Genomic DNA, 72089 nt, shown 5'->3' on the forward strand with positions numbered 1-72089 from the left:
ATTCTAAACACAGTCAGGTATCATAACTGAGCAAGGTTGAGATCCAGAGGTGAGAAGCCAGGGACTGCTGTGAGAAGCCTGGACACTGTGCAGTCTCATTAGGGATCTGGCCTCGGGAGCCACTCACTGGCTTGCCAACCTGCTGCTCCTTGACCCTGGAAGGTCATTTGCTTTGGACCCGACAGGCGCACAAAGCAGGAACTACACCAGACTGGAGATGGCTTTTGGGAATGGGAAATAAACTCGGTGGATGAAATGCCACAGAGCCTCCATTTCTCAATTATATGCCTCACCATGTGCCTCTATAGCAGAACCCCAAGGACCCAGGACCCACACAGCCCCTGAGGAGATGAAGTGGAAGAATCCAGAACAAGGCTGCTTTCAAGGCTCCTCATCTCCCAAGGAGCAGCACAGCCGGAGGGGAGTCAACCTCCTCTCTCAATCGGCTTTGCATCAGCCTATAGAAAGGAAAGCATACACACCCGGGTTCTCGGCGTATGGGAGTCGTCAAGGCCACAGAATGAATGCTAGCGAGAAAAACAGAAAAAGGAACAAAAACTATAACATAAGACCAAAATAAAACAGGAAGGGAAAAGAAAAGAAAAGAATAGAATAGAAAAGAAAAGAAAAGAAAAGAAAAGAAAAGAAAAGAAAGAAAAAAGATGTGAGATGTGGTATGGAATTCAGTGACAATATCTTACAAGAACTATGACACTAGGGGGCAGTAGAGAGAGAAGCGGCGGGCTGCCACCAGGAGATGCTGATTGCTCCCTCAAGCCTTTTGTGCTCAGTGGGTTAGCCCTACACATTTATCCCACCATTCAGGCTGCCAGGAGAGATCTATGTCATGGGCAGAGACTTTGTGGCAGAAAGGTAAGGCTGCACAGGGCAATACGAGGGAAGGACCTGCTCAAGGTCCGCTGTGTTTCACCAGGACATGTTCTAGTGGGCGGACCAAGGGATGCAGCCAGGCCAAGCTGCAGACAAGTGATCCTTCCCGACACTGCCCCTTGCAAGAGATTTGTTAATATTTAAAGCACCGTGTGCCTTTTACCAGTCAACTTTAGAAAAACGTTGCTGGGGGGGGGGGGGGAGAACTTACACAACCAGAAAAGACAGATGAGTTAGTTCAAAAGAATATTTTTTTCTTAATCTACTTGTGTCTTGCCCTGTTTAAACAGAACCAGTAGTCTTTAGAGGAAACATAGATACGACCATCACCTGAAAATTTTAAAAAATAACACCCCACCAAACAAGGTCATAGTTTCCTATGCTGTTTGCAGAGGAAAGTGAAAATCCAAATAACATCGCCACTTTCTTCTACCCACTCTCTAGGATCAAGAGCTGTAAGGAGGTCACTGTAAGACAAGTTTACTTCACATTCTATATGGGGAAACTGAGGCTGAGGAGGAGGAGGGCTTAGTGAGACCATCCAGTGGGTTGTGAATAAGGCTGGCCATGAAAGGAGAGAAAGATCACAAGCCACAGTTGATGGCATCTGAGTTTCCCATGATCCCTTGCAGGGAGTGACTGGGAGGACCTAGAGGTGACAGGCCCGGTGGACACCCTTAGTCATACAGCCAACCAGTAATCCACCATTGAGTTCCTGCTGTGTGTTTGGCGCGGGCATACCCCCTGGAAAGATGGAGACAGAGCAGCCCACAAATCAGCTCTGAGAAAGTCTAAGAGACCAGAAAAACAAAACAAGCGACGACCAGGTGCTTCCCTGGAGGCGTAGCGTGTCATTACCACCTGTGTGTATGCACCTGTGTCGTATGGGGGTTGGCTCTTGTGTTGCTGGTGTGACTGCAGAGGACCAGCTCAAATTTCATTCCTTACGCCCTGTCCTCTCTGGATTTTTGAGACAGGATCTCACTCACCTGAAAGTCACCGGTTACACCAAACTTTTGGGCCAGTGAGTCCCCAAACTGTCCCCACCACACCCAGCACAGGTAACAGATCAAGCACCAAGAATGTTTGCAAAGCAAGTGCTTTTCTGACTGAAGCATCTCCCAACCCCACCCTACCCCCATTTTTAACATTTTAATGGGCGACATCCCCTGTGGCCCTGTTTGTACAGTTGTCATATCTGGCTATGACCCTCAAGGTGCCTATGGATGGAAAGTCAGGCAGAGTTCATTCCCCCGCCCCCACTGCCCACTAATGGAGTCCTTGCTGACACACCCAGAGAGGCAAAGAGTCTCATTCTTAGAGCAGTAAGAAGCCCTCCACTTACAGCCCCAGGACCTCGGGCTATCCCGTGCCCAGCCATGGTGCCACAGTATTCTCAGTTAGATCAACCTGACATTCCCCTTAGGACTTCTCAACAGTTGAGGAGGGCCGAGGGGGGCTGGGCACCTGCCAGATGGACTCTGGGATCTAACACGGGCTACTCAAAGGGTTTTCCAGATGGAACTGGAAAACTGGAAACCCCAGGTATCCATTGCCTGGACACAGTCCTCTGGTGCCCCCTGCAGACACAGCCAGCAACGCACCCAGAGCTCCGTACAGGGCGAGAAGGGTGATTGCCCTGTTTAAGCGCTTTCGCTTTCTCTCTCCCCATGCCCTGCATTTAGTATTTGACAACCACCAGGAAGGCTGCCCCACCAATGAAGAGCCTCATTGTTCCTGCCGTCCCTGGAGAGTCAACCTCCTTTCCCATGAGCCAGCCTGACATGCTTCATCCCAGAAGTGACCTTTGTCTTTCTTTCTGGGTTTCTGTATATTCTCCTTTAGGATCCAGACAGGGTCTTCTCAGGCACACTAGCCTCACCCTGCAAAGCAGGGTGGGTCAGAAGGCCTCTCCCCACGGGTGTCCTCACCACCCCACAAAGGTCAGGTCAACCTACTGCCTTGCTCTTTAACATAAACTATGTAACTATGACTTCTCCCCAGACTAGTCTAAGACCACCTTACTTTCTGCCTGGGAGGAAGAGATGAGTGAAATTCTACCCCATCCTCGACGGATACACAGTTAAACAGGTGTTGTCACAGAAAGTGGTGAAGATCACAGTAAAGCCACCTTGCCTGTGTGGTCCTCCGCTAGCCTTTCAGTCTGCCTAGAGCCGCAGCACAGGGTGGTTACCAGCATCCACAGAACCCTGGTTGTCTCTTCTGGGATGAGTGTAAATGTTTGTCTCTGGGTTTCTCTTTTTCTGGGTATTGGCCTGCCATTTTTCGCTCCTGAGGATGCTTTCCAATATCTTAAACAAAGATTCTTTTAAAAAGTCTTACTTTGCAGCCCAGACTGGTCTTGAACCTGTAATCCTCTTGACTAGGCCTCCTAAGTATTGGAATTACAGGTATGGACCATAACCATGCCCAGCCTTGAGGGGATTAATTTTCTACATTTTTTCAGTTCTTAGCAAGAGGGCTTGTCTAAAACAACTCGCCCTATCATTTCCCAAAGTTAAACTGGGTCTGGAAGTAGTGTTTATTATTGTGGTTTTTGTTGTTTTTAGAGACTATTGTTTGTGTGTGTATGCGCACATCAGTGCAGTGCCCAAAGAAGCCAGAAGAGGGCACCAGATACCCATGGAGCTATGGTTCCAGGTGTTTGTGAGCTGCCCCAGCCACTGAGCTATGTCTCCAGGCTTTTGATGTATCTACTGCTGTGCACAGTGTGAGGCCCGTGGTAGTGAGCGAGAACTGTTGCGGGCATCTGTGTGTTCCTCTGCTGTCGTGAGTACTGTTTTTCTCCGAGGACTTCTGCTCAGTCCGTGATGCTGTGTATGTCTTCTAGTCTCACCAAGTCACCAAGCACACATTAGACACGTCCACTGTCATCACATCTGGCCAGTTGGTAAGTGCCAGATCTGGAGTGGCACCATAGCATGGTTTGTTCAGTCATGACATGTGTTATCTGCCCTGCTTGAAGTCGGCTGCCTCTGTGTCTCCCATCCCGCACATGCCTGTGATCCCAGCACTGATGGGGTGGCCGTCAGGATTGCTCCAGGATCAGCAAGAGACCCTCCCGCCTTGCTCCAGGATCAGCAAGAGACCCTCCCGCTGAGGAATGGCTGAAGAGTGGTAGAGGACGGCGTCAGACACACTCTTCTGGTTTCCGTGTGTGCACACAGGCACACTCATCAAACACATACACCTCACACATGCCCACACACATTCATACATACTCACACCTCTCACACACATACATACATATATATATAGCTCACTAATACACATACATGCACACATTCACAAACAGGGGTGAAAAGAACGAAGCAAAAAAAAAGAGAACTTGAATGAAAAAATAAGTACAAATACAAATTCATTATCACTATGTTCTTTTTGTCCCAGCGAAATGACCTAAGACTTAGGGACTGCTCTTCATTCATTCATTCATTCATTCATTCATTCATTCATTTTCACAGTGCTCATGCCAGACTCTGTGCTGGGTGTCTTTTTGGAGGTACGACTGCAATATGGCCAAATAAAAAAATAGAAATATAACCTATGTACATAAATATACATATTAATCATAATCATAATATTAATTTTGAGGGAGGTTGGTTTTCTGAGATGGGGTCTTGAACTCATGATCCCCCTACTTCAGCCTCATAAGTTCCGTGACTGAGGGCATGCCCCACCACATCCAGCTTGTATGCTAATATTTTGTGCAGGACCTTCTGTTTATGGTAAGCAAGTGTTCTACCATTTGACCATTCCCCCAGACTCTTGCTATTATTTTATTTTTGCCTGCATGTAAGGCATAATCTATTCATCCATCCATTCATTCATTCACATATTCTGTGTTAACATGTATATATGTCTGTGTGTGCATGTTTGTGTATGTAGGTCCACACATGTAGGTGTGTTCGAGTGTATGAGTATGTATGGGGAGCTGGAGAACAGCCCCAGTTCCATTCCTCAGCAGGTGTCTACCTTGTTTTTAAGACAGGGCCTCCCACTGACCTGGGTCTTGATGACCAGGCTACATCTGTTTAATATGGCTCACCTTTTCGGTCTGAAGGTATTTAAACCATCCCCCACCAGACACTGAGACCGGTTCCTGACCCTGTGGCCCTATCATCTGCCTGTGGAGGTCTTGGGTTCCTTGGATGGTTGGGGGAACCGGAAGCCTGGGCTCTGAAGCTGAGGTGGGCGGCGACCTGCCTGCATCTCAGCCTGAAGCCTCAGCACTCTGGTCCACCTACCTTTTCCTCCAGCTCCTTCAGTTGGCGCCTCTGCAGCTCCAGCTTGCCTTCCATCTCCCGGATTTTCTGAAACACATTGAGTCACGCGTCATAAAAACCTGACCTACGTCTTTTATGGTGGCCCAGCATAGAATCCCTGAAGGGCGGACACAGAGGACAGGCACTCCCCCTGAGGAACTGTGTCTTCTGGCTTGTTACAGAGAGACGGACTTCACATCTTGTGAAGCCCATGACCTGCGCATGTCCAGTGTACAGAATGTACACTCATAAGATGAGGTCTGAGCTGGGGCACCTAGAATCCCAGCAGGACCCGAAAATGAACTGGAATGGCCTCAGTCACTCACGAGTCCAACATCCAGGCAGCGAGGGCCTGGAGGCTGCAGGGAAGCGGGAGGTCAGAGACAGGTAATGCTGGGACAGCCATGCTGTGTGCCAAGTCACGCGGCTCATGGGGATGCCGCGAGATGGATGGAGGCTCTGAAGAGTATGAAACATGCTTCCTAACAAAGCTCTGTATGGCTCGTTTTTTTTTTTCTGCTTCTCCTTCCTCAGCTATCATCAAGGTTCTGGAACCTTCTTTTCCTCTGCTCAGCATCATGTGGCCCTCGTGGATGCTTAAGTCCTCCAAGAAGTAAGGAGTCAGGCTCTTAGGCTGATCCTCAAATTCTTGGCCATCCCAAACCCAACAGCCAAGAGTTGCTGAGGCAGTGTGTTCTCTGTGCGTCAGGCTGCTATATAGGGAGCATTTCAGGAAGGCAGGAGAAACCCCTTTGTTTTGTGTATACGTTCCAATCAAAAGGAAAGAACACAAAAGGAAAGTTTGCCATCTACAACACTCAAGCAGCTTGTGTCTACCCAGCCACCAAGGAGGGAATGCTTTCTATTCCATGACAGGCAGCCATTGGAAAAGATGCTAGGCCAGCAGAACTTCTCCTATCAGTGACTCTCCACCCAGCATCCGGGCAGGTCATCAGGGACCCAGGATATATTGAAGGTATGAGATGGGAAATGAGACTGAAAGGGGCGCTGCTGGTACCTGCTGGGCCTGCTGTAGCAGCTCCATCCGCTCCCTCAGGATCTGGCTGTCGAACTCCCGGCTTTGACGCAGGAGCTGTCTGCGCACCTTCTCTACAGCTGCCTGGAGGTCCTCACGCTGGCTGGCGCTCAGGGCCTCGCTGGCCCTCCGCCCAGGCTCCTGCTGCAGCGCATTGTACAAGGTGGCCTCCAGGTCCTGGATTTTCTGCATGGCCCAAACCACAGACAGCTGAGGTTACAAAAAGGCAGACACTCAGCGCCGTCAGGATGCTGGCTAGAGGTCACACTGGGGAGGGAATGTCAGCATGCAGGGTCCAGAAAAGCATGGGAGGGGTCCCTCTGGCCAAGGCACACATCACCAAGTGTTCTGTTCTAGACACAGACAAACATCTTTGGTCTGTACAGGAGACAAGGGCAAGAAGAAAGAACCACATCTCCCCGAGACAAGTCCATTCAGATGGAATTTATCTTATCTTTGGCTTCTACTTTACTCTCACACACTATTCTAATGAAGCCAGTGGGGTGCAATTTCTCAGTTATATGATTTATTTACCAGCTGTGTGGAGAATGAAGCTTTTACTGGAAGCAAATAGGGGGACTGTCCTAAGAACCACCCATCCCTGACTTGACGGACAGTAAAAGGGCCTTTGTGGGCAATGCTGTAGGAGACAGTGGAAACCCACCATTCAGAGTTCGAATTCTCAAATTCTTGAAGTTACAGCAGATCCCCTGCTGGAAACTCAACAGTTACCTTACCATGGTGCCCAGAGGCAAACGGTCTTTCTCCTGCTTCCACAAAGCCCCTCACCCCGGGTTAAGAAGCATTGCAACCATGAGGTGGAACCCACCCTAATATGAGACAGAGCAACCCAGGGAAGGCTTTGAAAGTCCCACACCGGCAGCACTGTTCTGACTTCCTAGATAGACCCTAGCCCTTTTGGGCTACCATGGATTTAGCCACAGCCATTACCACCTTCTCCCCAGGGTCACCTTGGCCAACAGAAAGCAGAGCAGTGGAATTCCATGTGACCTCAGCCCAGGCCCCAAGTGACACAGGAGCTTATGTGTAGGGTGGTCAACATCAAACATTCTGGCTCACCCCCCCCCCAGCAACCAAGCTTCTGGGAGACCCTCTGGTTGCCAGCTTCCACCCCTCACTGCACGCCATGACAAAGGAAGATGGGCATGCATCCTGTACCTCCCTTTAACCAGCCTGGATGCAGGAGGTGAGAGGGCCACCGACCAAGCTCTAAGTAAATCTGTCCAGACTCTCACAAGACAGAGATCCCTTTGGATATCAAGCTGTGCACTTGAGCTTTAGTGCACCTTTCAGGGAAAACTATAACTTCTACAGGGACCAGGATCATTAAGGTAGGGGTATTCTCTAAGAGCCGACATGCCCTAGATCCTGGACCTGCCTGCAGACAGTCCTGTGATTGGAGGTCACCTTTTCCAAAGAGCTGTTTTGTGAGAGGCCCGCATGAACCACGGAACTTTGCAATGGCTGACCTCCATGTCTCTCCGCACTGCAGCACACTGCCCTTCAGCACACTGTGTCCTGGGGAGGCCCTTAGGATCAGGGCCCTCAGCTTTCCACCTAATGTACCTCCCCTTGGGGTCAACTAGGTTCCTGCGGCTTCCCTGAGGGGTGTCCTTCAGAACTGCTGGACATGCTTGAGAGGCAGTTCTGGGCGGTGGGGGTGTGGTCTTCATGGGCGTTTTCAAGGACCGAGACTGGATGAGGCAGAAGGTTAGAGATGAGCGTGTTCTCATCCGTCCACCCCTCAATTCTGTGTCAGCCACATCACAAGATAAGGAACGGAAGTGACAGGAGAGATACTACTCAATGGCAGTGTTAACCGTCCTCCACAGAGTGGCACTGACTCTCCCTCCACCGTGGGGACATCTTGGAATGCCCCACCCGCAAGGGAGAATGGTTCTTGGTGCCGGAGATTTGTAGCTTTGAAAGAAGCCCAGACTCTCTGAAGAACCCCACAGGGTTTCACACGGCTTTAAAACCCCATTTTCTCTAATGCATCTGGCCACAGCTCACCGCCTCTCTCTTTAAGACCGTCTCCCTTTTTACCGAGAAGAAAACCTGCAGCAGCTGAAAGAGTCGGAGGCAGATACTTAAACCCAACCCATGCACAGAAGGCAGACACTCCTTGAATTAGGGAAAGGCTGGAAGAAGCTGAGGAGGAGGGCAACCCCATAGGAAGACCAGCTGTCTCAACTAACCTGGACCCCTGAGACCTCTCAGACACTGAGCCACCACCCAGGCAGCATAAACTAACTGATGTGAGGCCCACAACACATACACAGCAGAGGACTGCCTGGTCTGGGCTCAGCGAGAGAAGATGCACCTAACCCTCGAAAGACTTGAGGCCCCGGGAGTGGGGAGCTCTTGTAGGGTGGGGGTAGAGACATCCTCTTGGAGACGGGGGAGGAAGAATGGGATGAGGAACAGTCAGAGGGTGCACTGGGAGAGGGATAAAGACTGTACTGTAAAAAAAAGATTAAATGATAATAATAATAATAAAAACCTGCTTTGGGAATTTTTTGTTTTTTGAGACAGGTGGTCTGGAATTCACTGCATAGTGGAAGATGGTACTAACTTCTAATCCTGTGTGCTGGGGTTGCAGCGGTGCCACCACGCCCAGGGATTGAACTGGCTTTAATGCACGCTAGACCAGCACTATACTGGCAAAGCTACATCGCCGGCCTCTTTGGAATTTTAAGGCTAAATAAGCACTTGTGAAGCAACAGGTGTATACAAAAGCCTTTCTCACTCAGCTCAAGCAACTGCTAGCCTAGTATGGGTCATATTAAAAACAAAAAACAAAAAATCACATAGTTCATCTTCTATAACCAGGCAAGGCCTCAAGTGGAGGGACTGGGACACCAACCCAGCCACAAAAAAAAAAAATGCCCTACAGTTCGTCCTGCCTGCTGAGTGTGGTGGGAGGAGCATAGCAAACATTAGCGGAGCTCAGGGAGTCCTACGGAGGAGGGGAGGAACCAGAGAGATCAGCCATGCCCACGAGAACACAGCCCACAGAATCAACTGACTGGGGCTCTTAGAGGCTCACAGAGCTCAGGGAGCCTGGATAGGTCAGTGCTAGGTCCTCTGCATATGGCTGAGTAATGTTCTAGTGGGAATCCCAACAGCGGGAGCAGGGGCTGTCCTCTTTTGCCTACTTTTAGGGCCCTTTTCTTCCTACTGGGTTGCCTTGACCGGCCTTGATGTGATGGTATTACTGAAGTTCGTTATGATATATTAGGTTGAGGTTCCTGGGAGATCTGTTTTTTTCTGAGGGGAAGCAGAAGGTATGTGGATCTTGGGGTGAAGGGAGGTGGGGGGAAGAGTCTGGGGGAAGGGAGAAAAATTGCGGTCAGAATGTATATATGAAAAAAGAATATTAAAAAATAAAGCTTTAAAAAAAAACACACACACAGCTCATTTGGAACACCCAGCCATTCTAGTCATGTGTGCTCCCTGCAGGAAGCAGCAGCCTCAAAGGCTGAGAGAAGAAAGCCAAAGTGTCAAACCCACTTCCGGTCCTACCAGGTAGGCCTGGTCGAGGGCTTCTTTCCTGTAGTCCAGTTCCTGCTCCAGGTATCCTTTCTGCCTGCTGAACTGGTCCTAGAACAGATGTTAGGATGGACGTTAAGTCGACCTCAGGGAGGCTCGCAATCTACCCACTGGAGACTCGGTGCCAGAGCAAAAGGGATGCCTTGACTACTGACTCCCTAAAGAGCCCTCACTGCCCTGGGCTGCCCAGGCTGTCCACAAGAACCCTGATCAGGACCGCCACCACTCTGGCTCCCCCTCCCCTTGGGTATCTGGTCACAAGGAAAGGATCTCCCAATGCAGCCTGTCTCCCAGTTCATATTCTGGAGTCCCCAGTACTTGTGCCATGGCCTGGGACCTCCAAAGGTTGTCTCAATAGCTCCCAGGTGCAGCTTATCCTTGCCTCCCACCCCGTATGCATCTCACTGTTAAACACTCCCTGAAGCTGTCTGGTTCCCTCTACACAGGCCTCATCTGAGCAGACTGCATGCCCCTTTCTATACCCATGAGGCCTTAGAGCCAAAAACTCATGTGGCAGCCCCTGCATCTTCCAGGTGGAGAAAACAAGGACCACTGCCTTGTCCGTGATGCCACTGATGACAGGGGTAACTAGAAACCCAAGTTCCCGAGGCCTCTCCAGGGCTCTCCTGACTCTAACATGCTGCTTTGGCTCCATGTGACAGCCCCCTTTCTTCAGTGAGTTCTCAGCTGAACTTGTAATACAAACTGGTTTTTGGGTGGCTTCAGAGTCAGGTCTAGAATAGCTTATCTTGCCTCTCTGAGCTGAAGACAACTGTCCCCTCCACCCCCAAACAGGGCAGCTCAAGAACATAACAGCCCTCATGATCACAATCCACCAAGTTTGCATCAAAGTGCACAGCCAAGAAAGACCAACTCCAGGTTCCCAGGCTATCGTGCAAAAAACAATCCTTCTGCCATATGTGCGTCTGCGGAGCCCTGCAGTCAAGGGTCCATGTGTCTGCTTCTCTAATGTTCTCAAGATTCTCTCCTGTAACCCAAGGGTCTGTGAGACCAAGATGGGGAATGGGATCAGAAATTAGTGTTCATATAAAAACTAGGTGATTGGAAAAAGAAGATGGCTCAAAGGAACCTCGAGACCTGAAGGATTACCATGATGCTGAACCTCCCACAAAGCCAAATCCCGCCTCTGCTCCAGGTGTGGCATCTTTACCTTCTCCTTCTCCAGGTCCAGCATCTTCTGCGTGAGGGCTGCCTCCGTTCCCTCTATCTGCTTCAGCCACTAGAAAATAGCAGGACAGGGGACACAGGCAAGTGAGCAGGGACCGAGCCTCTCAGTATGTAAAGATATTTGCTCAGGATGAGGAAAGGTGCACACTCACAGAGATTGTGTGTGTGTGTGTGTGTGTGTGTGTGTGTGTGTGTGTGTGTGTGTGTGTGGCTATTGGCTGCATGTGCACCATCATACCTGTGTTTAAAGGGTTGCCTGGAAGCATGGATCTAGTTCATGAGTGGACAGAAGCTGGGAAGCCTGTGTGTCATCCATGTGGCCCCTTTCCAGAGGCTCTACCATTTTACAGATGAAGAAGCAATGGCTGCATTAAGTCTTGTGTCCAAGGCCACACAGCTATGGACTGGGAATCTAATACCCAGCCTGCAGGACTGGAAAGCCACTCCCACGATAGTTCAAGGTGTGCTATAGGAGGAAGATGCAGAAGGAAGTGGATGCATGCATGTGGGGTGGGGATACATGGGCATGAAAGGGGGCAAGAGCCAGGAGGATCCTCAGGCGTGCCAGTGAACACTCAAGGCACACACCTGATGATCAGTACATCCCTCCTATGCCTATCCAGAGTTGGGAGTGTGTCCCCATCACTAGGTAAACTTTGGGGGATGGGTGTGGGTGTCAAAGGCATCCAGGACTATTCAGGTTTGACACTGATTTGACACTGAGTGTGAATTCTGACTTTGGCCTTCCAGCTTTGAAGCCCTATAGTCTGGCCTGGTGACCCCGAGCCTCTTTCCAGACTATGAGGTTTCCCATAGTTTCCCTGGGGTCTATTCCTCCTCTGAGGTCCCACTTAACACCATGATCTCTTGCTGCCCTAGAGCCCGGCCTCTGCCCTTCACTCCTTCAGCCCTTAAGCGTCTCACCCAGTCCAGACATTTCTTGCTGGGTTTTATGCTCTCTTCCTGCTTTTCAGACCTACCACACTATGTCCCCATGGTACCACTCTGACTGAACACCACCCAGCACCTAGTTCTTGCCTGATGCTACCAGGGCTCCCAAGCCCTCTCTGGCTGCACATCCTTATGGGGGCTTTCTGACCCTGTTCAGATCTCACCACACATCCTTCACTCCTAACAACAGGGACAAGGCTAGTCCCCCTGAGGATTACTGTGGTCATTCAATAGGCTCTTCTGCCACCACAAAAACCCAAGCCTGGCCAGACATGGCACACACCTTTACTCCCAGCACTCAGAAGGCAGAGGCAGACAGATCTCTGTGAGTTCTGGGTCAGCTAGGGCTGCACAAGAACCCCAGTCATCAAATCCCCTCCCTCAAAAAAGACCACTCGCATCTTAGTTGTCTGAAATGCACTTGGCTCTTCAGACATCAGTAGCTCTCATCTCAGCATCAGCCCAGGCCTTTGCTGAGCTCACCAATCTCAATCTTCTGCCTTCTCCCCTAAGAAGTCCATACTGCTTCCTGAGCCCATCTTTTCCTGGTGCTCACGTGAAGACAATGACTTATTTAGACTTCCTCCAGCCACTCATGGTGGGAGCTTATCTGTCTTTGTTGCTGTTCTTTCAGGGCAGAGCAGAAATCACTGTGCAGTGGAGGAGGTCTGGCATGGATATAGGTGGACCCCACAGGGTTCGAGAGGTATGAGAACATGTCAAGGTCAGCTCAGCCATGAGTAGCCCCAGGGACAAGCATCAGACTTGTGCTGAGCCCGCCCCTCCTCATCAAGTTTGTGTAATAGCTTCTTCTGAAAAGGATGAATGTTTCAGATGAGGAGTTTAGAGCATTATTCTTTTTTCATAGTCCTTTTTCAAATGTTTATTTCTTTTCTGTGTACTGGTGTTTTGCCTGAATGTATGTGTGACAGTATCAGTCAGATCTTGGAGCTGCAGAGAGTTGTAAGATACCAGGTGGGTGCTGGGATTTGAACCTGAGTCCTCTGAAAGAACCGTCAGAGTTAAACCATCTCTCCAGCCCTGAGAACCGTGCTTTCCATGGTTTGAAGTTAGCTTGAAATAAGTTTTCAAAGGGGAGAAGTACTTTCCAGTCTTAACAAAAAAAAAAAAAAAAAAAAAAAAAAAAAAAACCACACGCTTTTTCAGGACCATGGACAGTAACAAGGCAGGAAAAGAAAGCTGTGTCCTCTGCTGCTTGCTGACTGGGGTTTCTGTCCACTGACCTCATATTCACTTGGGGAGACTGCGCCTTTTTACAGTATGCACTCCCAGGAGGAAAGATAACTGGCTGGATAAGAAGCAGAGGAGCCTGGCCACTGTGGAGGCTCCACAATCTAAGCGTCTTGTAGGCAATTCAGTCAAGAGTCAACTCTGCATCCCATGCCAAGGATCTTCAGGAGAAGAGCCCTCCGTAACTGGATACCCTCTCCTACACTTACTCTGGGCCAGCTCAGAAAGCTTCATCTTGGCTAAAGGCCTAACTAGGTCTCATCCTTTGATCTCCATACCTTACAAACAGCACAGAACATAGTTAGTTTTGTTTGTTTGCTTGTTTTTGTTTTGAGATTTTCAAAACCTACTTCTCAAAGGGTTTTGAACTTGGAGAAGAAGTAGCATGTCTGACGGGGAACCACAGATGAGCCACAGCCCCTTCAAGTCTTAAATCTGAGCCTCTCTCTGTAGGCTCAAACTTGGGCTAAGGTTAGGTTTGGTGTAGTGGCTGGCCTTGTGTTCAGTTAACCAGAGGAAGTCTGATGGGTCTTTTCTGAATCCCAGAGCCTGAGGAAAGTTCTGAGAGGACAGGAGAAAGGCACACACAGGGGACAGGAAGAAAGACCCTGAGTGATGTGAGACCATTATATATCGGACCACCTGATCAGATTAGGATGCACTCTGTCTAATTACCAAGTAATGGCCTTAGTACTGCTAAGAGAGAGCTGGACTGGAGCTCTTTAGGGTGCCGAGTGACAGTTTTTGTTCTTAAGTTAGGTGTGTTGGGTAGGAAGAGATTCCAAGGGCTCCTAACCAAGTTCTCTGACATCCATACTGCTGGTACTGGTGCACAACCATCCTCTCTATACTCACTTGTCTCTTTTTGATCCCGACTGACTCTTCTTTTTATTAAAATGCCCACCTCTCAGGGATCCCCCAGCTCCAAGCTAAAAAAGGCTATCTATATTGGTTACTGGGCTGTCTGGCCAGCATTCTTAGGGGTCCCATGGACAAGATCCCAGGCTGCTCTGACCCCTATTCCTGAACATTTTCCCAAAGCAAAGACAGGATAAAAAGAACAGCATCCACAGAGGTTTCACTTTAGTTCACAGACAAATGGCCAAAGCAGTGTCTGGCAGAGCCAAGTTGAGAAGAACCTAGCTGAAGGCCTGTCTCCAGACCACTGCTTCTGCCATACACCCAGAGTTCTGCCCATAGATATCAGCCACAAACCCCCTGCTTTCTCCTGCTCTCATGGGGCCTTGAGGGGCTGACAGCCAAACAGCCAGAATCTCCCCCTAGTATTTATAACACAAAGTGAAATGCCAGGCAGGCTGGTGTGGTAGGGAGATGGTGCCCAGAAGCATATGGGTGTCAGCTAGCAGGAAGCTGGCAAAGGTGAACAGAGTATAAGCCAGAGGTGGGCAAGGGGTGGCAAAGCAGAGACTAGCCGATGCCAGACAGGCTGCCTTTCTTCCTATGTAAGAAAATGCAAGAGGTTGAGGGGCCTGGGGTTCTATGGTACTGGACTTGGCATAGCTTTTGGGGCATGTGTGGTCCTGTGCTGCCTGAAACTTTTTCTCAATGAGGTCCTCACCTTCTACCATGGCAACCCTACCCTGAGGGACACTCCAGGGGCTAAAGAGCTAGCACCTACCAATGTCCACTACCCTAGCCCACTGGCCAAGGCAGAGACTGCTTCTACTCTGTCCATCAGATCCTGAGGCCTCTGAACAGCAAGTAGTGGACCCAATACTCAAACTAGAAGAGGTCTCCTTGGAAACAAGGGAGCTCACAAATGTGGCCTCTTCCTCATTCCCCAGAGACTCACTGGGAACATAACACTGACAGGCTACATGTGATATGTATCTTTAGTCAGCAGTTAGGTGATTCTATATGGCCTGTGTTAAGAAAGGTTAGAAAACCACATTCGATTTTGCTGATGGCAACAATCATATCCTGAATCTGCATAGGACTGTGGTACACACTTGCTCCTCATGGACTTCCACCGAGCCAAGTGTGACTCACAGGCTCAACCATCCAATGGGGAAAACAAACTTGGCCAGATAAGGGGCAGAAGCAGAAATCTCTGAGTCTCACCCTTCCCAAGCATGTGACCTGGGACAAGGCACTATCACAGTGTCTCATCTCAGTGTTTTGTGTCCTTTACTTGGCTCAGGATTGGGGGGTGAACAGGTGCCTAGGAGAGAAAACAGTATTTTAAGTATCCTAATAACAATTGTGGAATTCAACCTAAATCATCCAGAAGTTGCATTTCACACTTTGACTTGTGTGGAAGGAAAAGATCTACAGGGAAGACTCTACAAAAAGCTATGTGCATCTCAACATTCTAGTCCTACTACAGGAGGCAAGTAAGCCAGGAAGTGTTCTTTTTTAAAAAACAGCCAAAGTTTAGCATCTTTAATACACAAAGCACACACAGAAAGAATAGTTACAACAAATGCTTGTGTGGTGGATGGATGGATGGATGGATGGATGGATGGATGGATGGATGGATGGATGGCCATGCAAACGAATCAATAGAAAATCTTCCAAAGAAATGTCATTACACTTCCCAAGAAAGAAGAAACTGCTGAGGCACACTGGAAATCCCACCCCGCTGAGTACCCACTCAAACACAGCATAACTATGACCTCACAGGGTGTGGTGTCTACCAACTGCCCATGTTTTTATTCCTGGTAAAAGCTACATTGTAAGTGGAAAGAGACCGTATGCCAAAAGCTTCAGGTTATGGCTCCAAGCCCTACCTCCAGGCCCTGAGAAGGGGTCTTACTCTCTAGCCTGGATTCCTGTCCTAGAATGTGTGGGTGGGTTCTTCCGTGCATACAGACATGGATTGTGAGTTGTCCCCCATGGAACACTGGTAGATAGGAAAGGGTGGGCACTCTCTGGATACTAAATCACTAAGAGGTGATGAGGTTCTCTGTGCCTCTAATGGAATGGCATTAATGCCATTTAAATACATATTCATAAGCCATTTCAAATAGCTTAGCAAGCAGGAGAGAAACACAGCACTGTTTCTGTGTTTCTACTTTTAAAAAATGGACATGGGAGACACTGGGTGAAAATCAAGCAAACGCCACAGCTCGCTCTCTTCCAGAGGGCGGTGTGCACTTCCTCCTGAGTCTTGAGGCTCTCTACAGTGAGCATGTGTGGTGCTCCATCTTGAACACGCAAAGGCATGCATGTGTACATGCAGACGCAGACTGACCCACACACATGCTCCCAAATAAAGCGACACACCAATGTACAGTTTCTGCTATGGTGCTGGGACAAGATGTGAGCACAAGGACACTGCCAGGTCTACCTTTTCACACAGGGCAAGCACAGTTCCCGCTTGGATTACTGCAACCTGCTCTTCATTCCTCAAATTCTACAACACAAAAAGGGGTAAGGGGTCGACACTGGGTTCCAAGTATAAGGCAGACAGTCAATGCCAAGCCCTCCTGTGCCTGCCAATGATCAGCCCCCAGTAAACAACCAACCGGGGCCAGCCATCTGAGGTACGTGGCTCCGGTCCCTCTAGGTGGAGACGGTTCAGGGGTGGCCCCAGCGCTTGGATAAATAGTGCCTCATTAAAGACAATCTTTGCAGAAGGCAAAGAAATCACCTTTTGACTTCAGCGACCTTGAGTATGGGACCTTCCGTCTGCACATCCTTTAGCCATTAGGCTTGTTGGTCCCCTGTTCGTTTACAGACTGTAAGGCTGTCCTCAGTTCAGAGCCCCGCTCTGACAAATACAGACCCGACCGACCACCCACACGGGGACACGGCCGTACAAAAGCTCCCCATTGTACTTCTCAGATCTCTTACATCAGAGAATAACTCAAAACAAAACCAGGAGTCACACAGAACACCCCCAATCAAAACAAGGACACGAAAACTGGGAACCGATCGCTCATAGTTACCCCGTTATCGCCAAGGATATCTAAGTTCTTCATAAGTTCAGAGATATTCACACCCTGGAAGAGATTTCCAATGTTCATTCTCGTGTGAGCTGCAAAGGCGATCCACACCTACTCTAGAACCATGGCTCACGCGCCTCCTTTTGTTCTGAAGCCACAGTGGGGCCCAGCCTCTGGCTCTGCACAGGCAGGTGGAGAAGTCTTAGCTATGGTTCATACACCGAGATTCACTCCAGCACAACCCTGCTTTCTAAGTTCACAGGCATCTGAGGACTCTGTCTGTGGGGTCTGGTGGGGCACCAGGCCTGTGGCCAACCATCAGCAAAGCCCCTGTTACGGGCTGCGCACTGTGCAAAATAAAAGACACAGCCTGTCGCCAGATTGGGTTTAGAGTCTTCCTACAAGTAGATGAAGGGTAACAATTGATCCTTTCACCTGGCTCTCTGCCTCTCCACACAGCAGTGCAGGCTCTGTCCCTGACCTGATGACACAATCCCCCTTTACCACCGCGCCAGGCACACAGTCCGCCCCTGAATGGCAGGTCCATGAGACATACCCCACCCCCCAGGCATGCTACCTTTACTCCTTCCTGGTGACAGAACAGCTGGAGAGCGCTGCTGTTGTTCTCGGGGAAGGTGGTGATTTGGAGGTTAAAGGCTGGCGACCTCCGCTCTCTCTCCTGGGGAAAAGACGTGGTTTAAAGACAGAACTTGACTGCGCTAGTCACCACTTGCTTCTTCCCAAGTTATCAGCAAAGGAGGAACTGCACAGTCCTGGTATGGGACACGTGCTGTCTCCCTGCCTTTTGGGGGTCAGAGACCCCTTTACATCTCCCCTAATGCTAGGAAGAAACAGATGATTGGGCCCCACAGGTCTGCCTATTGCAATCCAAACCCCAGAAGTCACAGAAGAGGAGGCTTAATCAAAACAAGGGCTCAGATTCAATGGAGAACAGAAGCCAGCCACCATGGGGGATATTCTAGGCTGGGTACATCGGTTATCCTACGTGATACCTAAGCTACCTCACAAGGTATGAACCCAGGGAGGCTTGGCACGGCTGAGTCTGAGGTCCCCTGCTAGTGGGTGGCCACTTCTGACTCTCTTTGCTTTCCGTGACAATGGGTGACTCAGCTTGGAGTTTTTAAATTTGGTTTAGTTCCTTTGGTCCACTCCAACAAGACCCATGATCATCACTCTCAGCCTCCCCCCACCTCAGATTAATGGTCAGGTGTCCCAAAGGAGACATTCATCAGCCATGCACTGCAGGGGCACTTTATGGAAGGCCTGAGGGAGCCTCGTAGCTTAGAGGAATTACAGCATGTGGGCAGAACAGCACCCTGGTCTCCTGTGCATTTTCTTCATGGAGTTGGCCTTAAGCCCGTGACACTAGCAGATGACGGGCTGGCACCCTCTCAAATCCTACATCAGATCAAGCTGCTCTGGGGGAGGGGGGGCATGCTGAAATTATAGTAACAACTTCCAGACCTTTATAATCACACCCAGAGAAGTGGTGGGGATTAGTGTGAACCTGGAAAGCACACCTTAACACACTGCGTGAGCCTTGAGGGGAGGGCTGGGGTCTGTTCACAGTGAGTTTCTGGGAAGCCCTCAGCTGGTTTACCTCACTTCACACTGCTCTAAGAGACAAGACTGTTACAACCTTTACTTCTCTACACCTGCCACCAGAGGTACTCAACCAGCGGGCTTTTTATAGAAAAGGGGGATCGGAGCAGCCCATTTTTCTATGGACAAAGTCATAAACCTGCTTCCCAGTGGCTCTGAAGGCTGTTGGAAAGCTCTGGCAAAGCATGTGGTATCTGAGATTCTCAGTGAAAAGGGTCCTAGGGAAACACTTGCGGAAGGCGTTCTCACAGTGGTGGGGTACTAAGCATGACTTCTAACTTCGGATGAAAGAGTGAAGGCTAGAGCTGAGGCACAGTGACAATGGGAGCTGAAAGCCACTCGACCTGTCCTTTCCAGGAGTGAGTACAAAGCCCGGGCCACAGAAGGAGGGAAAACAAAACGAGAGAAGCCACAGATGAGAGGAGACGCCCACTCGGATGGAGAGGAGTCACACATGCAAAGGTGTCGGCCGGGGAAGCAGAACACTGTCACAGGAGCCTCACGGAGGCTCGCCACAAATGCAGAGATGTGTAGGAAGCTGATGACTTTTACACAGAGGCGGAATGGGAGGATGACGGGCCATGAGAGCCGAGCAATACCGTAACACACCTGACGCAGGACTGTGACCGGAAGCAACAAACTCCCCGGTGTCCCCCTCAGAGTCCTACTCACTGCTCTGTGGGGTTCCCAGAGAGACAAGGTCTCTATGCATGCAGTGTCTGGGAGTTTCCAGATGCCCTTTGAATCACGGATCATTTAAATTCAAATGCCTGCAGTGCCCAGGTTTGTATTTACCGGCCAGAAGGGTTTGAGCGAAGTAGCTGGTTAGCACCTGTGTAAATACAACCTCCTGCCTGCCTCCACTTACCTTGCGTTTGCTTTGGCAGGCAGAAAATGGGCCCACACTACTGTTAAACACAGCAGGGGTCAAGAGCCGTCTGGGGCAGACCCTGCTATCTCAGAAGAGGCCTGCTACATGCAAGATCAAAGGTGTGTTATCCATTGCAACCGAGCTGTTGTCTGGGGCTGTGGAAGGCACACCCAGTGGCTGCATGCAGGATAGTAGTTATGGAAATGAAACACAAATAAAAAAGGCAAAATATTGCAAAAACAACTTATTTTATTAAGTGCAAAACAAGCGGTAGGCAATAAATAGATTGCTCTGGTACAGGTCCACAGACGTCGCGAGCATCCTCCCCAGGACACGTTAAGGCAGTGAAGTTATCCCGGACATACAGATTGTTTTTAGAAAGAGGAAGAAGAAAAGAACGGAGTGGGAGGGGGTGGGGGAGGGAGAGAAACGGTAACACGTCCCTTCACGCATGCTCGGAAATGTCAGGGAGCTTTACACGAATTTCAGTTTGGGCTCAAAGAGAATGTCTGCTCCGTTTGAGAGCTTACAACAGATAGAGTCTCTTACTTCGAGTTCTAGCACTCTGAATTCTAACAGCTCGTTCTGGTCCTTGGCATCTTGCATTTCGCTCTTTAGCTGGTTCTCCTCCATCTCCAGCCTGTAAATCTGGGGCAAAGACAACTTGACATTAATGGCCTCCGTGGTTGCCCCCACACCCCGGGGGTCCCGCAACTAGAATCCAGCATCAGTGGGTGGTCTGAGAGAGACAGGGAACTAGGTCTCCATAGCGCCAATCCCAGACCAAGAAAACTCCTTAGATTTTTGCTGAACAAACAGGTGGTGGGGGCCTGAGGCCCGGGGCTTCCAAATCCCTCCCTGTGGACAGTGTAAGGGTGCAGTGTGGGTGGTTTGGCTCCCAGAGTCCTCCGGGCCCTTTGAAGCCAGGCTCCAGAATAAACTGTGGACGCTGCTACAGGCAGGTACTGTGGGGGCTCAGGTCTCCAACACCCCAAAAGGCTCTTAAGAGAACATTAATTGCTCCCAAGAGCACAGAGCAGCCTGGGACGAGCTTCAGGATGCAGGTCAGAACTGCTCTGACCCTCAGTTCCCACCCAAAGAGATTAACAGCAGTGCCTACAATTGACTGCAGCAAGAAGCCCCAAGGACAGTGTGTGTAGGTGAGAGCTATCTATTCTCTCTCCTCCTATCAGAAGACCTTGCAGGTACTCGGGAGACACTGGGAAACATTGAGTTTCTTGTGTGGCCCATAGGACTGAAGCAAGAGCCACTAAAGCCTTCCTGACACCCAGGGCCCACCAGGCGGCCAATGTCAGCCACCCCTGAATGCCTGAAGAAAGATAGGGCCAGGGCAGGTGACACAGCAGAGCTGGGCCAGATCCAGGCCACCTACCTGGGAGATGGGCCTTGCCAGTTCGGGCCCGGGCTTTCGGGATGCTGAAGACCCAGGGCCCACCCTAGATTCTCTTCTCCCGGCATGGAATGTGCATAGGGCATGAGTCTACTGACCACACAGTTCAAGAAGATAGGAAATAGGAAGGACTGCAGGTAGGCAATGGTGGGGGTGGGGGCTCGAAATGCTCTAAACGGGCACTGGGATCATGGTGGCACAACTTGGCATCTACTTTAAATAACTGAATGGACCCATCTGAGCAAAGAAAAGCGAATCTCGGTGCCAAAGCACATTCAGACCAATTCCCACCAAGCTTCAGGGAGCTCTACAGTGAGAGGCCAATACAAGAACTCACCCAACTGAGGGGGCCTGAGGGCCTACCTTGGACTCTGTCTGCCTAACGTGTCCCCATGAGAAACAGGAAGACTCCCAAGTCAACAGCAAAGGGAGATGGAGACCCTTCCTGTTTGTCAGAAGGAACCCCAAAGGTGCTAGGACCTAAAGGTTCCTTCCCAGACAGACCCAGTGGGGACGACCCCTCTCCTATGAGAACCACTGAGCCATGAGCCCCTGGTCGGGGTGGCGTACTGAGGGCTTGGGACTGGTTGGTGGCCTCTGTGGTTCATGACCGGGCCTGAGGCTCTGGCCTGAGCATACCTTCTCCAGCAGGTCCTGGTTTGTCCTCATGAGAACCTGCTTCTCCTCTACCCACGCAGCGTCCTGCGGGAAATACAGGGTATTTACTCACTGATTCCGGTGTTGGCTGAGCCGCCAAGCCCCAGACAGGGACAGTGGCTGTATGACTTCACCGCCCCTCTAAACCTTTAACAACAGGGTCCTTCTAACTGCCCTGAGAGCACGTAGCAGCAGGAGGGGCAAGCAGACCACGGGGGGTATGTGAGATCATTGAAAGCCTCCTAGCCCCACTTGTGACATGTCCTTCTTCCCTAGCTCTCTCCCCATGGGTTCAGGGTCCCCTGGGGAACCATAGGAAGCTGCTCAGTGGTGGCTGAGTGAAAACCCTGCTGGGCTTTCCTCTCCCTCACTGGTACTTTGCTCAACTCCACACACATGCAGCCTGTCAGCACAGCCTCTGTCCCGAAACCGTGTCACCCACAGTGCCAAGCCAGAGTCACATCGGGCTGGAGAAGGAAGAAGACAGGAGGCAAGGAAGCCATTTCCACCTCCTCCCCCCGCCCCCACCCCCACAGTTCTAGCTCAGGCCGCTCTCACCAAGGGTATTCAGCAATGCTTGCTAGCCAAGGCGGACCTAGGATCTGGCCAACAGAGGAAGGACACCCAGGAGACATGTGAAGGTCACCTCCTGGTACCCCGTGTCTCTGCTGTACATATTTGCATGCATGCTCTTTGCATGTATGTTCATGTGACCGGGAACATAGCACTGTGTCCATCCACCTTCCTGTCTGGTGGACTGGTCACAAGGGTGGCTGCGGCCTTTGCTCCATATCTGTGTGTGCAGCTTTGCAGTTCAGCTCATTCTCCAAAGTCTCCAGCCTGGAAGCTGGGCTTGGCTGTGATGTGTTTTGCCTACTCGGGTCCTGATAAATGTGATGTAAGCAGAGGCCTGGTCAGTGTTTGTGCTGTTTGAGGGAAGGAGGTCCCTCATCCAAGATGACCAGATAAAAAAGCCAGAATATCTATTTGAGGAGGGGTGACCAGACCACATGTGGTAAGTGAGCTCATGTAAGGCCTTCTAGCCCCACTTGACCTGCCTCACTACTGAAGTTTCAGGGCAACCCCAGGCAAGACCAACAGAACAACCATTTGCAGAGCCCAACCTGGCACCAATCCAGATCTCGGAGCAAATCGAACCCTACTGTTTAAGCAATTCAGTTTGGAGGTAGTTTGTTACAGCACATACACACACACACACACACACACACACACACACACACACACATCTAAGACCTCTCCATATCCCCTTAGTCCCTGACAGGGGGCAAGGGCAAGGATCTGTAGTCACGCACGCCTGTGCCTGTGCCTCAGCCCTTCATAAGCCAATGAGACTGGTTTGGGCCAGTAAGCTATGCTGAGGCAGCAAGAGTCACCTCAGCCTGCTGACAGGAAATGAGTTCTAAGATGGCACCTCCAGTACTGAGTCCCTAAGGGAACCGTGTAGCGTAGATGACCCCCTGCTTACAACAGGCACAAACAAGAAGGCTTAAGGGCTGCCTACCCCTGCCTCCTGTCCACTGGGCCTGGGCTAATCACATCAGGAAGGGGAGACTGTGAGAAAAACCAATCAAGAGTCCTATGGTGCAGTCACAGCCTCAGACTGTGGTGTGTCAATTATAGGCAGGCAATTAAAATCTTGATGAGAAACCTCAGCTTTTCGTTGGGTTCTAGCTCCAGCCAAAAGAGCTCCTGGCCACGTCTCTGCTCTAAGAGTTACCTTCTGTTTCCCTGTATTTGACAATCAAGGGAACACCAGGCAAAGTTTTCAGGGAACACTCTTGATTGTGACAACACATTTTCGCCTGGGATCAGAGGGATTTCTCCACAGAACCCCGTCCCTCCTCACCCTTGGCACACCAAAGACGCTGTCGAACCCCAGGGACAGAACCATGAGGATCGCAGAGTGCACGGCCTTCCTGCTTACCTGTCCCTTCTCAACCAGTAGCTTCTCTAAGTCCTCAATTTTGGCCTGGCACCTCAGCAGGTCAGCTTGAAGCTGCTCCCGAGTCTGGGAGGGAAAAAAAGGACCGGGAAGTGAGTAAGTCACAGGCAGAGATGACTGGGAGGTAAAGAATCAGGCTGCTAACCAGAGATCGCCCACACACTCCCAGAGTTTAGGGATAGGAGGGTCCTGTTGCACGGATGCTCACATCACAACCACTTGAGGGCTCTGGAGTCCATCTGCAGCTGCATCATGAAGCAAGAGCTAGAGGATCATGGGAGGTGATGGCTCTGACTCTCCCAGTAAAAGACAATCAAAGGGCAGCCTGGGGTCACCCTCTTCTGGGATGAACTAGCCCAAACTGGATGCCTCAGGGTCCCAAAGCCAGCTCTGGCCAGTGCTTTCTCATTCAGCATCATCCAGCCGTTCTACTTGCTTGGTGGTCTAATGGGTCTCTGCTCTGTCCCCAATAGCAAAGACCAAAACCTAAGACTTCATAAGCCAGGTAAGTCATGTACATCAGGGAAGCTATTGATCAGCTGACCCTACAGCAAGAAGAAGCAAGCAGGGACCAACGTGGGCACACACCCTAGTCCTGGCTGCAGCCACACGCTGACACGGGGAATGGGAAGCCATTCTGCTTTCCTGAAGTCAGGGATCCAAGCTAGGTGTGTTGTCAGAGAACTGAAATCTTAGCCCCCAGGAGGTGGTGCATCAGGAGTTCAAGGTCATCTGGAAAGTGGGGACATCTACCTCTTCTCCTTTTCTTTTTAATCTATGAAACAAGGCCTCACCCTACAGCCTAGTCTAGCCCAGAACTCACTATGCTGCCCCAGCTGACCTCCAAGTCATGGCAACCCTCCTGCTGTAGCCTCCAAGTGCTGGGATTACAGGTATCATGCCCCACCACACATTTCACTGTGAAATCTCCATTAACTGGGCAAGTGGATGACGTTAAAAGACAAAAGGAAATTAAAAACAGATAAAGCCAAGATATATACCTGCTGTGGCTCAGAAAAGAAAGACTGATCTTTCATTGTGGCAGAAATGGCTACATCCCTTTGGGAATCTTGTTCTCTGTGTATCTGTGCCCCCCCAACCCCTGAGGCCAAGTTCATTCTGGAGATGGTTGCTCCTGTCTGTGCCTTCCATCTTCCTGAGACCTATAAACCACAGAGTTATGTATCCTTTAGGATACCCAAACCCTCCTGCACAGAGCTCCCGGGGCTGTTTCCAGAGCATTCTGAGCCAGAGTGGCATGGTCCCAGCTCCAAGTTATGTTGGGGACCATCTGGGAATCTTCAGACAGGCTGATACTTTCCTGAGCCTCTGCTTCTTCAGGACATGAGATCATCCTGGCTCATAGGACTGTGGGAATGAGATGGGGGCATGGAACAATACTAAACCAGTATGGGCTCTCTAGTATCCCCAGCACTCCCAGAGGGATATGCGAATACTGTAGACTTCAAGATGGAAGAAGGGTCAGTGGGAGGAAGTTTCCAGAAAAGTTCATCCCAGTACCATGATGCAGCCCCTGTAGTGCCTGTGCCTTGGGTGCTCCAAGAAGCCCTGAAAGTGTTTTTGAGGACACTGGGGTGTGAGAGGGAGAGCCTTTGGCTCTACAGGTCTGAAGCCTGAAAAGGCTGGCTGACTATAACCTCATCACTCCCTTAAAGCCCATTCTATTTAATTTACTGTATATGGTGTATTTGCCTATGTGGAGGTTATAGAACAACTTGCAAGAATCAGTTCTTTTTCTACCACGTGGGCTTGGCAGATGGAACTAAGATCGTCCCTCGGCTGGCCATCTACTCGCCCCCACCTCTTCAACTCTGTTTGTTCTCTCTCTTGCAAACAGACGGCAGACGAAAAGTGGGGGGTGTAGTTCCACCTCCGTCAGTTTCAAGATTCCAGGTCCCCTCCTGGTCCCCAGTCTCTGTCCCTTCCCCACCAACGATGGGACACACTTACCCGGGCCTCCCTCTCAGCATCCAGCGTCCCCCCAACCTGCTCCTGAAGCAGGGCATATGCCCTCTGCAGAGCCTGGTACTCCCTGGTTAGCTGGCAGAACCTCAGGTCAGCCTCTTCTCTGGTTGTGGTCTTAACCAAACAAAAACAAAATGAACAAACAAAAAGTCAGTTCATGACTTGATGTGACTTCAAGGGACAGAGTCAAAACAAGAGCAAATGCCCACATCTCTCCAGTGTGTCTACAGATGCCTAGTGAGCTTGTCAAACCAGGAAGTAATGGGAAGGACTGAGAGTGAAGGCTACTGGGAGAAAAATGCCTTCCCTACTTCAACACCTCATCCCGAGTCTCACAGGCCTCCTGGGGACCAGCCTGACTCCACAGGTAAAGGTTCACCCTGAGAATGGTGTTCCTCTGGCCACGTGTCTGGGAGTTTCCGCTCTCCAGACAGACACTGGTATCTGACTGGAGAGCGCCTATGTGTGACGCCCCCGTGTGGTCATGAGAGGACAGTGCAGGGTGACTAACAGTAGCAAGTCACTGTTGTGGGGCTCAGGACAAGTTTGTAAAAACCAGAGGTTATTACTGGACCAAATTTGAGCCAGTTACACAGACAGGACGTGGCATTTCCTACACGGGTAGGTCCTTCCATAAGCACCTGAACTTAATTAAGGCCAGTGGGCTGACTAGAGGAAGGGTCCATCTTCCTGAGGGTCCTGATGTCATTCAAGAAGGCACTCTATAGTAAAGACTGAATGGATCCCAGCCACGGGACCGTGCGAGGTGACTGCTCAAAGAGCTAGGACAAGGAGACACAGGATGGGTAGTTCCTAGGCTCACCCAGGAAGCTGCACCGAGCTTCCCAAGAGGGCACATGTGATACCAGGAAGTGCTACCAACCCCTGCCACAATCAGGGCTAGTGTACCCTTCTCAACCAGGCTCAAGAGACAGCATCAGTGGGGTGCATGGAGGACAGACAGAGGAAGCCTGGTGTGGGTTGCAGCATCATGATATGGAAAAGACTATGATATGGGAAAGACTATGATACAGAATGCCTGGAATTTAGGAAAGTCACCAACTGTGACCACTTCCGTCACCTTTGTGGGGGGCAATAAAAAACAAGACATGTGAGTACCATGGTCAGCCTCTGGTTGTTTCCCTAGCAGCCTTAAGTCTCACAGGAGATCAGCCCCGAGGAAGGTGCTCATTGAGTCCCCTCTCGGCAGCAAGGACCAGCTTTCCTTGCTCTGGGACATGGCAGGATTGACCACCAGAGAGGGAGCAGCCCTGGCCAACACAAAGGTGTCAAGTCCCTAGCGTACTGCAGTTTGCTTACCTCGTCTAAGTCCTCTTCGGGTGTGGCTGGGGTCCGGTCTGTCCTGTCTGTGTTGTAGGATGTCTCTGACAACGTTTCAGAGTCCACGGACTCCTCATCAAATCCAAAAAATGTCTCCACAACATGCTTCTGTGAGAGGTAACAACATGACGTCAGGAAGACAGCAGCTGCCTGTCCGTGGCCAGCCCAGGGCACAGGGGGCTGAGGCAGGGCACACAGAGCTGTGGCCACATCTACAGCTGGCTCAGGACAGAGACAGCCACTAAGGCAGGTGAAGATGTGGCTAGTGTGACAATGTTGATTAGGTGGGAGGAGGTGTCATAGGCAGAGAGGGCTATGTAACTCCCGAGTTTGCCATAAATGCAGGGTCCTCTGAGCCCTAAGTCCCTCCTGGCCATGGATGAGCTGCCAGCCTCCCAGCATAAGGGGGACCTTACTCACTCTGTGCTTATCCAAGTCCCAGCACCCAGAGCATTCTACGGGCTGAGTGAGATGTCTGGTCCCACAGAAGGAGCTGATACACGGGATGCCGGGAAGAGCACATGTGATTAGGAGACCCAAGATTCTGACCCCGGGGCTAGGCGGGAGAAGCAGTTACATGGTCCATGTCTTCCCCAGAAACTCTCCCTAAGCGTTCATTTTTCTTAGGCTTGGATGACAATGCATTCAGAACGCTGACACAATTAGGAAGAATCACACTAAGTGTCTTCTGCACTCATAGGCTCAGTTTTTAATGCCCTGTTTGCCAACTACCCGAGACTCCGGCCACACCTCTCTCACTCCAAACTGTATGGGATGTGGGTCTCCCTTCATTCATTTGTTCAATCAGTCATTCACTCTTCAGTAATCATGGACTGAGAAGCTTCAGTAAGCCAGACAAGGTTTAGCCTGGAGACACATGATTAAAGCCAGGTAGGGTACCTGCTAGGGAGCACTAGCCCCAGAAGACTACATCCACCAACCTCCAATCTCCACATGCACCCCTCTTTCTGGCTCTATGCACGCTCCTCTTTATCCTCTTCCTAAACACCCCCTTTGAGAGATCTCCTTGCCTTCACAATCAGAGTGAAGGCTTCCCAGGACTATGAGAGCACAGTAGCCTCGTTGCAGTGATCAGCCCTGGGTTCCCAGGGACTCCCAGTCACACGCCTCTCCTCAACCCAGAGAGGAGGCAGGGTGTACCCCAGACCCAAGCCACTGCGGCAGGAAACACACACGTGCAGATACGAGAACATGGAGGCTACGGTCACCAGCAACAACACCATGTGGAAGTCCCTTTGACATTACAGGGGAGGGGCATGGGGACTTCTCAGTCACTTTGTACAGTTAGGGTTTCTACAGATGCTCTACAAGGCTCCTGCAAGCACTACCACTCAGAATGTTACTAATGTGCTCATGACCTCTTTGAAGGTTCACATGGCCAGCATCTGCTAAGTATCCCCCTGCCTCCGTGCCCAGGTGAGCTGGCAGGTTAGAACGGTGAGACCGAGTTAGGTTTCATGCAGTCCAAGTGGTCTTCAGCATCTCTCCCTCCTCTCAGATAGGAAGCCCCACCCCTGCAGGCACTGGAGACTCCAGGAAGCAGTGGCGTCTACACCAGCAGCTCACCTCTACCTCAAGCTCCATGCCTCTGTTGCCTTGGGCTGCTGCCTGGCCAACCTTATTTTTCATAAACACTGCTAATTGCCTGGCCCTTAGGGACAGATCTGCGTGTTGGCTGTGCTAACTGGTGGCCCAATGTAGTGATGTCTCTGTTCCTCCTCCTACCAAGTGGGCCCCAGGAAGATTCTAAAATGGCACACTTCCCAAGATCAGGACATAGTGTTGGGCTACAACCATCCGCTGTTAGCATTCTGGAAGTTTCTGGGGCTGACAACCTTGGTCAATTGCCTAGGCTTATCTGCTCTTGAAGTGCAGGGTAACTTCCAATGACAGAGCCTAATCACAGGGTTTTAACTGCTCAGGTTCCCAACTGAACAGGCCAGGGTCGGGCCCTGGTAGAGCCTCACAGTAGACCTGGCCCTAGACTGGGGCTGCAGGAAGCCACGTTACACCAGGGGAAGCCAGAAGCCACTTACAGGGAGCAAGCCAGCACACACCAACAGTCTCGGTGAAATCCTGCCACAATGGAAGGGAATCCATAACTAGGGAGACTCCCTTTCGGTTTATTTTCTTTTTCAAATAATGTCTTGTGTCATGCAGGCCTTAAAACTCTGTCCCTCGTGTCCCCACCTCCCAAATGGCAGGACTAGAGGTGTACTGTGCCTGCGTGCCTGGAACAGCTCCTTTGTCTCGGTGACAGAACCAGCCCACCCAGCACAGCCTCACTGACAGCACAAAACAGAGAAGCCACCCTGTTTGAAGTAAACCCCGTGCCTATCTCCTAGAAGAGCAGGAAACTCATTCTAGCTGCTTCCTGATACCCAGAGGTGGCCCACACTTACTTCCCAAGAGTCGGGGAGGGCTACCAGGAGATGTTGTGTCCCCCCCCCCACCCCCGTCAGCTGCCAAGGGGCCCGTGGCCCTTAATTCTAAACTTCCTGGATGTTTACCTCCTGAAACTCTTGGGCAGGAAAGTTCCTGATATTCTCAGGTGCCAAGTGTGCCATGGAAAGGGCTTGCCCCTCTAGACACCCACCCCCCTTCCAACGCAGGTCAGTCAGCCAGAGTCATTTTTATGAGGAAATCCAAAGTTTAAAATGGAGTTGGGGGCTAAGGGTGTGGTTCGGTTGGCAGTGCTGGTCTACTGCGAGTGCAGCTCTGGGTCAGATCTCCAGCACCGTGTACACCGAGTGTGGTATACACGGCTTCGGGGTGCTGTGCTGACACAGCTGTGAGTCATGGGACACTTAGGAAGTGACAGAGGTAGAGACATGACGGTCAGAAATTCAAGGTCAAAGGTCATCCTCGGATACATGGTCAAGTTTGAAGCCACCTCAATGAGCTACATAAGACCTTGTGTATGAATGTGTGTGTGTGTGTGTGTGTGTGTGTGTGTGTGTGTGTGTGTAAAAGTAATTTTCACCTAACCGCTTTTAGGGCAAATGTTTCTTCTCCACACAAACACATTTGTGTTCACACTTGGCACAAGGAAAGGATACATACACACATACACACACATACATACACACACACACACACACTAACCTTTCCAATGAACTCAGCATACACACATATACACACATACACACAGAAAGACACACACTAACTTCTCCAATGAACTCAGCATACACACATACACATATACACACACACACACTAACCTCTCCACTGGATTCAGCGCACACACACACACACACACACACACAAATCTCTCCACTGAACTCAGCATACCATACATACACACACACACATACACTAACCTCTCCACAGGATCTAACACACACACACATTTCTCCACTAGATTTAGCATACACACACACACACACACACACACACACACACACACACACACAGTAACCTCTCCAATGGACTTAGCATACACACACACACAAACACACACACACATACTCACTCACACACACACTCTCTCTCTTTCTCTCTCTCTCTCTCTCTCACACACACACACACACACACACTCCACTGTATCCATCATCTCATCAGCTTTTCTCTTTACCTTCCCAGCATCCAACCATAATTGCCCAGAAGATCTAGGACTGTCTGGTAGCAGCCAGAACTACCAAGACAGACCCTCCCATCCCAGGCAGCTGCGTACCTTCATGCTTATAGGTCATCTCCTGGCAGCCAGAGAAGTACAGGCACACGAGGGCACAGAGGCAGAGGAAGAAGGAAAAGTAGAGCACAAACAGGATGTACTCCATGTTGGGGATGCTGCAGGAACTAGCCTGAGCCGGCTCGACGGGCCATCCCTGGCTTCTCCCTAGACCCAGAAAACAGCACACCTGCCCCTCACGGCTTCCTGGATAGTGTCAGCGGCAGAAACTGCAGGACAGGGACGTCCCAGAGGTGCCCCTTGGCAACAGCAATGGCACCTTGGATCAACTCCCAGATGCCGGTGACAGAGCTATCAATGCAGAGTAGCTGGTTTCCAGGCCAGCCCCAGGTATTTGTCATAGAGCACTGCTTCTAAACTGGCATGTCCTCTGGGGACTTTCCTCCTAGGACCCAATCTCCCTGTGCCCAGAACTGTTGTCAACAGTCCCAGGTCCCTGGATAGTTGCGAAGCCCTTGGGCACAGCAATAGCAACGGTATCGTGACGAGAGCCTTCTGCTTCAGGGCCAGAGCCTCAAAGGATGGAACATCTCTTCCCTCACCTGCCTGGGACATCTCCACACTAATCCACCACCAGCCGTGGGTGGGTGTCCTGACACACTCAGCCCCTGTTGTCTCTGAAGTGTGTCACTACAAGTTTATTGACTTTAGCTCCAACCCAACCTGCAACAAACCACTACGGAGAGTTGGGGGAAGCTACGATTCCTGAGCTATGGGGAAGTCAACAGTCCCTTTCCCAGACGGAGGTTGGGGGTTGGCTCTAAGAGTACAGCCCTTAGAGAAGTGCCACTAGCACAGCAGAAACATCTGTCCCCTTATCTCTTCCACACAAGGGACAAAAGACCAGCCTGGCGTTCAAGTCAGACATAAAAGCCTATGACGGCTTCATGCAGCCACGGTTCTGAACCTCTAGCGTGTGGGGCGTGTAGCTCTGCCTCACTGACACGTGGGGCATGATGAAGCCACACAAGTTTCCAGGGCAACAGCTGGCGAAGCACTGACTAGGAACAGGCTCGGCGGCAAGGGTAAGGGTAAAAGCAAACATAAGGGTTAAAAGCGCTTTTAGCTGCTGAGAAGCAAAAGGCACAGTGAAAACCAGTAGGATGCTAAGGCAGGAAGTCACTGCATAGCTGTGTCTGCTCCAGAAGTGCCCAGCGTTTCTCTGGCCCCGCCTTCCATGAGCAGACACACGCCCCCGGCAGGCTCTAAAGCTTTTCTGGGTAGATGCCACCATAGGATGTAAGCACTGGTCCAAAGGCTATACTGTGGATGAGGGAGCCCTGAACATCTGCATTAGTCCAGACACAATAACCTTGCTAGCTTCCGCTATCAACCTAACACAGCCTTGAACTGTGTGAGAGAACCTCCATTAAAGAAACACCTTGACAGGACTGTCCTGCAGCTGTGTCTGTGGAGAGCTATCTTGGCGACTAATGTGGGAGGGGCCCAGCCCTCTACAGACATTACCATCCCTGAGCAGGTCCCTTTGTAGAAGGCCAGCTGAGCATGAGGCAGAGAGCAAACCAGTAAGTGACAGTCCCCACGGTCTCTGTGTCAGTTCCTGCTCAGATTCCTACCCCGAGTTTCTGTCCTGACCACCCTCGATGACGAACTGTAAATGGACTGAAATAAGACCCTTCCTCCCATAGTCATGGTGTTTGCTGCAGCAACAAAAAGCAAACTAGAACACGCGGCAAGGCTACTGTTCGGAGACCAAGAGGGAAGGAGGGAGGCGCTATCGGTTCTTGACCACCTACTATGGTCAGACACAGAACCCAGGACTCCATTATGATCCCCTCATCTGAATGTTATTTGGTGTTGAGAACCAGGACGCAGGCCTTGGAGCTGGGGCTGGAGCTGACTCCTCAACGGTCCAGGCTTCAGTTTCTCAGAAACTTTGGAGATCCCATCACCCATGTGCTCAGAGCTCTGCTGGGGTTCAATTCACAAGGATATGGAACAGTAGCTATCAACAGCCCAGTTCACTGTCCCATACTGAGGCCTCCTTGCTGCCAGACTCTTACAGAGAAAGGGCCCTAGAGTCCAGGACAGGCCCAAGGAATCGTCTAGGGCCCCTGCACCGCTCACTAGGAACTAATGTTAGCCTGCACGAAGCTAGCAGGAGGCACAAAGATTCAGCACAGTCTTGCTCCAGAGGGAATCCCATGGCGGAAGAGGGTGCTCCTGGGAAACCCAGGGTGAACTAAAATAGTCCTTAGGATTGTGGAGACTGTTCAACTATGAGGGCCAACACTGGGACACCGCCCTGTCTCCTTCACCTGCGCATCAGGGCCCTCCTTCCTAGGGTATGATGTTCAATCTTACTGTCTACCTGAATGGACTGATATAACCACCCAGGAAAGTTAGTCAAGTATACCTCCAGAGACTATCAGACCACAGTCATCAGGTGGCTTCAGGTTTTGAGTCTAGAGGTGGTAGAAACTTGGAGGTGGGGCCTGGCTGGGGAAAGCAGGTCACCAAGGGCGTGTCTCTGGAACTGTCCGTCCTACTGCTTTCCTGTAGGCCTGTTCTCTGCTTCCTGCGGAACGTGTGAGCAGCGTGTGCCACACGCTCCCGCTACCACGATGCTCTGGCAAACTAGAGGCCCAGAATCATCGGAGTGGGTGTGGATTACAGTTGCCTTCAGAGGCTGTAAGCCCACCCAAGCCCTTCCTCCCTTACGTTGTTTCTGGTAGATACCTGGTCTCCATGGTAACAAGAGTAACTAATACAGGGGTCCTCAGAGTCTGGAGACTCGGTGCTGGGAGTCAAGAGCAGAGATGGATCTGTGAGGTTTCTGAAACATTTTATAACTGTCAATGAATTCATTTGGATGGTCCCTGAAGCTGGAGGACCTGGCCAAGGGATGTGGTGTCTGGATATACACCATACAAGGAGAGACAAAGAAACTACCAGTACTTCAGCCTTGGGAGGAGACAGGGATGCGCCAGGCTTGAAGGGAACCAGTCGGGAGTGGAAACCATGTTCAGGCCCACAGACACCATCGCCTGTGCACCTGGTCCACATAGAGCTGGGCTAAAAAGCAGGATCCCAGAATGAAAGCCAGCCTACGTGAATCTAGAGGGGAAAAAAGAGATGCTGGGGGCCCAGGAAACAGGAAATGGAAAACCACTTCCCATAGGCGGGGGATGCAGATCAGCTGCTGAAGGGCTTATCTACAAAACAAAAATCCATACAGGTTTCCCAACCCCAACCTTCTGGGGTTCTCACTAACATACCCACACACCCCTGCTTCTCTGAGGTAGGCAGTGTCCCCTGCAAATACATTTCTCGGGAGAAGCTGTGCACCTAGTCTGTCGGCCATTCTTTGGAGACACCTGCTCTGTGTCAGCCACTCTCTGGAGACAAGTGTGGTCCGCCCTGACTCACTGCCAGCATGCTGCTTTCCCAATCAGTAGGTTCGAAGACCAGGACCAGTGGAAGACACGGGCTGTTTGATTCCCAACATGCAAGCCCAGGTCGAGTGCCCCTATCTGAGAGGATTGGAGGCACAAGTACTTATAATTGCTGAGTTTTTCTGATTGGCAAGATTTTTTTTTTTTAAATAGACTTTATCCCTAATCCAGAATCCAAACCCTGATTTTTTTACTTTGATACTGAAGACATTTTAAGTTTCAAAACAAGGGTTTGGGATTAAGGCTTCACAACCCACTAAGGCCTGAAGTAGTCCCACCTCACAGTAGGTTTCTTTTGAGAATCTTTGGCTACCAACTGTTTCATGCCAAGCCTGTGAAGTGAACGTACCAGCAGCCTACTCTCGGTGTTTTAATTCCTGTCTCACAAGCACAGTTTATAGGTGTCACAACCTTCTTCTGGCAGCAGGGGGCGCTTTCTCCCCATTAGGCCCACCGAGATGACATCAGCCAGAACCATCCAGACATTTTGTGCAAAATGACTTTACTTCAGGGACATTTACTGGAGCAAAACGTCCCCCAGAAAGGGGAAGGGTCGGCAAATAATTGTATAGTCACCAAAAGCAATGTGCAGCAGTTAGCAGAATCAGCTGAAGGCTGCCGTTCGGTACTGCAAAATTCCTCCTAACCACGCCCACAGCTGCACAGAGTCGAGCAAGTTGATGAACCACACATTCAGTGGGCCATGTGGCAGTAAATGTTCATATTTCTTTTTTTTTTTCTTTAAAATTTATTTATTACATATAGGTACACTGTAGCTGTCTTCAGACACACCAGAAGAGGGCATCAGATCCCATTACAGACGGTTGTGAGTCACCATGCGGTTTCTGGGATTTGAACTCAGGACCTCTGGAAGAGCAGTCAGTGCTCTTAGCCACTGAGCCATCTCTCCAGCCCAATGTTCATATTTCTAATAACAGCGCATGGTTATGACGAACATGTCCAGTGTAATGCTGAGTGAGAGGCAGTTAAGTCCCAGATGAGTGTAGGACAGAAACTGGCCCTAGGGATATACCATGGGAACATCACTTTCTATCCCAAGCTTTTCTAGAATGTGGTCAACAGGTCTTTGGACATAAGCAAACTCTGTGGACCACCTCCCGGTCCGTTGTTCCCGTTTGGTTGGTCAGTTCTGAGGTGTTTTGCTTTGTTTTGTTTTAGAGAGGGTCTTACTACTAGCCCTGGCTGAGATGGCTTGAAACTTGCTATATGTGTAGACCAACCTGGTCTCAAATGAACTTCCTCTGCCACCAGAGTGCTGGGATTAAGGTGTGCAGCATCCCGCACAGCCTTCTGAGCCTCTAAGATCAGCATGCAATAACCTGCCCCTGACTCAGCTCAGCCCGCTGGAGACAGTGAATCCGAGGCTCAACCCCATCCACCCACTGGCTCTTCTTCCGGCATCTCTACCCCTCTGCCTCCCGTAACTGAAAGAGCCAGGGTGGCCCTGAGGATGAAATGAGATGGAAGGGTGGTCACGAATTAATCCAAGCAACCATGGGCTCAGACACTGACCCCAGTGCTACCACAGGCTACCTGGGGATGGGGGGGCGGGGAGATATGGCTCAGAGACATATTTTACATGCTCTACATTCTGACATTCACATTCACATTAAAAAATCTTGGATTTTATATAAAGGTGCCATGACTAAATGTGTCTCTTCGAAAGATATGGTGAAGTCCTGGCTGTGCTGCTGCAGAATATGAATTTTGGTCAGTGCAAAGATAACTGTGGAAGAGGTACTTCAAACTGAGGCACTGTAGGCTCTGAGCCCAGTACATCCCTGGCCTCACCAGCACCTTTAGGCCAGGCTTCTTCTAGCCTCTTGATTTATAAGTCAGCAACTTTCTGTCATTCCAAGGAACCCATTTTTGTTCAGCTAGTGCTAGGAAAATAATATGTAAGGATTTATGCTGCCCTCTCCTCTTGGATTATTGACAAAGGGCCTCACATAGCTAGCTCAAACTCACCAACTAGCTGAAGCTAGTTTTGAACTCTAAACCTTCCCGTTTCTCCTTGTCCAGTGCTGGGGTCACGTGCATTCCCCACCACTCTGAGGGGAAGACTTATGCTTCCCTTTAAACGGTGGCATGCCTAGCACCATTGGCCCACTGGGCCAGATAAGGGTTGTCCCCACCACTCCCTGCTGTCACTGACTCCAGTCCTTGGCCATTTGCTATTATGCCTACGTGGTTTTGCTTACACAGAACTTCTCTACAACCATCTCTGTCAGTAGCTGAAGCTGCCAGGTACCAGTACAGGACGGAGCAGAGAGCCATGTCAGACAGGTGGCCAGGAGGACTGATATGCCAACCACAGCTCCTTCTAAGCCTCCCTGTGGGCCTCTAAGCCTTCCACCTAGCTCTGCGCTCTCCTGCCAGGACGCCTAGACAGGCTCTGGGAGATGGCACGCTTACATTTTACAAAAAGAGAGCCCCGCCCTTCATCTTTCAACAAAGCACCCGAGATCCCAGGAGGCATAAAACAAATGCGGCCGAGTGTCCTTCAAAATCCCTCTGACGGCCCGAGTATTTATGTTTTTAATTTTGGATGCACATAACCCAAGGTCCAAACACAGAATTTTAGTAGTGAATCTTCCATGAATAAATTACCACATCTGGGTCACATCAGTGTGCCAGAATGTATGTGCCCTTGACACAGCCAGAGGAGACTTTCTTTCGACACACAACACACAGCTTTGTCACAGTCACCTCTGGGGCTGTGACTGGCCCTGTGACCCTCCCCCCTCTGTTAAGACTGGCTTGTCCTGAAGATTCATAATGAACACTATGGTGGGCTCACCTTGGGGGGTTTCAGGCTCTTCCCTCGATGCCTCTTGGAGCGCAGCAGGCGTTCCCTTTCCTACAAGGAAGTACAGCCCCTGGTGAGCACTTGCAGGGGGTGGGAGGGGCACCACACAGAACCACACGGTTAAGACTTGGAGGTTCAGTGCACCGACCCGCCTGCTTACCTCTCTATCTGTGTGGCCTAGTTCTCATTGTAAGCACCCAGCTGAGAGCCAGGTAACAAGGCACTTGTTCAAGTCCTTGTCATGCACCGTGATAGGCCGTCTCATCACAGACAAACCTGGATTATTTTTGGGGGGTGGAGGCTGCAAAGCCCAAGCAGTGTGTCCTCGCGGTGGTTCTGCTGGCCCTGGCAGGATCTACCCACAGTAGCAGCAGTGAGATGCTTTATGGCTTTGAGCTTCGACAGAGCCAGGGTGGGATTCCCCCACAGCCCTGAAACTGGCTGGGTGACTTTATTTTCTCCAGTTGTTTCCTTCTTGCTGTGAGGGGCTAGGAGTTTCTGAGTGTTTGGTTGGGGTCCTCTGCAGAAAGGAGTGGCTGTGCTGGGGGTGGCACTGTACCCAGACAAAGCTAGGGCCTCTGGCTCTCAGCACTCCCTTCTTTTCCTCCAGCGGGACAAAGCTGGCACTGGACCCGACCGTCCACCCACCGGATCCTGGCAGACTGGTCATTATGCTCCCTGGCCCTGCTCTGGCTTGTCATTTTTCTTGTCACTCATTGTCTCTTCATTAAGTGTGTCTTGTCATGCTTGGTTACATTACGTCATCTAGGTAATGAAGCCAAGACGCATGGTTACGTGGACAGTGGAAGTGAGAGGGGGAGGGAAAGGCAGGGGGAGGGAGGGGAGGACAGAGGATGCGGTCATGGCTTCCCGCCCTTCGGAACCCTGCGGATGGAACCATCATGCACACATTGGCCTCGTGAGCAAGCAGAGCCTGCCTACTCTGCTTCTGAGATCCAGCCAAAGCTCACTGCAGATGTGCCTGACTGCACTGCTGGGTGCTATCTTTGGGATAAGACACCCCCTCTCTTTGCTCCCCTCGCCTTTCAACATAGCCACCCCTGAGCAGTCATGAAGCCCACACGACAAGCCTTAGCTGGTCCTTCAAACTCTGATCTGATGACAGAGTTCAGATTTGTAGGCTCAAACTCTCAGTATGCAATGACTAAATTAAAAAAAAAAAATGAATCCAAGTTAATAATAACTCAAAGGCCCCTCAGAACAGATCCAGGCTGCCTCTTCACCAGGGCAAGCCAGGAGCCCATTGAAAAGCGCGTTGCCATGGAGACTGTTCCCAGGTAGCACTGATTTCATTTCAGCCAAGCTGAGGCTGCTCCCTGGAGATCACAGGAGACCTAGTGGCTGAAGCTGGGCTGTCAGGTCCCACTCCCATCCTGATGCCCGCTCCTGACTCTGCCACATGTGGTGCCATCCTGCCCAAGAGTGACAACATACCAGAGAGAGGTCGTCGATGACATGCTGCTGTTCCAGCACCTGCAGCCTCAGGAACTCTATCTCCTGCTCATCCCTGGTCAGGCTGAGGTCATTCAGGGACGTGTGTCGCTTTAGTGAGGCCTGAGCGGACAGCTTCTCTTTCTGCAGACAGAAGGGAAGAGGGTGTTGTCGTGTGCTGCAGTGTGAAAGGCAGGGCTGCTGTGGGGCTCAGGACTGGGGATGACAGATGCCTGCTCCCAAGATGGGGAAACACACAGCTGCAGGCTAAGGCCAAGCCATGTTTGGCCAGTGATGCTCAGTGAAACAGGACAGGGTTGGGGCAGAGGATACTCTGCATGATCCCTGAAAGTCAGAAGGCAAGACAGGCAGAAGGAACTCCCCATCACAGACTACCCACACTCATACCTAGTCCCCAGTCTTCTAAGCTGTAAAATGGGCACTCTGGTCAATGGACCTGAGAGCATCGTACAGACCACCTGGAGCACAGACACCGGTCATCCTTGCTAAAGGGAAAACCTAACCCCAATGCACAGCCCCTTCTGTCGTAACTGTTTCCAGAGGAGCCCGTGAAGCACGAGCCAGTGATGGGCTGTAAGCCATCCAGTGGATGAGCCTGCCCTACTGATCCTGCTCTTCCCTCCCCTGGGAACAGAGGGGATGAGGCAGGTGCTCCAGCAGTGCACATGTGAAGATGTGGAGAGGAACAAGACCAGCCAGGGACTGAGCCCACTGCTGAGGTGTCTTGGGGTAGCAAGAGATCACGGATCACAGAGTCTCGCCAGGCGGGAAGCTGGGTGGGGCTGGGGTCGGGCCTCACCATCTCCACGTTCTCCCTCGTGAGGCTCTTGAGTTTCTCCTCCATCCTCTGGATGCTGAGCAGCAGATCCTCGTTCTTTTTGTTCATGCGTTTGTTCTTCTCCACCAGCGGCTTCAGCTGCACCTCTGTCTCCCGAGAGCGCTTCAGCTGCAGCAGATACAGACACGGGTCAGGAGGCTGCACAGCCCCAGGGGTGGCCACACTCCACCACTGAGACCAAGAGAGATTCAATATGGTCCCTCCTCAAGAGCATGACCCCCAGAGGTCAATTCGGCCAGCCGCCCAGTCCTTCCTGGCCCCTCTTCGGTAGGCCACAGGGTAACACCCTGCAGACAAGAGCCTTGGGCTCAGTCCTAGGCATGGAAGTGAGTATAGGTCTGCAGCCCGGAGTGATGCACCCCATTCTCCGAGCAGACAGTCCCCACAAAGGTGGGGTGTCTTTCCAGGCTGTCATTCACTCAGCCTCTGGAAACCCCTTTGTGTTCCTCCTGTCCATTTGGTCTTCAGCCCAGTTGCCAACAGCTTTGAGTTGTGAAAGCTTCGTGGTCAGATCTACCTTCTAGAACAATCCATGGTTCTAACTTTTGGTGTGAGGGCCAGACCAGTGGGACACGGACTAGTGAGTGGTCACAGTGGTCACGGGGTGGGGGAGCAGAGTCCTCCACGGTTAAAAGTGGCCACTCTTTTCCTTCTGATCATTTTAAGTAAGACTGCAGGTTTGGCCACTGTCCAGCCGCACAGCCCTGGTCAAGTTTTCGGCCTGTCTCCTCATCTGTAAAACCGAAGTGACGGCCTCGCCTGCTTCAGACTCACAATAAGCATCTGTCTTCACGAAGCTCTCTTAACGGACCAAAAGTAAAAGCCAGCAAAATGTCCCGATGTGAGCACCACAAAAGTGGTGGCCATGTCACCAAGGCCTCATCAGGAACCTGAACAAGCTCTGACCCTCTCAGATCACTCACTCAGACCCCCAACTACCCAGGAGGGCCACGGTCACTATGCTGTGCACCAGAATGTGAGCAAAGAGGTGGCCCTGAAGGCACAATCGCAGCACTGCAGCCAGGAATCTAATGCAGAGGCTGACTCCCGCACCCACCCTCAATCCCTGGGAAAACGGAACACTCGAATGCCATCTGTCAGATACCAAGGGCACCGTGGGACCCGTGAGTTACTTCTAGAATTCTATTCCTCCTCTCACACCAGAAAGGATAGCTACAGACCCTCTACAGTAAAGACAGGCATGCGGCTTCTTGCCATTACTCATAACAGTAAAGAAGCCAGGGGCAGCCTGAATGGCCACCAGGCAGGGATGGCCAGTAAGCTGGTCTAATACAACCATGGAAAGAACACTGCTGATCAATGGAAATGTGTCATATTCATAAATCTACTCAAAAAGGATGCCTTCCGGAGCATTAAAAACAATCCAACTTAACAAGTACAAAGTCAAACCCAACACTCTTTGGGCATGGATTTGCTTACTGAAGTGAAATGTGTAACCACCCTGGTCAAGACCCACTGCACCGTGGGGAGTCTAGGTACTGACCACCTCACTCTTTCTACCTGAAACTTGTTCAGGCAGCCCCTGTGTTTTGCTACACACTCAGTAAACTGTTGTGAGGCTCATGAGCATTTATTCAGCTCACAACTATTTAAGAAAGGAGTAGAAACGTATTAGGTATACAGGATGAGCATAGCTGTCTGAGGTATGCCTTCAAGTACACCAGGAAGAAAGTAGTTTTGTTTCTGCTAAGCCTGGGACGATACATTTCCCTTCCGAATCAAGATTAAGACAAGCAACAAGATCATGAGGCTTTTCCCAAAAGTTTTGTGCATTAACAATGGAAAACTATCTTAGCTGGGGCCGGCAAGATGGCTCAGCAGGTAAAGGTGCTTGCCGCCAAGTATGATGACCTAAGACCCAGTACCAAATCCACAGATGGAAGTAGAGAGCCAAGTTCCCAAAGTTGATTGTGGGGTGCTGGGTATAGAATCCAGGGCTTCCTGCATGCCAGGCAAAGACTCTAGCAACTAAACTGCCATCCTTTTTAAAAACAGAAATGTATCAACTCGTATGCCAAGTAAACAGAGGAAAGTTAGAGCCGTCCATAACCGCACCACAAACAGCTTTGCATCTCCAAAACAACTCCAAAGCCTGCTCTGTACGCCGCTTCCATCCTGCGATTTAAGGGCAAGGAGTTTCCGTGCCGGCGACATCTGCTCCTCCTCACTGTACAGCATCAGCCGGAAACCCCCACAGATCCTGTGCCGAGGCTTTGGTATTGAATGTCCCTGTCTGTTGTTACTTCTCTGTTACTGTTAATAATGCTAAACCCTGCAGAGATCACCCACTGCGGCCCCCTCTCTCACTGATGTCCCCAGCTGTCCCTACACGGACAATGAGCAGGGAGACTCCTGGCCCTAGTCCCTTCCATGTGTCTTGGGTGGTTACCAGTTCGTTCCTCTCGTCCGCCAGCAGAGTGTTCCTGTCCTCCAGTTTCCGAATCACTGAGTTCAGTTCAGCAATTTTCAGTTGAAATCTCCTCACGTCTCGCTCGTCCATATGCTGCTCCTAAAAATAAAAACTCTGAAGATGCTCAGATGATTCCATGGAGCCTATGAAGACCCCCGTGAAGACACAACAGGGACAGTCCTGTGTAGAGGACCATGTGCTCAACCAGGAAGTAGACAGACAGACACACACACCTGTTCCATCCTCCTGGGGACATGTCACCTTAACCCGCCTGAGACTGAAAACCCCTGTGTGATTCAAACACCAGCTCAGGAGGCTGAAGCTGAAGCTCCTACCCACACTGCATCTCTCCTGAAGACCCACTGGGTGTCACTGTGGGTGCTACAATATACTAGTACGTTCTCCACAGGAGGCTGTCTTGCTCAACTCTGAAGCATCAGCACCTGATGCACATTCAGCACAGAGCATCTGACATCTGATGAGGCAGAGAGAGGGGGGGAGAGAGGGAGGGAGGGAGGGCAGGATTGCTTCAACGGCCTATCTTTGCTAAGGGCAAAGATTTAAAGCCTTCTTGGTCTCCTGGGGTCCCCCAAGACACACACACACACACACACACACACACACACACACACACACACACACACACACACACACAGCTCCTGGGCTTGTGTTTGTCCTGGCTCTTTGGGGAAACCCTGCTGGTCTCTGTGGGCCTCTGACTTTGCCACTCTCTGACTTCCCCAGTGGGGGTGGGAGCTTCTTGCAAAGCCCAGCTGTGCACCCTGCTCTCTGAGACCTCCACGTATGTATATATATTGCAACTGCAGCCACAGCAGGACTCAGCCAGCCAGTTCTTCACAAACACCTTCTCAGTGCTGAGCGCTGGGCCTGGCCTGGCGCATACTGACTAATCAGTAACAGTGGGAAGGATCCAGGGAGGAGGGGAGTGAGAGAGGGTAGGAAGAGCCAGCAAGCTGAGGACAGTAGCCAGCAAAGAAGGTAAGTGGTCTTTATGAAGAGCAGGAGAGACCACCCCTCACCTGGCCACCCATAAGCTCCGCCATATCACCAATGCCAGGAGGAAGCTCCCTCTTTGGGCTGCTGTGGTGGCGTTCTGCCTCCTTGACCTGGACCAGCTGTTCATCCAGCGCCTCCTTCTGTAATAGCAGCCGCTGAGTCTGCCCGGCCTGCACACCAAGCTCCTTCTCCAGGGCCAGGATCACCCGTTCCTTTCCTTTGATCTCGTCCATCTAGTAGAGAGAGAGAGAGAGAGAGAGAGAGAGAGAAATAAGCCATCGGATGTGGGCTCAGGACCAGGATTGGGGGGCCCTGCCAGACTCTGGACCGATGCTGGGGCTGGGTCCACTGAACGGGGAGTGATCTGGAAGTGGGGCAGCCACAGTCTGCAACACAGAACCTCTAACTTCAAAAAAGATGGAGACATGGCCCCAGGTCTGCTCTACAGAGTTATGAGCACTTCCCACAGCAGCTCAGCATCCTAAGACTCCCCTAACCCATCATCTCCCTAGCAGCCCTCTGCAGCCCATCCTGCCTCCTCTCAGATGTGTTTCTTCCAAAGGTGGCTGCTCCTGCAGCCCACCCCGTCACCGAGACTTTCCTAGCTGCCTGTATCCCCCACACAACTGATACGGAAATGTCCATCCCCAATCCTAAATCTCCTCTGAATCCCAGGGTCACAAGAATATTAGCCACCTAAACCCTGCTTGGCCTCCAGTGGACCCCCTCTTTGGGTACAGAGGGACACTTAACCCTTGCTTACTCCAGTCCAATCAAATCCAGCCTTCCCTGGGGCAGCATACCAAAGGGGGACAGAGCTTAGCCTGGCAGGCCAGACAGAGCAGGGAACCATGCTGATCGAACTTTGCAGGGGAAACTTCAACCCCTGACAGTCCTTCGACTTACTCTTGTGAAGCCAGTCATTAGGGAGGTACTTCTGTGAGGACAAGGTCCTGGACAGAGTGTCACCCAGAATCTATCTTCTCTAGGATTTCTGGATGTGTTCTTTACAAAGACAACTGTCACACAGCCATGGGACGAAGAACCAGGATCTAGGAACGGTGGAAAGAACCCTCCTTCCGAGCTTTCAAGACCACATGGTCCTGGTGACACCTTAGGTTTGGTATCCTTGGGCTCGCTCTGGAACAGAGCCCTTAGTGAGCTCACAGCCCCAGCCCAGGAGACCAAGAAGGCTTTAAAGCTTTCGGGTCAGATCGTCGGGGAGTTTCCAGTCAACCACAAATAGAGCCTGGCTTCTTACCAGCAGGTCATTAGCCTGTGACTACCATCACTCTCAGATCCACAAAGCATAGGCCTGTCTTCCCTTCAAAGTCCTGTGAAATGGACCTGGTTCACCCAAGGCCTACAGATGTCATCTCAGAGCTGCAAGTGTGCCCTGATTGGCGGGAGAACACCGGTGGCTCCTCCCAGCACTCTCCTCCTCTCCACACTGGTTCTGGAAGGCAGAGCCCCATATGAGCAAGGCAGTGGAAGTCATCACTGAGACAGCAGCCTCCCTCAGTCTCTAGAAACTCCGTGAGCTCCACTGCTCTGCAAAGTCTGCAAGGTTCAGAAAGCAGAGGTAGAGCCACTACTGCTACAGCCATTCTCACTGTCGTCCTTGGCACCTGTGGCGGGGTGAGCTGTGTCCCCCATATGCTATACTAGCCTTAAATGTCAGAGCCTGGCTCTACTTGACTATCGATCCATGCAGATACAGGGCGTGAAGATGCCACCTATGGGTTAGGATGGGCCCCAAGTCCAAGGACCGGTGTCTTTAGGACAAGGAAGGGTGCAGACATGGGGAGATGTGGGGGTGAAGGCAGAGACTGAATGGAGTTAGCCACACTCCAAGGAACTTCAAAGACAAGTAGCTGCCACCAGAACCTGGAAAAATAGGGCCCTTTCCCAGAGCCTATATTGGGAACATGACTCTGATATTGCCTTTATTTGGGACCCCTATCCCCAAGAACAGTGAGAGACGCCACCGGGAAGATGGAGAGGAGTCTGGGTGATGAAGTGGCTTGGGGTCTGCTCTATATGACACTCTTAGGCAGCTTGGCTTACAGAGGGGACCCAAGGCATGAGGTCTTCTTCAGAGGGAGCCTGACACGGGAGCTAAAGATCAGCCATAACAGGCCTGGAGGAACAAAGGACATGGGAGAGCCAGCACAGGGACCCGAGCCCGTTCATTAGGTGCCATGCATGCTCTCGGTGACCCTCTCATTGGGATAAGAGGTAGGTGCCACCATCGTCAGTTGCTAAGAGTCCCTGCTCTTTGCTGCCTGAAACTCTCCAGGTACTCAGCTCGAGAAAGGAGTCAAGGGGGATGGTGACTTCCATGTCTTTCACTAGACTGAGGAGCCCAATTCAGCAGCATCCAGCACCCCTCCAGCATCTGTCTGGAGACCAAATGTCTTTGGGTTACATTTCCCATAGCCATTCCATCCCCCCAGTCTATCAGTGATGCCAATTAAAGGTAGAGAAATGGGCCACATGGACAAGGGAAGTCCCGGCCCCAGGCCTTACTGGTCCCCACATCCGGCTGTACAAAAAGCCACTCTGGTTTTCTAATAAGCAGAGCCAGTCAATATCTGCATCGGCTTAACTCACTGCTGGTTTATCCCGGCAAACCAACAAGCCAAAGTCTATGTGCCAGAGCTTTTATGGGGTGGGGAACATCCCAACAAAGTGTCTGGGCTTCCTGGGGTGAAGAAATGACTAGCCTTGATGTGACTCCACTCTGTGGAGCCAAGGCATGGAGGTCAGAGCATGAACGGCTTTCCCTTTATCTGCTCCTCTCCCCAGGCCACGGGAGATGGGCCTTGCCTAACTACCTATTCTCCAGGTTCAGGTTTCCCTTCAATAGGCTGCTTCAGAGTCCAGACGGGAACAAGACATTACAAGACATCCTAGCGTTTACCAAACCTGTTACTCCCTGGCCCAGCTTTGCTGGTGATGACGGTGACTTGCTCTTTTCTCCTCTGCCAGACGCTTTAGATTCTTGATTGATTCAGAATCAGTACAGAAGACAGCAGAGCGCTGTATCCACTTCTCAAAAATCCTGCTGTGAGTGCATTTCCTTCTCTGTATCACTTAACCTCTTGCTGGAGGTGTCTGCTGAGTGCAGAAACCATAGAGCTTTAGGCCCTCAGCTCGGTCTGCACGGGGCAGACAGGGCAGTTATATAGAGAGTGACAGCCCCCGGGAAAGAGTCCCTGCATGGTGCAGTTCTGTAGCCAGCCATGACATGATCTCAGTCACCACAAAACTTGCCAAGTTTTGCTCCGATATCAACAAGTACTGTACAGTCCGGTCACTGCCTTGGATAACTGAGTTGATACACCCGTCTGGGGCAAACAAGAAGACATTACCAAGCACCCAGGAGAACTCACAGCCCCACCCTGCAAGCAGCTTCTGCTCTGCCCTCAAGTTCCACCCTCCTCTTTCCCCTTCTCCTGCCTGGTAGACATACAGCTGAACCATAGGGTGGCTTCGCCCTCACGTTTGGGTTTACCATTTTCTCCTGGCGAAGGTCCACCCAAGTTCTTGTACACACCAGGAATCCGTTCCTTCACACCATTCCTTTAACTGGATATGCCATTTTCACATTACTACTGATTTCCAATTTGCATAGCAATTCTTCGAGGAAAGTGGACCTTCTTGCAGAAGGTCTGACCTTCCTGTAGGCACTTTTTAAAATGGGCTTGGTGTCTCTGTGCAGGGACCATGTGACCTGTTTACTTCTGCCGTCTCTCTCCTGCCTGTCACACTCAAACTCCTATGACACTTTCTTCTTACCATCCTCAAGCATAAATTTTCTGGAACCTCGACTCATTTCTTAATTAGCTTTCAGCTGAGCCTTTTTTTTCTTTGCTTGCTTGCTTGTTGTTTGCTCTGGATTGAAGTCTCATACCTCCCTAAGATGGACGGATTCACAGGAGTGTGAATCCATTCTTGACCCCAGGCTCACCCATCCCCTGGGTCAGACATCTTCCCTGTGTTGAGCACACTGCGGCTCCTTATTTAAGCAATCACTCAGGATAAACCTAAGTGCATCTTCCTAGGCATTGCTTCCCTTTCCTGCCTCAACGTCGACCCTGCCAGTTGAGCTCTCGTTTTCTGGGAAGCATGCTGTTCTCGTCCTCCCCTTTTCAGAGGCTGTGGCTGGGTCTGGACTCCCACACCTGGAGGCTTGCTCTGATTGCTTTGCTTCACAACGCTCCCAAGTGTGAGACGGGGATTTCCGGTGATTTCTTGGGACTACTGATCTTTTGACCCTGAGCCACTACAGCGACTGTAGGAGGGGTCTTGGCTATAAATATGTCATGGCAGAACCAACTCCTTACAGACGCCGCACTGCCCCACTGCTGTTTCCCTACCAAAACACAGAGAGAGCCGGCTCCTAAGTCAAGTGAGTCCGTATCTACAGGTCTCTTTCTAGACCCTTCTGTTTCTACTTGGGGATAGGATGCTTGTCTAGCAAGCAGGAAGCTGCACTCGCGCGCACACACACACACACACACACACACACACACCACACACACACATGCTTGCAGGAATGCATGCACACTCACACACACAAGTGCACACACCTGCCATCCCAACCACTTTAAATGCTCAGTTCTAACCTAGAACCTGTCTGCCGATGCCCGTGCTACACAGTGATACCCTCCAAACACAAGCACCATCTTCAAATGTCTGCCATGTCTACTCACCAAAGTTCATCACTGCTCGGTTTGACCACTGACATCCCCACACGGAAGGGCAGGGACAGTCACCGCAGCTGCCCTGAGTAGCCAGCCACTCTTCCCAGCTGCATGCAATTCTGCCCTAATAGAACTTGGTTTTAGGGCCTTAGGGAGAATCTAGAACTACAGGCGTGGGGGTGTTACTGAGAGGGTCTGTGTCTGCACAGACATGGAGAAGCCATCAACCATGCTGGGTGCAGACCCTCCAGTTCAGCTGTATTACGGTTACCCACACTCTTGCCATAACCCAAACTCATTGGTTCCTCTGGATGAACTCTGGGGAAGCAAACTGATCTGTCTGTCACTGGGAATATGAGAACAGAGTAAGACAATGCGTAATCATCCTTACATACCTCTACACCCCCCATGCTAACACAGACACAGCTGGACACACACACACACACACACACACACACACACACACACACACCAGAAGTAAATTCTCAATAACCCAGCTTGGCTTCTGGGAAGCTGCATTTACCTGCCTGGACAGTCTCATTAATGCAAATTGTTTACTTGGCTCTCCCTTAACCCTTCTCAGCAAGGCTTCCAGCCTGGCAGAACTCTTGCACAACTTGCCTGACAGTTGTTCCTGGAGCCTTTTTCCTGCTTCTGAAGAGTTTTCCCTTCTCTAGCGGCTTTCTAGCCCCACTGCCAGTACACAGAGACGAAGTGTTTTATGTCTACATTGTATCAGAGTGTTTGAAGAATGTGTTTGTTAGTTCTGAGAAGTCATGGGATTGGTGACCTTGTGGGAGAGGCTGAGGCCACTGTGTGCCTCCCTTTTGCCATTCTGTGCCAACCACTGTTTGAGGACATGGCTGTGAAGATGCCATCTTGGGAACAGGGACTAAGATTTGTCAGACATGGATCTCAATGGTACCTTGGCTTTCTCATTTCAAGAACCACCATTACCCAGTTTGTGCTTAAAAAAAAAAAAGAAAAAAGCAGACCGGGGTAACTGGGAACAGACCCCGGACTCTGAAGCATCTCGGCATCACTCCCTTGTAATTAGGTTCCCCCTCATCAAACCTTTAGAAGTTACTTCTTCCAGGTCTTCTGTATACTGTCGCCCCCCCCCCCCGCGCCCCCCTCATGCAATGCTGAACCAAAGATGAACAGAAGAGGTGGTAAGGGTCACTCTGCTTTGGTCCTGAACTTGAGTGGGAAACTGGTTTATCATTATGACAAAGATTGTTAGCAGATTTTCAAAAGAACAGTTTTTCAGATTAGAGCAACTCCATTTTAATCCAGACATGCTAAGAGTCCACCAGCAAGCTGAATTTTAAAATGTTTTGAATGCACCGACAAAAATGGCCACGTGGGGTTTCATCCTTTATTACATTGCCAGTTTGAAGTCTACACAAGCAGCCTGTGTGGTGACCTCTATGAATGGATCTCTGTGAGTTTGAGGCCAGCTTGGTCTACATAGCAAGCTCCAGGCCAGTCAGGATACACAGTGAGACCATCTCAAAACACCGTAGATAGATAGATAGATAGATAGATAGATAGATAGATAGATAGATAAATAGATAGATAGATAGATAGATAGATAGAGGGTGGGTGTATGGATAGAGAGATAATTAGATAGACAGATAGATAGATAGATAGATAGATAGATAGATAGTTAGAGGGTGGGTGTATGGATAGAGAGATAATTAGATAGACAGATAGATAGATAGATAGATAGATAGATAGATAGATAGGTGGTGAGTGAGAGGATAGTTGGATAGATGGATGGATGGATGGATAGATGGATGGATGGATGGATGGATGGACAAACAGGTGGGTGGGTGGGTAGGTGTTGGGTGAGTGGATAGATGGATGGATGAATGAATGGATGAATAGATAAATAAATATATAAGTGGTGGGTGGACAGACAGATGAACGGACAGACAGACAGGTAGTGTGTAAGTGGATGGATGGATGGATGGATGGATGGATGGATGGATGGATGGATGGATAAACCGATGGGTGGGTGGATGGATGGATGGATGGATGGATGGATGGATGGATGGATAGATAGATAGATAGATAGATAGATAGATAGATAGATAGAAAGAACACTGGTTTTAAATCAGTAAGTACTAAGCATTTCCATAGTTAATTCAGCCTGGCCCACAATTTATTAGGCCTTCCCATCTAACCCTGATCTTTCTTGGTTAGTACTTAATTAACATCTTTATAACTAAGCTCTTAAGAGAGAATGCTTCACAGGTCACTGCTTTGGAACCTGGCTGGTGCTGGTGTCATAGGACTTTGAATACCTTTCTACTTCCTGGATGCATTTGCATCTGTGTGGGCTAATCCTGTACTTGACAGGATTAAAATCACCTAGGAGGCACAGCTCTGGCTGTGTTTATGAGGATGTTTCCAGGGGTTTCATTAAGGTAGGCCACCCTGCCTGCCATAGTGGAGATCCTGGGTCAACCGAGCACCAGCCTTCATTTCTCCTTGTTTCCAGGGACTGCTTCCTGTTCCTGCTTCCAGGCCTTCCTCTCCAGGATGGACTGCACCCTCAAATTAAAGGACAGAATGAGTCTTTCCTTCCTCCAAAGGCTTCTTGTCAGGTGTCTGATCACAGCACCAAGCCTCGCAGAGGATGCAATAAGGATCATTAGCTCTTCCGTAGGTCACTTTCTTGTGGGTCTCCAGGCCTAGGCTCTTCTTCTGTGTGACAGTACCGTGAGCCACAGGCCTAACTCCCTGCACAGCTATGGGACATTCTATCCTACAGTGTTGATCATGATGGGGCAGCTGCCACTTCCTTTAAGTACACCTTGACTGTTGGTCTACACTACTACCCGAGGTGTCTTTGGTATCAGCATCCGTTTCTCCTGTGACTTACCCCCACACACGTGACTTAATGCCTCTGTTCCCTTCATAGGTATTGTGAACACTGTATCAACTTATCAATTTTAATTCATTTCTGAACTTGATATCTTTATTGTTTTTGGTTTTTTATCTTCAGCAATTTTTGCTCTTTATGATTTTTTTTTTTGCTCTACTTCCTGGGAAGTGAAATTTTAATATTTATAACTGTTACTATCAGTGTGTGTTTATACGAGAATTGTATTTGAGTATGAGAGCCCATGTGCTGTGATATGATGTAATCGCTTCTCTCCTCCCACCAAGGGTTCCCTGGGAATCTCAGTTCCTGAGGCTCACACAGCAAATGACTTCCCCACTGAGCCACCTTGCCAGACCCCTTCCTGGGAATTCAACTGTCTGTCCGTCTGCCTGACAAGGCAGCTCAAAAGCTCGTTGGTTCCCAGTATTTCATCTACAGCATGCTTTGCTCTGTGGATAGTTAACGTAAGGAGTACTGAGACTCCTCATAGTTCAAAGCACAGATGACTTTTGATTAAAACATGCAATGTCACCTCCCAAGGAGCAACACTGGGGGCTACCTGGCTGGATCTGTGCACACACAGAGGTTCTTCCCCAACGCCAGCTAGGGGTCAGACTTATTACACATATTTTAGGTTTTCCTACCCAAACCTTCCCTTTTAAGTGCTGCTCCTGTTTATGGTCAGTGTGACCTCTTGACCTAGGTCCTTCACATCTGTGTCACCAGCTGGCCATACGCAGGGTCACGTGCACGTGGCTCACCATCTTGTTTCTTTACGCTGCATCTAACTCAGCCCTCGGCCTTTGCAGTGGCTCTCCCAAACATCACTGCTTCATGCAGCCTAAGCTAGCTGAGGTGTCTGCGCCACCCTGCTGCAGGCTGCCGGGGGTTTTGGGGGGTGGGGCACATAGCTGTTCGTCTCAGTCCCATACATACGTGTACGTAGCACTGTCTCCTGTGTCTACTAGGACTGTGGAAGGCGGCACCATGCCCTGCAGGCCCCACTGACCTTCCACATCCCTTCAGTGACTAAGAACAGTACCAGGCTACGGCCACACCATATGCTGAAGGTCTGATCTCAGGGGTTGGGTCTAGTTAGTACTTGGATTGGAGTGAGCTGGCCCACTCTGAGGGCTGCTCCTTCCTGTCACCACTAAGTCCCACATCTCCTAATCAAAACCGCCACCTGCTCAGACTCAGAACACAGGCTAGAGCTGGTGGTGATTGGTATTCAAGGAGGTCTCCTTCCCTCAGGAATGGGGGTCAAATAAATTTAACAGCTCTCACCCGACTCCCACTTTTTAAACTCTGGATTTTTTTGGGGGGGACACTTTACATTTCCCTGAATGCTACAGCCCCAGGTCCCACCCAAACGTAAAGCCCACTCCAGTCCAAGTGAATGAAGGTCTGTACCTCCTGCCTTTCCTCCGTAGCCCAAGTCCTCTCTACAGCACCTCAGCCCCCTCCACAAGCCCCACATAGAGATGAGGAAACTGCTCCTGACCACTTACAGATCTTCCCAGAACTATACACTAAGAGAAACCCGCCATCCTAAACCTACTACTACCACCCCGGAGGACAGAGTATGCCCCTGTACCTCTCTAATCGTGCCTGGAGCACACAGTCCCCATATGCCTGAGGGAAGGGGTGCTGTGGGGAGAGATTTCACCTACCAGTCTGCGGATGTCACGTTCACACTCGCGCTTGATGCGGTGCACCTCATCCTGGTGCGCCTGGTACGCCGCGCGCAGGTCGGCGGCTTTGGCTTTGTCCGCCTGCATGCAGTTGCTGAGTGCCTCTTCTGCCTGTTTGCGCGCAGCCTTCAGCTCGAGGATCTCCTGCTGCAGCCGCTGGCGCTCGCCATCAAAGGTCCTGCGCGCCTCCTCGCGCGCGTCGGCCAGCAATGCAGTCTTGACTTTGTCTGCGGCGCCATCGCGCAGCACGTTCAGCGTGGCCTGCAGCCGCTGCAGCTCTCCTTCCTTGATCTTGGCGGTCCGCGCGGCCTCCTGCTCGTGCTGCCGGATGAGCGCCTCGCGCAGCGCCTGCAGTTCCTTCGTCTTCTCCTCGTGCAGCTTGGCCTTGAGTTCTGAGATGTAGGCCGTGTGGCGACGCTGCTCCTGCTCGCGCTCCAGCTTGGCCTCCTGCAGACGCTCCCGCAGCTTTCCCACCTGCAGCCAGAACAGTGGGTTAGGGTCAGATCCCTCAGGGGTAGCCTCAGCTTCCATACTCCTCCTGTCTCCATGCTCCTCGGTCCCCTGCAGGCCACACCCACAACTCTGCCCTCCACCCCAACCCCATCCCGGATCTCCCTTCCCACAGTATTTTATGATATTCTCTGGAGAGCCAAACCTTGAGGATGTTTCGGTTCTTAACTGTATGAGGAAGACAAGAAGCTAAGGACAGAACTGAGGCCAAGGAAGATTCTAAACAGCTATGCGGTTTGTTTGTTTGTTTTTTTTTGGGGGGGTTGTTTTTGTTTTTTGGCTTTTTTTTTTAAGTGCCCATGGGCAGGGAACTTGAGTCAGTGATGGTTGGCACCACTAATTACCTTGTGCCAGATCGCCTGGCAGACCTGTATGGAACTGGGTGTAAAATAGCTGCCCGGAGGCAGATGCAGGAGACCAGTATCTTCTGACATCACATGCAATCACAGAAACAACAGGGGGCGCCAGCCGTCATTGGTCACCTCCCCCAGAGCCAGAACTGGAGCTCTCCTGGTGAATGTTGTGCCTGGGCATCAAGACTCCAACAGCCCAGAGATGCCTTAAGAACAGCACGCTCCAAACACAGGGAACACTGCAGTGGAGTCGGGTCCTGCTCCAGCCTACCTGCCTCAGACAACTATGATGCTGTGACCTCCCTGTCAGTCTGACAAGGTTTAGAGTTATCTCAGAGATGGTGAGGAAGGCATCTAGATATGACTGTGAGAGCATTTCCAGAGAAAAGGGAGGGGAGGCTCTCTTTCCCTGAAGAGGACCCAGAAGCTGCCCACTCACACAAGCAGCTGAGAAGGGAAGTGTTTTCCTGGGTCCAACTGTCCAGGCACTAAGGCTCCAGGTCTACTAGAAAAGGAATCAGACCTTGGCATAATCCATGCAGTCTTACAGGGATGCAGAATCCGAGAGTGGCAGGGCTTTTAAGGGAAGATTCTTAAGCGAAGTCCGGGAAGCCAGGCAATGCATAGCAAGGCAAGAGTCCCTTCGAGGAGTCCCTGTGCCCACATGTGAAGCCTAAGGCACAAATGCAGATAGCAGGGTGCCTGAGGTTCCAGGACTGGGAAACATGCGCCGAGAAAGGCTGCAGGCAAAAGGGACACAACTCGTGGGAATGGGGAACGCCCAAGGCCCTCAGAGCATACGCTGAGACACCGTGCGCTAGATGCGGGGCCACCTTCAGAGGTTCGGGTTGTTTTGCTTTGTTCCCATGGCTCCTTTCATGACTCCGTTGGGAAACATATGGGTCTGTTGTAGTTTTACAAGGGTTCATAGCCAAGAGATCACCTTGAGTATCACACAGAGGCTTTAAACATGGAGGACGTTTAAACTGTGCTGGAAGTGTTAAGGTTCCAGAGACTCATAGACACAGACTGAACATGTGGCATCATGAGATGGACACGGATGAACTTTCTGGGCTCCAGGATGGAATGCTGTGGTTTCCAGGGAAGTGTCCGAATGTCCCACTGACAAAGGGTACACCGCGCCTGCAACTTGACTAAATTTTAGACTCGCTCTGGGGCCAAGGGTCCTGGAAGTGTCCTGTAAGGATGTCTCTGGAGAGGATTACCTAAGGGGGAAGGACCCACCCTGGGTGGGCTGGGGGACCTGGAATAAGAAGGAAGAGAGAACTCCAGCAAGCCTCCTTTTTCTGCTTCCCTGACGTACACTGCTCTGTATCACCATCCCCCATCCCTCCACCCCCTACTCCCCACCCTCCCCACCCTCCAACCCCCCACCCCCCCCCCACACACACACCCATGATAGATGAAGTCCTCTGAATAAACATGACCTCCATAAAGCTCTCCACCCCTAGGCTGTTTATGTCAGAATCTTTGTAGTTCCTGAAGCCAGGAGAGTAACTAACACTGGGTTTCAGCTTTGGGGCTTTGTGAATCTAGAAAACCTGGCTCACCCCTGAAGCTGTCTCACTAGAGGTAGGCACTTCCCTGGCACAAGAAAGTTACTGAGGCAGTGCGAAGCCTGAAGCTGGACTTTGGCAGGACTGGAAGAGGTGTTGTGATTGGTAGAATTTAGTGATGCCACATTTGCATGCCACTCCCTGCCACGCTCTGCTCCAGGATACAACCAGGCTGTACCCTCACTTTTTGACCCCTTCCGGTGCTGCCCCTGGTGTTGTAAGAGGTCCTGAGAAGTCTTGTCTACTGTGAGCTTCACCATGGGTAAGGCAGGCTGAGCAGGTAAGGGTGGCGGCACAGGTGGTGACCGCTGCTGCCTCGGTGGTAAGGGCGCCATCATCATGAAACCAGCACAGTCACAGAGCGTGACCGGGGCCAAAGACAGCTCAGGATAATGGAAGCACAAAGAAAGCAGTGTGTCAAGACAGCAGCCTTGGCAGTTTTCATGAACGGTGTGGGTGCCCAGCCAAGCACTGTTCCAACAGGTTTCAAAGCTTCTACAGGCCATACAAGGGTAAGAAAGCTCCCGTCACAGAGCGAGGCTCTTCATAGACGGCTTGCCCATAGCCCCTATGGTGACCCCTATCTTGCAAGGAAGGGAAGCAGAAACAAAGAATCTCACAGCACCACCAAGGTCGAGGGCAGCGTGTGGTAGAAAACTACCACCACATGGTCTTCTCAACGGCCTCCTGTACTCAAAAGGGCAGCTGAGGCTCAGGCCTGGGATTACACCCTTCTCAGCCCAGTGCTCACAGCCCCAGCTGAGGTGGCACCAGAGACACCCCCCGCCCCCCCCACCTCCTCCCCCCCCCCCCCCCCCCCCCCCCCCCCGCACCTTGCTCTTCTCCTGCTGAAATTCGATCTGGATGTTGGTCAGCTTGGCCCGTAGCTCTTCGTTGGCCATCTGCACAGAGTCTGTCTCCGTCTCGGGCTTCTCACCCTTGCTGCGGCCCTTTTTAGACATGTTTCCTCTTGGAGTAAGATGCTGAGGTCCTGGGGTTCACGCCTGCCCACCAGCAAGCACAGCTACCAGCTCTGCTGTGCTGAGCAGTCGTGCAGGGCTCCTCTGGTCCTCGGTGCACACCATCACTGGAAGTTCTGTTAGGGGAGAAGAGAAACTGAGTACGTGCATAGCAAGTGTGCCCCCAAGTCTCAGCGTCCCAGGGCTAAACACTTGCCACAGTCTCAAAAGACCTACCGTTCACAAACCTGGCCCATCATAGCTCACTTGGAGCTACCATAGAATCATCTGGATGGTGCTACAGGCAGAGTCTCCCCATCCTTGGGGTCTGACTGCTAACTCCAGCCAGCTCCTAAAAGATACCCCAGAGGACCACATTGTGCCGCTCTGCTATAGTCTTGGCCTCTAGCGGATGCAGGACCTCATCAGTATATCTGTGAACCGCAACATACAGACTTCTGTGCAGCTGTGAGTGTTGTTTCTAAAGGCATCCCAGGGTCTCCCCCAAAGACCTGAAGCACCTGGCAGAGGACAGGAGGCAGGAGGCACTATGTGTGCACTGCATCCTACAGGACAGGACGCAGGAGGCAGTATCACCCCACAACTTCCAAAAGCAATGAAGGACAAGCAACTGAGGTCTCTGAACAAGGAACAGCAGACCTTGCCACCAAGGACCCAGTCCGAACCCCTCCTGCTGGCCACCAAATGAGAGAAGCTCCAGTCAGGGCAGTACCTGCCACACAGTCACAAAGCTGAAGTGCTTACTACCCAGTGGGGCTGGGGAGGACACGTGACAGGGAAGAATGGAGGAAGATGTTAGCAGAAATAAATCAATATGTAGTTTCTAGTCCAACACCTAAAAAATTGGAGTCCAACAATGGGTAGACAAAACAGAAATAAGGAAATTTCTTAGACCCATCAGAGGACTGAGGTCATAGGGCAAAGCGAGGTCCCACAGAGAGCACAGAGCAGAGAACAGCTTCCCAGGTACCGTTCCAGATCCCTTTTGCATCAGGCCCAGCTCTCAACAAGATACCAGAGACTAGACCCAGACTTAGAGTAATTCTGAATAACATGCAGAGGGCCTCAGAGGAAAAAGAGCAGACAGCATGGCAGAGCAGATGGTCTGTAAGCAAAAAAGAAAAATCCAGGAAGGGATAATGACATGTCCAAGCTAAAAAAGAAAGAAAGAAAAGAAAAAGCACCACAGAAGAACTCAGAAAAGCCTTCCACAAGCGCTTTGCAGGACTGAACGGAGCTAAAGAAAGTGTCCGCGAGCTCACAGATGCTAACACAGTGTCTTCAAACTGAGAAGCAATGGAAAACCAATGGAGAAAGAGACCAGACTACCCAAGGGCAAAACACTGAGGAGACAGTATATTTATTAGGTAGGATGACAGCTGTGATCAGACACCCCAAAACAACTTGAGGAGGGGTTTATTTCAGCTTATAGTCCCACATCACACTCACTGAGGGAAATCGGGGCAGGAACTCAAAACAAGGCAAGAGCCTTGGAGACAGAGCTGATACAGAGGCCGTGAGAGAACTACTTACAGGCTTGCTCATAGGCCAATCTGGTGGGGACATCATCCTCTTAACCTTGGTTCTCTCCTCCATAAGGACTCTAGCTTGTGTCTCAATATAAAACTAGCCAGCACGGGTACAAACGGAAGAATGAGAGGAAGAGCGGCAGGACTATGGGAGGCTGTGTGTGGTCTTCTCCAACTAACAGCAGGCACCCAAACATAGGTGCGCACATTGTGCTTGCACTTGAGTGAATCACAGCCTAGCTGCCGCTGACCAAAGATGAAGGGAAAGGAACTCCTCAAACAAGACCAAGAAGAAATATCTACAGAGAAACAACGGTAAGAACTCGGCAGATGTTTCTGCAGAAATGATGTGAAAGAGGGGAAAATAACCTAGAGGGGAAAGTCACCTGTGACATTTTCAGAGACTAAAACCTCAAGAGAAACAAAAGCCAAAGGACTGCCCAAGCCACACAGACCTCCCCTTTTAAGAAGACTAAGAGAAACACTTCAGAGAGTGAGTCAAAAACCCAGTGTAGCTGGACATTTACTGTGGTGCATGCCTTTAACCCCAGCACTTGGGAGGCAGAGGCTGGTGGATCACTCATCAGAGTTTGGGGGCAGTGTTGGCTACAAAGGGTTCCAAACCAGCCAGGGCTACATCGTGAGACTGTCTTAAACAAAAGCAAGCAAACAAAAAAGCCCTCAGACTAAACAGAACAAACAAATGAAAACCATACGATGCTGTTAAAACTATGACTTACATTAGTAAAAGAGCTCTAGAGAGGGGATAAGTAAACACAGTGAAAGCTTGAAGTTTCTATTCTTAACTGATCTGACAAACACCGGTTTGCTGGAGCAGAAAGAACTGTGCGCTGGAGGCTTGTAGCTTGATGCTTGGGACGGGCAAGGGCAGCAAGCCAGACTCTACAGCATACTAGAGGAAGTAGGAGCCGTGCAGATTCCATAGTATACTGCTCATCCAAACTGGACTTGAGATGGCTTCTAAACACATGTTGCAAACCCTGAGCTGTTCCTCAAAGAGTTTTGAGAGTGAGGAACAAATTGAATTCCTCTTCAAACAGAAACATTAAGCGACAAAAGGCAGAAAGAGAGTAGAAGACAAAACCAGTTACTAAGAAGACTCAAGGAATCCGGGACAAGTAACTGGGCAGCCAGCAGCTAAGGACCCCAGCTCTAACTCAACCACCCTGAGCACAGTGGTTGCACAGCAGGACGCTGCCCCATGCAGACTCCACTCACCTGAGCTCCTGAATATTTCTGGGCGAGTCTCCCTCCCACCTACTGCCCTCCTCAGCATCTTCCTACCTCACAAGCAGATCCCGAAACTGCTTGTGAGAGCCGGGAGATAACTAGCAACCGTAATATCTAAATCCACACAGCCCGAAACGTAATAAAAACCAAACAACAATCACATGGTGCCTCTGCAGCCTTGGCTCTGAGCACACACAGCACTCACACTTTGCACCCCGGGATGCCCGCAGAGGCTGCCGGGGACACCGGGGACACCGGGGCTCCATCTCATGGCTATTCTTGAAACACAACAGTTCCAGTAAGGAAATAGAAGCTTTTATTTTTTATTTTTAAGATTTATTTATGAGTACTCTGTAGCTGTTTTCAGACACACCAGAAGAGGGCATCGGATGCTCATTACAGATAATTGTGAGCCACCATGTGGCTGCTGGGAATTGAACTCAGGACCCCTGGAAGAGCAGAGTTCTTAACTGCTGAGCTGTCCCTACAGCCCCCAAATAGAAGCTTTTAAAATGTTCCTTCCTTCATTGTTCAGCATGTGTATATGAAAGTAGTGTCTAAGTCTCTGGATTATGTGGTGTTAGAATGTTGGAACTTTAAATATCATATCTGGGGCTAGCGAGATGGCTGAGCAGGTAAGGATGCTTGCTGAGCTTAATCTCTGGGACTCATGTGGTAGGTAGAGAGCAAGAAGTGACTCCTGCAAGTTGTCCCCTGACTTCCAAACATGTGCACACGTACGATAGATAAATAAACATAATAATTTTTTTCTTAATTGCTGTACGTGTTGTTAACATCTTTTATAAAGAATTCTTCAATGAATTTTGACTCATGATTAGGGCAGAATTCACAACAACTTCTGAGGTGGCCCTAAGCATGCTTTTGTTACTCGGTATGATATGTTTATTTACGCAAAGTGGCAATTGAAGCTTTGAGGATCACAAAATCAAAATATCCCAGCTCCAAAATATATTAGAAGTGTCTTACTCCAGCTCTTGGTACCAAATATTCAAGCAATATTTAATTCCTTATGTAAAAATTAAAAGCCCATCCTTCTCATTAGTATGCAAATCTGTTTTCACTTTAAGACATGCCAAAATTATATAAACATAGGAAAACTGTTTTAAAGCTGGACAGTGGTGGCGCATGCCACCAGCACTCAGAAGCCAGAGGCAGACAAACCTCTGTGAGTTCAAGGCCAGCCTAGTCTACAAAGTAAGTTCCCAGGTAGCCAGGGCCACACAAAGAGGAGAGATGGCTCAGTGGTTAAGAGCACCAACTGCTCTTCCAGAGGTCCTGAGTTCAATTCCCAGCAACCACATGGCAGCTCATAACCATCTGTAATGGGATCTGATGCCCTCTTCTGGTGTGCCTGAAGACAGAAACAATGTACCCACATACATTAAATAAATAAATAAATCTTTAAAAACAACAACTACAAAACATGTTTAAAAGTAAATATCATATGACTTACCAGGAAATATTTGACTTGTGTGTTTATAGCTTTAAATTAGGAGTCATGTGAAAATTAACCCAGCAAACAGGGATCCCGAGTGGAAAAAACTTTAGATGCACCAGTGGAGGCAGAAACTCTCAGTGGAGTTGAAATGCTGCCCACAGGAAAGCACTGAATTTTAAGACTCTCTTTTATGCAAAGCTGGCCAACACATTCACTTTTAATTGGGGAACTGGTTCCAGTTCATACACAGTCACAGAGGAACTGAATGGAAACCATGAAGTCAAGGCCTTGCTGGCAGGGCCTCCAGGATTAGGATACCAGACTCCACTAACCTGAGCTCCTGAATATTTTTGGGTGGGTCCCCCTCCCACCTACTGCCCTCACCAGCATCTTCTAAGCTCTCTGTAAGTCTCAAAATACTGAAGCTAAACACAACTGTTCCATTTTTATAAGGAGAAGCACTTCCTAAGGAGGAGGGATGAGGGAGAGAGGCAGGCAGACAGGCAGGCAGGCAGGGAGGGAGGGAGGGAGGGAGGGAGGGAGGGAGGGAGGGAGGAAGGGAGAGAGGCAGGTAGGAAGGGAGGGAGGGATGGAGGGAGGGAGAGAGGCAGGCAGGCAGGCAGGGAGGGAGGGAGGGAGGGAGAGAGGCAGGCAGGCAGGGAGGGAGGGAGGGAGGGAGGGAGGGAGGGAAAGAGGGAAGGAAGGAGGGAGAGAGGCAGGCAGGCAGGGAGGGAGGGAGGGAGGGAGGGAGGGAGGGAGGGAGGGAGGGAGGGAAGGAGGGAGGGAGGGACAGAGTGAGAAAAGGAGGAAGGGAAGGAGGAAGAGAGGGAGGCAGAGAGGGATACATGGGTCAGGAGAGACGCCTACTGTCTTCTTAAGGAGTATCAGCACTCTGATGCTCAGAGAAATGACTGTAAGAGAACACAGGGCAGACACTGTCTGCAAGCCAAAAGTCATAAGACAAGAGCACAACCCACAGACGCCTGATCTCTAACCTCCCTTCTCCAGAGCTGTGGGAGACATCTTCCTGCTGCTGAGGCCCCAGCCTGGCACTTTCACCCTGGCAGATAAGTAATGAAATGTTAGCAGAGTAGCATCAGCCCTGGGCAGAACCTGCCCATTACACAGTGCCCCACAGAGCAAGATAATCTAGTCTTCACAGTCATCCCCACCTTAGGAAAAACACCAACAAGCAATGGTTCTCAGATCACAGCCAGCCTGGACTTGAAAGCATTACAGCCATCACCTCCCAGAACCAATTCCGATTCCAGCTTTGTCTGAGAGTCCCTCCACCTGCCCTGCAGGATGGCTGGTTACCATGGAAGCATGGAAGTCCCTGCTAACCATTTCAGATTACCACCTACCACCTTGGTATACCGGTCATGGGGGGAGGGGCTGGTTGGGAGACATTTGAGAGGGGCGAAGAAGCAGGGAGGGAACTGTTGGTCCCTTCAGCACCAGCAGGGGTGTTCTGATGGACAGGGAGTCTGTGGTCTAGCCTGTTCTCATGGTCAGTTTTGAAACACTCCCTTTCAAGACTGTAGTAATGGTGTCTCCCTCTGGAAGCAGAGGACAAGGAAGGGAGCTGCTCCCTGTGGTGTCTGTTGGAATATGCTATGTGTTAGCAAAGAGTCACCCTTCAGCTCTCTATGTGTCTAGCTGATGCTCCCTCCAAGGGGTATGGACTGGGGTTCCTGCTGGGGCAGGAGTTCCCCTCCTAGGGTGAGTGGAATATGACCTGGGACCCTCTTGCTGCAGGAGGAGGACAGAGGTGGTTTTTTATCTTTTCTTCCTCTATATTCTCCAAGACATTTTCCATACCCAAAAGATGTTTTCTATTAAAATGGACTAAACTGGGGGAATTAGTATCCCCGTCACATCCTGTTTGAATGAAAAAAGAAAAGAAGAAACACAAACAAGCAATTGCAACCAAGACAACTAACTACCAGCCAAGAGCCAAGGGCACCTGCTGAAGTGCCTTGGTCTTCAGCACAGAGACAGGCATTGAGCAGACATCCAAAAATGGTGGCCATAGCTAGGCTTGCCTATAACCTCAAGATAGCTGGAGGCTGAGGTAGGAAGACCCCAAGCTCAAGGCCAGGCTAAGACCAAAGAGCTGAGAAAAGGTAAAGCCAGGGCCATGAGACCCAAACCTGAGCACACTGCCGCCTCATGCCTAGCCTTGTGGCCAAGTGGCACATGCAAGTGTTGGGGGGGGGTCACATAGTCTTACTAGAACCATGTGAGAGAAGGAACTACCAACACTATGAGGTACACACCTGTGGCTTTCCCCATCAAACTTCGTTACAAAGTGCGTGTTACGGAGCGAGCACTGACCACATCCCCCAAAACCCCTGCAGAACTTATGGGTAGCAGTCTGTCTCCCCGGCGGCTGACCTCTGCATAGCCTTTCTCCCTCATCACAACCCCAGTATAGCTCTTTCATATCAACCCACAGATATTTTGCACGGCCTCATCACAGAAAAGCATGCACTATGTCTAAGTCAAATAGGAAGCTGTCCTGAGGACCGCCAACTGATCGTCAGTATCTGTTGGGATTCTGTAAACCCCAACCCTCAGTTACCTGGCAATAGCCAGGTATGCTCCGCCCCAGTGAACTGACAATATAAAAGGGGATGCTTGCCCCCTCCTCTCTCTCTTGCTCTCTCTCTCTTGCTCCTTTGTCTCATCCTCCTCTTCCCCTTCCCTTCCCCCCCTCCATGTGCTCATGGTCGGCCTCTACTTCTCTATTCCTCTCTCTCTCTCTCTCTCTCTCTCTCTCTCTCTCTCTCTCTCTCTCTGTCACTACCACCCTCTTAACTCCCCCATGACCTGAATAAACTCTATTCTGTACCATTATGTGGCCGGTCCCTCAGGGGGAAGGGATTCCCAACATGGGCCTCCCAGAGGCATCTCCCTTGCCTCCATGCCTCGACACACCTCCATGGGCCATATGCCCCCCACTCTCTTCATTCTCTTCCTAACATTGGTGCCGAAACCCGGGACATCATCTTTTAACAACAGTATCAACAGGGCCTCACTGGTCACCCAGCAGCTAGTGGAGCGGGTGTTGATGGGATCCTCGAGAGGGGCTGTGTGGAACTCAGTGTCATGGGGAGAAGTCTGGCTTTTATAAGGTATTATCCAACTTTTCTACATTTTACAAGTCAGGTGCTCCCTGTAAGAAACTCCAGGACACATGGAAAAGGAAGAGGAAAGGAAACATCTGTATGTCTCCTGATGTATCTGTGTGTCTGTGGGGGGTTGGGAAAGGTAGAGACCCACGTCATGCATCTTCCCCTATGTTGGTAAGACATGGTCTCTCACTGAACCTAGAGCTCACTGTTTTGGCTAGAACTCCTGATCAGTGAGTGAATCCCTGGGATCCTCCTGCCTCCAGTCCCCAGTGCTGGGGCTTCAGATGCATGCTACTATACCCAGCCTTTATTCCCATGGGTGCTGGGAATCTGGATTCAGGTCTGCATGTTCATGTACTGAGCCCATCACCTGATGAGTCAACTCCCTGGACCAGAACTCACTTTTAAACTGTTGTCTACCCATCATTTTCTATACTGGTGTGACACACTGGCTTGTTCACTCTTGACAAGGTCTAGGTGTCCCTCTGGGCAGGGGTTTGGGAGGCCATGGCCCACCCTCTGGGCTGTACTATCCAGCTGACTGCTCTGGCTAAGGCCTGTTCAGCAAGGATGTGTGTAAGGGGAGAGGCTAGCCAGACCCAGCCCAGAGCTTGGGATCTGTGGAACCTGAAGGTGGGATAATCTTGTAAAGATTGATGCCAGACTTTGGTATTGTTGTTCTAATTACCAAGCCCCTGCACCATATTTCGTAAACATTCTTCTTCATCACCTTCTGATTGGTTTAGAGTCGACAGCCTACGGAGGACAGGAGAGGAAATAAGAAATTCTTATCTAGGTAGGGATAAGAATTCTGGGAAAGAATCAGGTGTGTGGATTTGCCAGGCAGACACAGGGAAAGTCAGATGGCAAAAAGTATGGGGTCTGAATGAGAGGTAACAGGTCACAGGCAAATGTGAGCTAGAATGAATGGGTTAGTTATATGAGCTAATTGGGAACAAGCCTAAGCTACAAGGCCTAAACATCCATAAATAATAAGTCTCTGTCATTGGATGCTGGTGGGTCGATAGATGCCAACCATACAGCCAAGGCAACTGAGGCACAGCAGGCCTGCTTGTCCTGGGTGTGGGAAGGGCTACAGATCTAATGTAAACTGTTTTGCCCACTGCTTCTTTCCGGTTGGGATGAAATGGTCATGTTCCAGAGGCAGGTGTTGGGATGTATTTAACACACCTAACACCCATACCCCAAGAAAAGCCAGGCCTCAGTGGGTGGGGGGGGGGGTGGATTCCATCTGGGCTTAAAGGAGAGTCCATAGCAAACTCCTCCCTAAGGCAGAGGAAAGACCATTTCCCAAGTCATCCTATGACACCAGGACTACAGTGGTCCCCATCACAAGGGAAGAAACAGCAAACTGGTACCCTCCATGAATGCGGGCACCCAGACCCTCAGCCAGATACTAGAAAACAGAACCATGAGATAAAGAAAAGCAAACATGACAGTTCCCAGGTCCTTGAAAGGGCTGCCTAGCACATCCCACTCTGGAAGGGCTGCTCTCAGAGGGAGGACCCTCTCTCCTTACCCCCTACAGAGGTCACTGATCTCCTCCCCAAAACTTCAGCAGTCTGCCCTGTGCCTTCCTCTGAGAAGTCACACTGGCCAAATGGAGCTGGAGTTCCCAGTAACACTTGCTCCACCCAGCCCATACAGTCAGTCAGCCAAGATCGACTGGGCTAGCCTATGTGCCGTAGAGTGAGAAGCCCCTGCCTGCCTCTGACCTCCCCTTCCTCCCGTTAGTTCTGTGCTGTGTCAGGCACTAGGCAGATGCAGTGATGGCATAGCAGAGGGAGACACAGGACAGCTGTGGGAAAAGTCAAGTGCACTGTGGGAATTCTGAGATGGGTGGATCTCATGACAAAGGGTAAGGGTGACTGGGATGAGAAGACTCATCAGTTCAGAGCCACCATCCCCCAAGGGAAAAAAGGTCTCTTCCTCTCAGTATACCCCTGACGGGGGAAAAGGACCCTCTCACACTCAGTATGTGTCTTAGCCTTGCTCCTAGCGGCCCCCTGGAACTGGCATGTCCTTCTCACACCCCCTAACCCAGTAAGAAATCTTCCTCAAGGACTGTCCTGTCACTGACCCCCCACCTAGTATTTGCTTAGGCTTCTACCTAAAATCAAGGTAGGATCCATGCGCACAACTGTGGATGCCTTTCCCCGATTCTTGTTACAAAACTGTCTTTAGCTTAGGTCTAGGGGCCTCTTGTATGAACGCAAGCCAGCCTTGCAGATGGGTGGGTCCCAGAAGCAGGCTATTTTCCCCCCATGGCTGGTGTCTGCAACTTCTCAGTAGTCACCCATCAGCCTCAATGGTTTGCCACGTGACCTGCTGCAGGACTCCAGCAAGTTCCAAGCTGTGTGCTGATGATCTGGTGGCTTCTGTGCATCTTTCTGAGACCGAGTGCAGGGTGACCGCATCGCCTGGCAGCGTGGCCTAGAGGCCAGCTGACTTCCAGTCCCTGACTGGCTCCAGCCCAGCAGACCTTCCCGTGCCGGTGCATTTTGCATTTGTGTCTCCTAAACAAATGAGGATTTCAGGATTTTGCTGGGGCTGCAGAAAACACACATCAACATCACATCTCTACACATTCTTAGCTTTACACACACACACACACATACACACACACACACACACACACACACACACACAGGCTTGCTGTGAATGAGTTCACCAAGGAACAGCCCACTACTTGAAGATCAGGAGCCAATGTCATCATTTTTTTACCAGTTCAACTCAGTATCACGTCCTGGTAACAGCCAAGCAGGGAGGTGTGGGGGAAGGGCAAAGGGAGGTGCTATGGGGCCGCAGAGATCCCCACACTGAGGGAGGGAGACTTGCTTCTTTCTGTCCCTCACCCCGCCTCTGTACCTGTGTCCCTGTACCTCATCTGCAGACATGGCTGTTTCCCAGACCCAGTACGGTGCAGAATTTCAAACATTCCATCCTGGATGGAAACTCCTTATGGCTCGGGAAGGAAAACCATGTAGAAGTGTCAGGAAGCCCCTGAACGGGCCAGCTGCACCAGAGCCCTCCCTGCTGCTGGTTTCTAAAAGCAGTGAGAACTGCTAAAGAGACCGAGGCAGGGCAGCTTGCTGGAATTGATGCTCTCCAGACAGTCGCGTGCCTGCCTGCAGCTGTCTTTCAGTCATTTCTACTCCTGTAAATAACCCCGGCCCAGCCACCTTCCCATAAGTAACCCCAGTGAAACATGGGTCACCGAGTTAAACTTTGGTGGTACCTGCACTTTGCTCTCTCCTCGGTTGCCATTTTCCTCACAATGATTCTTGCTCCCTCTGTCACCTGACACCTGCCCTCAAGCCCCCCACAGCCAGTTTCACCCGCATTCCCTAGGGGAATACACCACCGGGGTCGATGAGAGCACCTGATCTATGAAGTTTTGGGTGAGCAAGACAGGCAGGGAGCCCAGCAGCTGCTGCCCTAAGGCCCTGCAGCTGTGTCAGAGAAGACAAGCCAGTGTCTCCTGCACAAGAGCTCGATTGTCTCTAGAAGCTTCCAGATGGACTCCCAACAGCATCCCCCACAGCCCACCTATAGAAAAGCTGCCTGTAAAAACTGAAGAGGCAGTCCTGCCAAGGAAGCTAAGTGCAGATACTCACCCTTCCCCTCCTCTCCTCCAAAGCCCAGGCTTACCCCAGCCTTCCTCCCCACCAATCCCATTGTCCCAGACCCCAACTCCAGCAAGTATTCCCTGGGAAGCCAGCAGCCAAGCCGCTGGAGAAGAAAGTAGGCCAGCGAAGCAGGTAGGTGAGCTTCAGATCTTCACTGTTCCTCCCTTCCTTCAAATCTTATCCCCCAGTCTCATGCCCAGCTCTGCCGCAGGCTACCCATGATGGCCTCTCTGTTCTCAGGGGCTGAGCTGATCCAGAAGAAATACCCTAATTTTCTCCCTCTGTAAACTTCCTTTAACCCCCAAACCCTCCTCCATTCCTGGTTTACCTAGAACCCACAGTGGCCACACCTAGTGGAATCCCAGAGTAACTCCCTACAAACCATCATAAAGGTACCACCACATCCTCCTGAGGACAGAGAGGGTGACAGAAACCAAGTAACAAAGTGAAGAGACCCAGCCAGCCAGCTCAAGGATGCCAAACCTCTGGCTGGGGAAGCTTAACCCTTTCCCCACTCCCTCTGCCTCGTTAAAAACCATTAGATACATTCTTAAAGCTAATCCCCCAAGGTCTATTACTTCATTTGGCCAATTCCTCCTCCTGAGGCTGACTACCAAGGTCCAGATATCAAATTACTGAGGTCCAGCCTATAACAAGCCCAATTAAAATTAAGCATCTCATCATAACAGGGTTTTTTTTCCTTGTACCTTTATAAACTGCCATTTTCATGAGCCACATTTGACTCCTCTCTATCCAGAGGCACTTCTTTGTCCTCCTGGGACAAATATCCCTTCCGCTTCTCCCCTGCCCCTTTCGTCCTCTCTCCTTTGCTCCCTTCCTCTATCTCCTGCCTCTGTCCCTTATCCCTTCTCTCTGTCCCTTTGTGCTGAGAACTTGGTCTTGGGGTGTCTTGAGATGACTCTGAGATTCCTTACACAAAATATCCACCCAACAAGACCAAATATCAGCACCTAGAACCACGATCATCGCCAACCCAGATGTCACCAGAATAAAAACACAAACAGTAAACAGCCAGGACACCATGTCCCCAGTGGAGCCCAGCAACCCTACCACAGTGGCCCTGACATAACTGAAGCACAAAACAAAGACCTTCAAATGCTGTGGTGAATATGATACAGGTCCTGATGGGGAAATGAATAAATCCCTCAAAGAGACCCATGAAATAACTGCCAGTGGAAGGGAAGGAATAAAACATTCAAGACCTGAAAGTAGAAATAAAATCAACAAGCCAGGGGAAATCTGTAAACGAAAAACTTAGGAACCCAAAGAGGAACTTCAGAGGCAAGCCTCACCAATAAAATACGAAAGATGAAAGAGAGAATTTCAGGCACTGAAGAAATACCTCAGTCAAAGAAAATATTAACTCGTAAAAAAATAAAATAAAAATGTTGGCACAAACCAGCCAGGAAGTCTGAGACACTATGAAAAGACCAAATTTGAGAATAAATAATATACAACAAACCCAAGCTTGTTTCATGAGACACAATGAAGGCAGTTCTCAGAGGCAAATTCACAGCATTAAGCGCCATTATAAGAAAAAAATTTTTTAAAAAAGGAGAGATCCTATATCGGTAACTTAACAGCACATTTGAAAGCTCTAGAACAAAAAGATGAAATCACATCCAAAAGAAATAAACAGCAAGAAATGGTCAAACTCAAGGCTGAAATCAATTAAACAGAAACAAACCACCACACAAAGAATTCAAAGAATCAATGAGAAAGAGTTGGTTCTTTAGTAAGATTAACACACTCTTATCCAAACTGACTACCTAAGTTAAACCAAGATCAGTTAAGCCACTTAAACAGGCCTATAGCCCCAAGTGAAATAGAAGCAGTCACTAAAAGTCTAACAACAAAAACGAAAAGCCCAGGGCCGGATGGGTTTAGTGCAGAATCCCACCAGGTCTTCAAAGAAGAGTTAATGCCAATACACCTCAGAAATAGAAGAATTTTACCCAATTTGTTATACAACGTCACAGTTACCCCAACACCAAAACCACATGAAGACCCAACGAAGAGAGTCACAGACCAACTTCCCTTGTGTATATAGATATAAAAATTCTCAATATTAGAAAACTGAATTTAAGAACACATCAAAAAGATCATCTACCATGATCAAGTAGGCTTCATTCCAGAGATGTAGGGATAGTTTAACACACAAAAATCAATAAATGAATCTGCCATATAAAAAAACTGAAAGACAAAATTATGCTTATCCCATTACATGCAGAAAAAGCCTTCAACAAAATCCAACACCCCTTCATGTTAAAAGCCCTGAAGATACTAGGGATACACAGGACATACTTCAACATAATGAAGCTGCTTTACAAGAGCATAGCCACCCATAGTCAATCCCAAGTTAAATGGAGAGAAACTCAAAGCAATCGGGAACAAGACAAGGCTGTCCACTCTCTCCATACCTACTCAATATAGTACTTAAAGTCTTAGCAAGAGCAATAGGCAACTGATGGAGATTAAGGGGTTATAAACTAGAAAGGAAGAAGCTAACGTGTTATTATTTACAGATGACATGACAGTATCCATAAGTGACCTGAAAAATCCCACCAGGAAACTCCTATAGATGATAAACACTTTCAGCAAAGTAGCTAGATGCAAAATTAACTCACAAAAATTAATAGCCTTCCAACATCCAAATGACAAACAGACTGAGAAAGAAATCAGGAAAATATCTTTCAAAATAGCCTCAAACAATACATAATGCCCTACAGTAACTCTAACCAAGCAAGTAAAAGATTTGTGTAATAAAACATTAAGAAATTAGGGAACATGTCAGAAGATGGAAAGATCTTCCATGCTCATGGATCAGTAGGATTAATATAGTAAATGTAGTTATCCTACCAAAAGCAATCTACAGATTCAATTCAATCCCCGTCAAAATTCCAATACAATTTTCCAGGGATTGGTAACATATGGTAACACATGTGTGTGCACATGTACCATGTACACACACATACACACACACACACACACACACACACACCAATCCTGAATAATAAAACTACTTAAAGTTATCACGACTTCTGACCTCAAATTGTACTATGGAGCTCTAGTAATAAAAAAAAATTAAAAAATAAATTAAAAAATAAAAACACATATTGGCACAGAAATAAACACACTGATCAATTAAATGGAATTGAAGATCCAGACACCTAGGGACACCTGTATTTTGTTGTTGTTGATGTTGTTGTTTGGCTTTGTTGTATTTTGTTTTGTTTTTAAGCCCAAAATACACCGAGGGAGAGGAGAGCATCTTTGACAAAATGTGTAACATGGCAAAGGTTCTTCTATCTTGTCTCAGCTGGAGCCATCTTTGATTTAAACTGAAACTAGCCTGGCCTTTCTTTATTTCCACATGAAGCCTCCCTTTCTAACCAAAGCAATAAAAGGTTCTGTGAGAAAGCACCCAACCCTGTTCTAAAAATGTAGAGTCAAAAATGGCCCAGATAACTGCATGTTCTTGGCTCCTCTTAAACTGCTTGCTTGCTTCCTCCTGCAACTGCCAAGTCAGATGTAGTTTTCCTGTGTCCTGTGTCTTTAAACATCCCTGTAACACGCACTTGAGGCTGCTCTGTGAGAAGTGTTTCCTTCTAGGCAGTCACCAGCCAGATTAATATATAGACTCTTAATCCAGACTTGGGCCATGCTGCGTAGACTTTGGGTCTCTATCTCCCAGCAATGGTGCTGCTCAAACTGTATGGCTGAATATAAAATAATGCAAACAGAGCCAGATTTGTCAACCCACACAACACTCAACTGGAAATGGATCAAAGAGCTCGACATAAAAGCAGACTTGCTGAACCTGGAAGAAGAGCCAGCAGGAAACATCCTTGAACTCACTGGCACAGAAGACTTTCCAGCACTACAGCAGGAGCACAGGCACCAAGATCAATAATTGATGAATGGAAAGCTTCTGTGTGGCAAAGGACACTGTCATTTGGACAAAGCATCTGCTTACAAAATATGGAAAGAAATTTTTTACCAACTACACATCCAATAAAGGGTTAGTATCCAAAATATATAAATACACATCCAATAAAGGGTTAGTATCCAAAATATATAAATACACATCCAATAAAGGGTTAGTATCCAAAATATATAAAGAATAACAGCAAAAAAAAAAAAAACTAGATAGCAAAAACAAACAAATAACCCAATTTTAAAAAGATCTGAACCAAGAATTCTCCAAAGAGGAAACACAAATGTCTGAGGAACACTTAAAGAAACGTTCAATATTCTTAGTCATCAGAAAAATGCAAATCAAAAGGACTTTGACGGTTTCATCCATCAGAACAGCTAAGACTGATCAAACAAGTACCAGCTCAGGCTGGCAAGGATGTGGAATAAGGAGGATACTCATCCGCTGTACGTGAACAAGTGCAAACTTGTACAGCTACAATGGAAGTCAATATGGCAGTTCCTTAAAAAGACAGGAATCAATCTTCCACAAGATCCAACTATACCACTCTTGGGCATATAGCCAAAGAATGCTCCATTCTACCACAGAGACACTTCCTCAACCATGTCCTTTGCTGGTTTGCTTATAACAGCCAGAAACTGGACACAACCTAGTTGTCCCTTAGCAGATGAAAAGATAAAGAAAATGTGGTATGTTTACATAATGGAATATTACTCAGCCGTTAAAAATGATATCGTGTAATTTACAGGTAAATAGATGTAACTAGGAAAACATCATCCTGTGAGAGGTAACCCAGACTCAGAAAGGCAAATATGGTATGTATGTACTTGTATGTATATATTAGCCATGAAGTCAATGATAGCCAAGCTACAATCCATAGACCAGAGTGGTTAGATATAGAGTAAGGGACTGAGGGTGTAAGTGGGGACAATTGATCTTCCTAGAAAGGAGAAATAGCATAGTTATGGATGAATGGGGTGATACTGGAACAAGAAAACCACACGGGAAGAGGTAGTGACAAGGGAGGGAATACAGGGAGAAACAGCTAAAATTGAGCTCCATTTGAGGGGACATATAAAAACCTAATTCAGTAGAAGCTTCATAAAATATACACATATATGAAGGTGATCTAAATGTAATTGCTAAGTAATAGAGGAGACCGAGCCCCAACTGGACATCTCTTGTCGCCAAATAAAGCTTCCATACCAAAACGGGGTTACATCTAATTGAGTTGAAGGCCAAATGGGAATGTCCATGTTAGTCCCATGGGAACCTCCACAGAAGCCAGGCTATTGCCAAGCCTACAACTTACTCCATGCAAACGGAGAAGGGGGCCTCTATTGCTGAGGACAACCTCTTGTTGAACATGGAGCACTCGAGCTGGTGCCTACACAGAGCCTTCTCACTCCTACCGGCTAACACCTTTGGTTGAGGAAGATAATCTGCATGCTACTAACGGAGAAACATGAACAGCAACCTAGCTACAAACCCCTTGATCTACAAGGGTGTCCTGCCTGCAAGATACATAGTATAGTGGTGGCTCAAAGCTTGTGAGAGTGACCAACCAATATCTGATTTAAATAAAGGGTTGGAAACCCATACCCGACACTGCTAGGGTGGCCAACAAGCTGAGACTAGATAGCCCGGGGCTCTGGGATAAAGCCGAATAGTCCTGATCTGCTAAAAGAACATAGCAATAGAATGACTCCAAATCACATTCTGCGGCGCTCATAGACCAG

The 72089-nt window shown here is 49.9% G+C and overlaps 1 protein-coding gene across 2 annotated transcripts; it reads right to left on the reverse strand.

Moving 5' to 3' along the window:
* Positions 1-507: 507 nt before the first annotated feature.
* JAKMIP1 (janus kinase and microtubule interacting protein 1) lies at positions 508-55348 on the reverse strand (the record flags this gene model as incomplete). 2 transcript variants are annotated; one of them, XM_080922322.1, is made up of 20 exons in its annotated part: positions 508-558; positions 5157-5222; positions 6193-6396; positions 9757-9834; positions 10955-11023; positions 16484-16549; positions 17085-17138; positions 17659-17760; positions 20125-20223; positions 21626-21688; positions 23589-23672; positions 25578-25706; positions 26913-27041; positions 36883-36942; positions 38347-38487; positions 39164-39310; positions 41613-41732; positions 42674-42883; positions 51926-52420; positions 55220-55348. In XM_080922322.1, the coding sequence occupies 20 exons, from the start codon at positions 55346-55348 to the stop codon at positions 508-510; spliced, it is 2496 nt and encodes an 831-aa protein (XP_080778448.1). The 2 variants fall into 2 exon arrangements, with proteins under 2 accessions (XP_080778448.1, XP_080778447.1); XM_080922321.1 differs by having other exon boundaries at positions 9745-9834.
* Between the last annotated feature and the right edge of the window lie 16741 nt (positions 55349-72089).

The sequence above is a fragment of the Micromys minutus genome (genome assembly GCF_963924665.1).
Source record: "Micromys minutus genome assembly, chromosome: 1".
Taxonomy (NCBI): domain Eukaryota; kingdom Metazoa; phylum Chordata; class Mammalia; order Rodentia; family Muridae; genus Micromys; species Micromys minutus.